At 31.1% G+C, this 72089-nt stretch overlaps 1 protein-coding gene and 1 long non-coding RNA gene across 7 annotated transcripts; one reads left to right on the top strand and one right to left on the bottom strand.

The window, feature by feature from the left end:
- The first annotated feature begins 31513 nt into the window (after positions 1 to 31513).
- LOC123676439 lies at positions 31514 to 35172 on the top strand. Its single transcript, XR_006746942.1, has 2 exons — positions 31514 to 34192; positions 34391 to 35172. It is a non-coding gene; the product is annotated as an uncharacterized LOC123676439 (long non-coding RNA).
- A 257-nt stretch (positions 35173 to 35429) lies between these two features.
- On the bottom strand, positions 35430 to 42634 carry LOC123676438. 6 transcript variants are annotated; one of them, XM_045612317.1, is made up of 14 exons: positions 40521 to 42634; positions 40053 to 40254; positions 39411 to 39563; positions 39255 to 39349; positions 39164 to 39205; positions 39019 to 39105; positions 38872 to 38958; positions 38726 to 38812; positions 38565 to 38666; positions 37463 to 38450; positions 36853 to 37309; positions 36617 to 36798; positions 35741 to 36033; positions 35430 to 35582 (listed from the first exon to the last, which is right to left on the bottom strand). In XM_045612317.1, the coding sequence occupies exons 3-13, from the start codon at positions 39505 to 39507 to the stop codon at positions 35747 to 35749; spliced, it is 2511 nt and encodes an 836-aa protein (XP_045468273.1). In that variant the 5' UTR covers positions 39508 to 39563; positions 40053 to 40254; positions 40521 to 42634; the 3' UTR covers positions 35430 to 35582; positions 35741 to 35746. The 6 variants fall into 6 exon arrangements, 5 of the variants coding, with proteins under 5 accessions (XP_045468273.1, XP_045468270.1, XP_045468271.1 ...); XM_045612314.1 differs by having other exon boundaries at positions 36853 to 38450; XM_045612315.1 differs by having other exon boundaries at positions 36853 to 38450; positions 40053 to 40218.
- Between the last annotated feature and the right edge of the window lie 29455 nt (positions 42635 to 72089).

The raw sequence follows: 72089 nt of genomic DNA, 5'->3' as shown, positions 1-72089 counted from the left end.
TGTAGTTAGTTTTTTTTTATTGGTTTATGGATTTGCAACCATCATAACGAAAAATTTATTACAATTCATGAAATTTCGACTTTTTAGTTTCTTTTCATGTTTTCTGGAAGTCATAGACTACTCCATTCAATGAGAAATTGCAGTTTTCCTTAGTTGAAGTTTGTCCTCGTAAACTCCTTAAGTATATAATTTGCTTGAGACCCCTCTCTTTTTATATCTACGTAAAATTGACTGAATGAACAAAAAAATATGCGGCGCACGCGCACTTCTATATTTTACCCAATAGACTAAGGGCCAGGTGCACCCTTTGCCTAAACATTAATTAAAAATTTAAACGTTGATTACTCTATGATTTCTCAAGAGAAATCAGAAATTAATCAATGTTTAAATTTTAATCAATGTTTAGGTAAATGGTGCAACTGGCCCCTAATATTAGATATATGGCTCGACCTGTACATAGTTAAGAAGAAGAAAAATATTCTATGTTCGTCAACCATGCCGGATTGACAAATTGTAAGTAACCTCAGTTTAGCGAACATTCTTCCAAGAGTTACTCGATAAACAGTTGTTGAAGTGATATTTCTAGTGGAAAGTTTCATATTTAAATAGAAAATTGTTTGAATATGGAGGTAATTTTTTTAATACTAGCTTAGGGTTATTTTCATTTATTCGAATATTTTCAAATATCAATTATATTTTATGTAGTTAGTTTCATAGTGTTCTAAATTTTAAAAATACTTTACTTTTGTTTTTATATCCTATAATAAATACTGGTATGGTATATCCAAAGTCACTTGGGGGAAGCCTGAATATTTCAATTATACAGGGGTTGTCAAAGTTTTCAGAAATTTTTTCGGAATTTATGAAAATATTGCTATCAATACTCTCAAATAAACTCCGGTATTTAGCTAATCGTCTTGAAAACAGGAATGTCCCGATTTAATTGATTTTATTGGATGAACAGTTTTAATATTAGATTATATATAAACATTATATTATTATATCTTTGAATATTTATTTTGATTCTGAATACGAGAAATTTAAAATTTATCAAGGAAAAACTTGAACTGAGGAAATACTACAACTTCTGAGTGGAGTAGTCTATGACTTCCAGAAAACTAAAATCGAAATTTGGATAACTAAATTTGACATTTCATGAAATGTCATTAATTATTCGTAATTGAAAATTTTATTGGTTTTTGGATCTTAACGAAAAATTTATTACAATTCATGAAATTTCGACATTTTAGTTTCTTTTCATGTTTTCTGGAAGTCATAGACTACTCCATTTAATGAGAAATTGCAGTTTTCTTTAGTTCAAGTTTTTCCTCGAAAACTCTTTAAGTATAGGATTTGCTTGAGACCCCTCTCTTTTTATGGATTTTCAACCATCTTAACGAAAAATTTATTACAATTCATGAAATTTCGACTTTTTAGTTTCTTTTCATGTTTTCTGGAAGTAATAGACTACTCCATTCAATGAGAAATTGCAGTTTTCTTTAGTTCAAGTTTTTCCTCGAAAACTCTTTAAGTATAGGATTTGCTTGAGACCCCTCTCTTTTTATATCTACGTAAAATTTACTTATGAACCGTTGAGCTTATACTCAAGTATTGCCATATTGCTGAAATTATCATCAACTGAGCTATCTGATAATGCAATAATATACTGGGTGTGCCGTTTGAAATAAGTCAGTAGTAATCTGGTTCCGGTATAAAAGGAAATTGTTTGAATTTTCAGCACAAAATTATTATTAGTTTTCCATAAACAATAGGCCATCGTGGTGAATCACCCTGTACATCATTATCATTTAGCCTTCTGCTTCCACTGAGGGGTATAAATGTCGCCTTACAATAGCGAAGAAATAAAATTCAATTCGGCAACGTAGCTGCTAATTTGACATAGAAAATTGGATGTCATTCAAGGATCTCAAGGTCATGCACCTGTTCTACCCTAGTTTGTCTTATCTTCAGACAGAACATTTCCGAATTCATCTCAAACATTTTCGTGCTCTTATAATTTTATGCAACGATCAGTTCATCATCGTTGATAACGTTCCTTGATAGCATATTACAGGTCGAGAATAAAGAATAATCAAATTATAACACCGTAGAATAAGATAAGTTTGATTTTGGATGTAACAGCAAAAGCGTTTTTATAGACTAATTCAAGTGACTTTGGATATACTATATACAGAAATATTATAATTTCCAAAATGATTTCCACTATTATATTGTAATTTTTTTTCAGAATCTACAATTCTTAGAGTTAACTGCGTTAGAAGAAGAAGAGGCCCGTAGAATAAATACCATATTATTTACCAATTCTAGTGAATTCAAATTACCATGGAGAGTTAAACAAAAATTTTGTTCAAGTAAGTATAGAGATCTTAATAGAATTATTTTTCAGAAAATGAGTGTAGAAAATCTGTAATCAATTACAATGGATTATCAATTACAAAACCTATTATCCAGAATGAGATGACAGGAAAACATTCGAAACCTTCAACTCCCCCTAGTTCAGCTGTAAAAACAGTTGAAATTATTGCAGGAGATAATACAGAGATAATTAAAAATGATTCAAATGGGACAATTGAAAAAATTGAAAGTAGCATCTCGAATAAAAATGAATCTAAAATTGAGGAGCCCACAGTAAATGTATTAAAAAAATCATGGGCTAGTCTATTTGATAAAGATGTTAAAACAATATCGAATGAGAAAATAGACAATAAAATAAATGATTCACATGTAACATCTTTAAAACATACAAAAGTAGTCAAAAAAATAGATTCAGCCACTCAAATGTTAGGAGGTGAGTTCAAAAACATTTCTTTTTTTATATATTTATCTTACTTTCAACTAACAATTTGCTTACATCTACAGTAGATAATTACTTAGTTGAACCCATTTTACTTGATGAAAAGTGGAATGCTTTGGTTTTCACCTACAAATATCAGTGAAAATTCAAGTTTCTATCATGGTTAGTAATATTTTTTAATTTTCAGGATTTCTCAAGAACTATAAAATTGATGGGACCCAAACCAGTTTTAAACCCAGGGGTTTACGAAACAAAAGTAACTTTTGTTATATAAACTCAATATTACAAGCCTTACTTGCTTGCCCACCACTTTGTAACCTTCTCAAACGGCTATCAGAGAACTTCACTCACAATAATGCACTGAAATCAATAACAATGAGTGAAAATTTTTAGGTTAAATTAATATAATTTGCAACTTTGATTGAATAACAATTTTATATATGTATTTTAATTATTCAACTATTCCAGGTGTAAATTTATGAATAACTTCGATAATCTGCCCAATGTAAGACACAAGTCACGTTCAAAAAAGAAGAACAAGAAGCAAACTTTCGTCAATATAGACAATGGCAATTCGTTTGAGGCTTCATCGTTTGATACGATGCTAAACGGAACACGTAGCGATTCTTTCCTTGTTGATGGCCGACAAGAAGACTCCGAAGAATTCTTGAGCCTTCTGTTGAATGGACTCAATGATGAAATGATGGAAATAATGAAATTGCTTAGCCATGACGAAAATATTCAAGCAGCTAAAAAAGAAGTGAAAATAGATGTGGATGATTGGAAAGTTGTGGGTCCTAAGAACGAAGGGAATGTAACAAGAGAAATACAAATGGACAAGACACCGATTAGTGATATATTCGGAGGACTTCTCTGTTCAAGAATCCATAAAACCGGAGACGAAACTTCAGAAAATATTGAACCATTCCTAACATTGCCAGTAAATATTAAGAAAGCAAATAACATAGCTGAAGCATTAGAAGGCCTTACAACCAAGAACAAACTAGAGGGTCTGACATCATCGAAAACGAAAGAAACGGTTGAAGCATGGCAGCAAGTGATGATAGAGAAGTTGCCTGTAGTTTTAGTATTACATTTGAAATGCTTCGAATACAGAATGAATGGCTGCACTAAAATAATGAAGACTATAAAATTTCCCATCAATCTGCAGATTGATTCTAAAATATTATCTGGAAGGACGAATACTTCAGCGGAGAGACAATATAAATTAATATCTGTAGTATACCATGTAGGAAAGGAGGCCAGCTATGGGCATTATATAGCAGATACTTTCCATTCGGGGTATAATACATGGTTGAGGTTTGATGACTCTGAAATAAACAGAGTTACGGAAGAAGATGTTCTTAAACGTCAAGGAGATAGAGTTCCTTATTTATTATTTTATCGAAGGAGTGATACGGTGTGAAGTGTAAAAATTCATTGATATAGTTGTTAATTTGTACAGATTAGATTCAAGGATGCTGAACATTGTAATATTTTTCTGTTGTTTTATGAGTAATGCCATGTATTGTATTTCGGGAGAATATGATAAATTGACTATACAATGTTATATATATATATATATATATATATATATATATATATATATATATATATGTATATAAAAAATGAATATTATATTTTAATAAACGGACTTTGTATAAATGTAAAATTTTGTTTGTTTTATTTTGAAGGAATTTCTTTTCCTAAAACTTAAATTGAATTTTTGCAAGAACTACGATCTCAGAAGGAAAAAAGATCGTCTTCGTGAAAATTCCAATGAACCATAAACAGTATTAGCTATTTCAGGACTTTGGACTCTTTATTCCTTTTTCTTTGCTCTTGAAATCAGGTGAATTTCGCTCAATGTAATAAAAAAAAACTTGACCAAACTTTATAATTTTCCCCTGTGTTCAGCGGCGCTACGTTCTCCTACTTCTGTAACCTAGATAAATGAGGATATTTTGGAAGATCGTACCTCATGCACTCGAATCATGTAATTTTTTTATGTTTCACAAAAATCACAAATATACCAGTCATGAACTCTGAATTAACCTATATCTATAATGACCCAAAACAAAACACTCATTAATTTCTGTTTTACAACCTATTATTCCTTTTCCTGGGTCAGAACAATTTTTCTGGAGAATTCTCGTCTCTGATTACTATAAAATTTCTTTTTTCTATTGGTCCTCTAATTCACTTGAAAATCAAAACTTGGCATATTTTTATAATCAAATTGTCGTTTGGTAAATGCAGGAATTATTTTTATTACATGACAACGTACAAAATACAATAGATGCTTGAATGGACGTAGTAAAACCTTCGTTAGAACAATACAATCTACATAGACCCATTACAGTTCTGCAGGTATAAAAAGAATGACTGAGCGGACTCTGAGAACATTAAATCCTTCAAGAATACACTTCGTGTTCAATTATATGGAATTTTCAAAAATCTTTGTTTTCTGATTTAGTTTTGTTAGGGGGTGATGCTAGTCACAGTTGATGTGTTTACATTTTTAGACCTCGAATTTAAAAGAATAGAATAATTCGTCGTTTCGCAATTCAGAATCAAACAATAATTGACCAATGAAATAGAGTAATGTCTAGAAATGACAATGCATATGAAATATGAAAGCAAGGTTTCAAATGAATAAACTGTGCAATCGATTAAAAAGACGGCATTAAATTTCGAATGTAGAATCTTATATTGTTATTATTAGAACTCTTTATTGCTAAATTCATATGTTAGAATCTTATATTCAATTTTTATATTTTTTTATTTATAAAATCCCAATTCTATTCTTGTTTCTTTGGATGAATACCAGTTTCTACTATGAAATGAATTATTACAATTCAATTGTATCTATCAATTTCATTATATGTGATCTCCAATTTCAATATCTTTTTTCAATTATTCCTGAAAAGTGATCATTCAAACTTTCATTCGTAACTTCACAAATAATTAATTACTCAACTATCTAATCATCATCAATGAATAGTAACGAATATTCATAAATATCAACTACTCACTGAATAGAAAACTATTCTCTGAATAGCTAGAAGGTTAATTTCTTAGAGTATATCCTATGTTCTAAGGTAAATTTCATAGGAAACTTCAAAAAGGATGAAAGTGTGTTGGCTTCTCATAAAGCTCCACATAGCAACAATAAACACAGCATTCGGTAGCCTAGACGTTAAGAGGTAGACTCACTCACCGAGATCCGACAAGGTGCCGGGTTCGAGTCCCGGCGACTCCCGATAATAATAAATTCCCCAAGCGTATGTGACACGGCACACACAATTATACCAAAGTCACACTGATGAGTACGGTGTGTGTGCCAGAGACGAAACGCATAAGTAGGCATATGTGCTATCCAACAAAAGTATGTTCGCTTTCTTGGGTTGGCAGATCGAATGTCCCTATTATCGGGAACAAAAAATAATTTCGGAAATTTGTACTTTGGTCGGGAGGCACAAAAATAATATTAAAGTAAATATAATAATTTAACATAATTGTTATATTCCGCTAAAGATCGAAATGTCGAAATATCAACAGAAAATGGTTTTCTCATTACCTATGTTATAATTATCAACAGAATTTAATATTTATTTTTCAGCTTGCCACATCTATCAGAATCAATTATAACCATATATAAGGGGTACATTTGTATTTATCTAGGAATATAACCACGCTAAAAATGAAACCACGGAATGCAGATTACAGAAACCACAAAATACAAATATACCCTCTAGCTACACTAGCGCCTTCTATTTATCCTGTCCGCTGGACACTTTTTCAATGCGAACTGTGGACCATAGATTACAATAAAATTAAGCTGGAAATGAAGAAACGAAATACAGATAATTTTGTGGGATTGGAATTTTTTATTTCGAGCACAGTTTAGAAACTATCTGTTTGAAAATTATTATTATTATTATTATTATATATATCATTATTGAAATTCAATATGCGGCGCACGCGCACTTCTATATTTTACCCAATAGACTAAGGGCCAGGTGCACCATTCGCCTAAACATTAATTAAAAATTTAAACGTTGATTACTCTATGATTTCTCAAGAGAAATCAGAAATTAATCAATGTTTAGGCAAATGGTGCAACTGGCCCCTAATATTAGGTATATGGCTCGACCTGTACATAGTTAAGAAGAAGAAAAATATTCTATGTTCGTCAACCATGCCGGGTTGACAAATTGTAAGTAACCTCAGTTTAGCGAACATTCTTCCAAGAGTTACTTGATAAACAGTTGTTGAAGTGATATTTCTAGTGGAAAGTTTCATGTTTAAATAGAAAATTGTTTGAATATGGAGGTAATTTTTTTAATACTAGCTTAGGGTTATTTTCATTTATTCGAATATTTTCAAATATCAATTATATTTTATGTAGTTAGTTTTTTTTTATTGGTTTATGGATTTGCAACCATCATAACGAAAAATTTATTACAGTTCATGAAATTTCGACTTTTTAGTTTCTTTTCATGTTTTCTGGAAGTCATAGACTACTCCATTCAATGAGAAAATGCAGTTTTCCTTAGTTGAAGTTTGTCCTCGTAAACTCCTTAAGTATATAATTTGCTTGAGACCCCTCTCTTTTTATATCTACGTGAAATTGACTGAATGAACAAAAAAATATGCGGCGCACGCGCACTTCTATATTTTACCCAATAGACTAAGGGCCAGGTGCACCATTCGCCTAAACATTAATTAAAAATTTAAACGTTGATTACTCTATGATTTCTCAAGAGAAATCAGAAATTAATCAATGTTTAAATTTTAATCAATGTTTAGGTAAATGGTGCAACTGGCCCCTAATATAAGATATATGGCTCGACCTGTACATAGTTAAGAAGAAGAAAAATATTCTATGTTCGTCAACCATGCCGGATTGACAAATTGTAAGTAACCTCAGTTTAGCGAACATTCTTCCAAGAGATACTTGATAAACAGTTGTTGAAGTGATATTTCTAGTGGAAAGTTTCATGTTTAAATAGAAAATTGTTTGAATATGGAGGTAATTTTTTTAATACTAGCTTAGGGTTATTTTCATTTATTCGAATATTTTCAAATATCAATTATATTTTATGTAGTTAGTTTTTTTTTATTGGTTTATGGATTTGCAACCATCATAACGAAAAATTTATTACAGTTCATGAAATTTCGACTTTTTAGTTTCTTTTCATGTTTTCTGGAAGTCATAGACTACTCCATTCAATGAGAAATTGCAGTTTTCCTTAGTTGAAGTTTGTCCTCGTAAACTCCTTAAGTATATAATTTGCTTGAGACCCCTCTCTTTTTATATCTACGTAAAATTGACTGAATGAACAAAAAAATATGCGGCGCACGCGCACTTCTATATTTTACCCAATAGACTAAGGGCCAGGTGCACCATTCGCCTAAACATTAATTGAAAATTTAAACGTTGATTACTCTATGATTTCTCAAGAGAAATCAGAAATTAATCAATATTCAGGCAAATGGTGCAACTGGCCCCTAATATTAGGTATATGGCTCGACCTGTACATAGTTAAGAAGAAGAAAAATATTCTATGTTCGTCAACCATGCCGGGTTGACAAATTGTAAGTAACCTCAGTTTAGCGAACATTCTTCCAAGAGTTACTTGATAAACAGTTGTTGAAGTGATATTTCTAGTGGAAAGTTTCATGTTTAAATAGAAAATTGTTTGAATATGGAGGTAATTTTTTTAATACTAGCTTAGGGTTATTTTCATTTATTCGAATATTTTCAAATATCAATTATATTTTATGTAGTTAGTTTTTTTTTATTGGTTTATGGATTTGCAACCATCATAACGAAAAATTTATTACAATTCATGAAATTTCGACTTTTTAGTTTCTTTTCATGTTTTCTGGAAGTCATAGACTACTCCATTCAATGAGAAATTGCAGTTTTCCTTAGTTGAAGTTTGTCCTCGTAAACTCCTTAAGTATATAATTTGCTTGAGACCCCTCTCTTTTTATATCTACGTAAAATTGACTGAATGAACAAAAAAATATGCGGCGCACGCGCACTTCTATATTTTACCCAATAGACTAAGGGCCAGGTGCACCATTTGCCTAAACATTAATTAAAAATTTAAACGTTGATTACTCTATGATTTCTCAAGAGAAATCAGAAATTAATCAATGTTTAAATTTTAATCAATGTTTAGGTAAATGGTGCAACTGGCCCCTAATATTAGATATATGGCTCGACCTGTACATAGTTAAGAAGAAGAAAAATATTCTATGTTCGTCAACCATGCCGGATTGACAAATTGTAAGTAACCTCAGTTTAGCGAAGAGTTACTTGATAAACAGTTGTTGAAGTGATATTTCTAGTGGAAAGTTTCATATTTAAATAGAAAATTGTTTGAATATGGAGGTAATTTTTTTAATACTAGCTTAGGGTTATTTTCATTTATTCGAATATTTTCAAATATCAATTATATTTTATGTAGTTAGTTTCATAGTGTTCTAAATTTTTAAAATACTTTACTTTTGTTTTTATATCCTATAATAAATACTGGTATGGTATATCCAAAGTCACTTGGAGGAAGCCTGAATATTTCAATTATACAGGGGTTGTCAAAGTTTTCAGAAATTTTTTCGGAATTTATGAAAATATTGCTATCAATACTCTCAAATAAACTCCGGTATTTAGCTAATCGTCTTGAAAACAGGAATGTCCCGATTTAATTGATTTTATTGGATGAACAGTTTTAATATTAGATTATATATAAACATTATATTATTATATCTTTGAATATTGATTTTGATTCTGAATACGAGAAATTTAAAATTTATCAAGGAAAAACTTGAACTGAGGAAATACTACAACTTCTGAGTGGAGTAGTCTATGACTTCCAGAAAACTAAAATCGAAATTTGGATAACTAAATTTGACATTTCATGAAATGTCATTAATTATTCGTAATTGAAAATTTTATTGGTTTATGGATCTTAACGAAAAATTTATTACAATTCATGAAATTTCGACATTTCAGTTTCTTTTCATGTTTTCTGGAAGTCATAGACTACTCCATTCAATGAGAAATTGTAGTTTTCTTTAGTTCAAGTTTTTCCTCGAAAACTCTTTAGGTTTAGGATTTGCTTGAGACCCCTCTCTTTTTATGGATTTTCAACCATCTTAACGAAAAATTTATAACAATTCATGAAATTTCGACTTTTTAGTTTCTTTTCATGTTTTCTGGAAGTAATAGACTACTCCATTCAATGAGAAATTGCAATTTTCTTTAGTTCAAATTTTTCCTCGAAAACTCTTCAAGTATAGGATTTGCTTGAGACCCCTCTCTTTTTATATCTACGTAAAATTTACTTATGAACCGTTGAGCTTATACTCAAGTATTGCCATATTGCTGAAATTATCATCAACTGAGCTATCTGATAATGCAATAATATACTGGGTGTGCCGTTTGAAATAAGTCAGTAGTAATCTGGTTCCGGTATAAAAGGAAATTGTTTGAATTTTCAGCACAAAATTATTATTAGTTTTCCATAAACAATAGGCCATCGCGGTGAATCACCCTGTACATCATTATCATTTAGCCTTCTGCTTCCACTGAGGGGTATAAATGTCGCCTTACAATAACGAAGAAATAAAATTCAATTCGGCAACGTAGCTGCTAATTTGACATAGAAAATTGGATGTCATTCAAGGATCTCAAGGTCATGCACCTGTTCTACCCTAGTTTGTCTTATCTTCAGACAGAACATTTCCGAATTCATCTCAAACATTTTCGTGCTCTTATAATATTATGCAACGATCAGTTCATCATCGTTGATATCGTTCCTTGATAGCATATTACAGGTCGAGAATAAAGAATAATCAAATTATAACACCGTAGAATAAGATAAGTTTGATTTCGGATGTAACAGCAAAAGCGTTTTTATAGACTAATTCAAGTGACTTTGGATATACTATATACAGAAATATTATAATTTCCAAAATGATTTCCACTATTATATTGTAATTTGTTTTCAGAATCTACAATTCTTAGAGTTATCTGCGTTAGAAGAAGAAGAGGCCCGTAGAATGAATACCATATTATTTACCAATTCTAGTGAATTCAAATTACCATGGAGAGTTAAACAAAAATTTTGTTCAAGTAAGTATAGAGATCTCAATAGAATTATTTATGGTCAATATGAATATGTAATATAATAATGTATCAACTAATATCACCTTTTTCAGAAAATGAGTGTAGAAAATCTGTAATCAATTACAATGGATTATCAATTACAAGACCTATTATCCAGAATGAGATGACAGAAAAACATTCGAAACCTTCAACTCCCCCTAGTTCAGCTGTAAAAACAGTTGAAATTATTGCAGGAGATAATACAGAGATAATTAAAAATGATTCAAATGGGACAATTGAAAAAATTGAAAGTAGCATCTCGAATAAAAATGAATCTAAAATTGAGGAGCCCACAGTAAATGTATTAAAAAAATCATGGGCTAGTCTATTTGATAAAGATGTTAAAACAATATCGAATGAGAAAATAGACAATAAAATAAATGATTCACATGTAACATCTTTAAAACATACAAAAGTAGTCAAAAAAATAGATTCAGCCACTCATATGTTAGGAGGTGAGTTCAAAACCATATCTTTTTTTATATATTTATCTTACTTTCAACTAACAATTTGCTTACATCTACAGTAGATAATTACTTAGTTGAACCCATTTTACTTGATGAAAAGTGGAATGCTTTGGTTTTCACCTACAAATATCAGTGAAAATTCAAGTTTCTATCATGGTTAGTAATATTTTTTAATTTACAGGATTTCTCAAGAACTATAAAATTGATGGGACCCAAACCAGTTTTAAACCCAGGGGTTTACGAAACAAAAGTAACTTTTGTTATATAAACTCAATATTACAAGCCTTACTTGCTTGCCCACCACTTTGTAACCTTCTCAAACGGTTATCAGAGAACTTCACTCACAATAATGCACTGAAATCAATAACAATGAGTGAAAATATGTAAGTATAAATTAATATAATTTGCAACTTTGATTGAATAACAATTTTATATATGTATTTTAATTATTCAACTATTCCAGGTGTAAATTTATGAATAACTTCGATAATCTGCCCAATGTAAGACGCAAGTCACGTTCAAAAAAGAAGAACAAGAAGCAAACTTTCGTCAATATAGACAATGGCAATTCGTTTGAGGCTTCATCGTTTTATACGTTGCTAAACGGAACACGTAGCGATTCTTTCCTTGTTGAAGGCCGACAAGAAGACGCCGAAGAATTCTTGAGCCTTCTGTTGAATGGACTCAATGATGAAATGATGGAAATAATGAAATTGCTTAACCATGACGAAAATATTCAAGCAGCTAAAAAAGAAGTGAAAATAGATGTGGATGATTGGAAAGTTGTGGGTCCTAAGAACGAAGGGAATGTAACAAGAGAAATACAAATGGACAAGACACCGATTAGTGATATATTCGGAGGACTTCTATGTTCAAGAATCCATAAAACCGGAGACGAAACTTCAGAAAATATTGAACCATTCCTAACATTGCCAGTAAATATTAAGAAAGCAAATAACATAGCTGAAGCATTAGAAGGCCTTACAACCAAGAACAAACTAGAGGGTCTGACATCATCGAAAACGAAAGAAACGGTTGAAGCATGGCAGCAAGTGATGATAGAGAAGTTGCCTGTAGTTTTAGTATTACATTTGAAATGCTTCGAATACAGAATGAATGGCTGCACTAAAATAATGAAGACTATAAAATTTCCCATCAATCTGCAGATTGATTCTAAAATATTATCTGGAAGGACGAATACTTCAGCGGAGAGACAATATAAATTAATATCTGTAGTATACCATGTAGGAAAGGATGCCAGCTATGGGCATTATATAGCAGATACTTTCCATTCGGGGTATAATACATGGTTGAGGTTTGATGACTCTAAAATAAACAGAGTTACGGAAGAAGATGTTCTTCAACGTCAAGGAGATAGAGTTCCTTATTTATTATTTTATCGAAGGAGTGATACGGTGTGAAGTGTAAAAATTCATTGATATAGTTGTTAATTTGTACAGATTAGATTCAAGGATGCTGAACATTGTAATATTTTTCTGTTGTTTCATGAGTAATGCCATGTATTGTATTTCGGGAGAATATGATAAATTTACTATACAATGTTATATATATATATATATATATATATATATATATATATATATATATAAAAAATAAATATTATATTTTAATAAACGGACTTTGTATAAATGTAAAATTTTGTTTGTTTTATTTTGAAGAAATTTCTTTTCCTAAAACTTAAATTGAATTTTTGCAAGAACTACGATCTCAGAAGGAAAAAAGATCGTCTTCGTGAAAATTCCAATAAACCATAAACAGTATTAGCTATTTCAGGACTTTGGACTCTTTATTCCTTTTTCTTTGCTCTTGAAATCAGGTGAATTTCGCTCAATGTTATAAAAAAAACTTGACCAAACTTTATAATTTTCCCCTGTGTTCAGCGGCGCTACGTTCTCCTACTTCTGTAACCTAGATAAATGAGGATATTTTGGAAGATCGTACCTCATGCACTCGAATCATGTAATTTTTTTATGTTTCACAAAAATCACAAATATACCAGTCATGAACTCTGAATTAACCTATATCTATAATGACCCAAAACAAAACACTCATTAATTTCCGTTTTATAACCTGTTATTCCTTTTCCTGGGTCAGAACAATTTTTCTGGAGAATTCTCGTCTCTGATTACTATAAAATTTCTTTTTTCTATTGGTCCTCTAATTCACTTGAAAATCAAAACTTGTCATATTTTTATAATCAAATTGTCGTTTGGTAAATGCAGGAATTATTTTTATTACATGACAACGTACAAAATACAATAGATGCTTAAATGGACGTAGTAAAACCTCCGTTAGAACAATACAATCTACATAGACCCATTACAGTTCTGCAGGTATAAAAAGAATGACTAAGCGGACTCTGAGAACATTAAATCCTTCAAGAATACACTTCGTGTTCAATTATATGGAATTTTCAAAAAATCTTTGTTTTCTGATTTAGTTTTGTTAGGGGGTGATGCTAGTCACAGTTGATGTGTTTACATTTTTAGAACTCAGATTTAAAAGAATAGAATAATTCGTCGTTTCGCAATTCAGAATCAAACAATAATTGACCAATGAAATAGAGTAATGTCTAGAAATGACAATGCATATGAAATATGAAAGCAAGGTTTCAAATGAATAAACTGTGCAGTCGATTAAAAAGACGGCATTAAATTTCGAATGTAGAATCTTATATTGTTATTATTAGAACTCTTTATTGCTAAATTCATATGTTAGAATCTTATATTCAATTTTTATATTTTTTTATTTATAAAATCCCAATTCTATTCTTGTTTCTTTGGATGAATACCAGTTTCTACTATGAAATGAATTATTGCAATTCAATTGTATCTATCAATTTCAACATATGTGATCTCCAATTTCAATATCTTTTTTCAATTATTCCTGAAAAGTGATCATTCAAACTTTCATTCGTAACTTCACAAATAATTAATTACTCAACTATCTAATCATCATCAATGAATAGTAACGAATATTCATAAATATCAACTACTCACTGAATAGAAAACTATTCTCTGAATAGCTAGAAGGTTAATTTCTTAGAGTATATTCTATGTTCTAAGGTAAATTTCATAGAAAACTTCAAAAAGGATGAAAGTGTGGCGGCTTCTCATAAAGCTCCACATAGCAACAATAAACACAGAATTCGGTAGCCTAGACGTTAAGAGGTAGACTCACTCACCGAGATCCGACAAGGTGCCGGGTTCGCATCCCGGCGACTCCCGATAATAATAAATTCCCCAAGCGTATGTGACACGGCACACACAATTATACCAAAGTCACACTGATGAGTCCGGTGTGTGTGCCAGAGACGTAGGCATATGTGCTATCCAACAAAAGTATGTTCGCTTTCTTGGGTTGGCAGATCGAATGTCCCTATTATCGGGAACAAAAAATAATTTCGGAAATTTGTACTTTGGTCGGGAGGCACAAAAATAATATTAAAGTAAATATAATAATTTAACATAATTGTTATATTCCGCTAAAGATCGAAATGTCGAAATATCAACAGAAAATGGTTTTCTCATTACCTATGTTATAATTATCAACAGAATTTAATATTTATTTTTCAGCTTGCCACATCTATCAGAATCAATTATAACCATATATAAGGGGTACATTTGTATTTATCTATGAATATAACCACGCTAAAAATGAAACCACGGAATGCAGATTACAGAAACCACAAAATACAAATATACCCTCTAGCTACACTAGCGCCTTCTATTTATCCTGTCCGCTGGACACTTTTTCAATGCGAACTGTGGACCATAGATTACAATAAAATTAAGCTGGAAATGAAGAAACGAAATACAGATAATTTTGTGGGATTGGAATTTTTTATTTCGAGCACAGTTTAGAAACTATCTGTTTGAAAATTATTATTATTATTATATATATTATTATTGAAATTTAATATGCGGCGCACGCGCACTTCTATATTCTACCTAATAGACTAAGGGCCAGTTGCACCATTTGCCTAAACATTAATTAAAATTTTCAACGTTGATTACTCTATGATTTCTCAAGAGAAATCAGAAATTAATCAATGTTTAGGCAAATGGTGCAACTGGCCCCTAATATAAGGCATATGGCTCGATCTGTACATAGTTAAGAAGAAGAAAAATATTCTATGTTCGTCAACCATGCCGGGTTGACAAATTGTAAGTAACCTCAGTTTAGCGAACATTCTTCCAAGAGTTACTTGATAAACAGTTGTTGAAGTGATATTTCTAGTGGAAAGTTTCATGTTTAAATAGAAAATTGTTTGAATATGGAGGTAATTTTTTTAATACTAGCTTAGGGTTATTTTCATTTATTCGAATATTTTCAAATATCAATTATATTTTATGTAGTTAGTTTTTTTTTATTGGTTTATGGATTTGCAACCATCATAACGAAAAATTTATTACAATTCATGAAATTTCGACTTTTTAGTTTCTTTTCATGTTTTCTGGAAGTCATAGACTACTCCATTCAATGAGAAATTGCAGTTTTCCTTAGTTGAAGTTTGTCCTCGTAAACTCCTTAAGTATATAATTTGCTTGAGACCCCTCTCTTTTTATATCTACGTAAAATTGACTGAATGAACAAAAAAATATGCGGCGCACGCGCACTTCTATATTTTACCCAATAGACTAAGGGCCAGGTGCACCATTTGCCTAAACATTAATTAAAAATTTAAACGTTGATTACTCTATGATTTCTCAAGAGAAATCAGAAATTAATCAATGTTTAAATTTTAATCAATGTTTAGGTAAATGGTGCAACTGGCCCCTAATATTAGATATATGGCTCGACCTGTACATAGTTAAGAAGAAGAAAAATATTCTATGTTCGTCAACCATGCCGGATTGACAAATTGTAAGTAACCTCAGTTTAGCGAAGAGTTACTTGATAAACAGTTGTTGAAGTGATATTTCTAGTGGAAAGTTTCATATTTAAATAGAAAATTGTTTGAATATGGAGGTAATTTTTTTAATACTAGCTTAGGGTTATTTTCATTTATTCGAATATTTTCAAATATCAATTATATTTTATGTAGTTAGTTTCATAGTGTTCTAAATTTTTAAAATACTTTACTTTTGTTTTTATATCCTATAATAAATACTGGTATGGTATATCCAAAGTCACTTGGAGGAAGCCTGAATATTTCAATTATACAGGGGTTGTCAAAGTTTTCAGAAATTTTTTCGGAATTCATGAAAATATTGCTATCAATACTCTCAAATAAACTCCGGTATTTAGCTAATCGTCTTGGAAACAGGAATGTCCCGATTTAATTGATTTTATTGGATGAACAGTTTTAATATTAGATTATATATAAACATTATATTATTATATCTTTGAATATTGATTTTGATTCTGAATACGAGAAATTTAAAATTTATCAAGGAAAAACTTGAACTGAGGAAATACTACAACTTCTGAGTGGAGTAGTCTATGACTTCCAGAAAACTAAAATCGAAATTTGGATAACTAAATTTGACATTTCATGAAATGTCATTAATTATTCGTAATTGAAAATTTTATTGGTTTATGGATCTTAACGAAAAATTTATTACAATTCATGAAATTTCGACATTTCAGTTTCTTTTCATGTTTTCTGGAAGTCATAGACTACTCCATTCAATGAGAAATTGTAGTTTTCTTTAGTTCAAGTTTTTCCTCGAAAACTCTTTAGGTATAGGATTTGCTTGAGACCCCTCTCTTTTTATGGATTTTCAACCATCTTAACGAAAAATTTATAACAATTCATGAAATTTCGACTTTTTAGTTTCTTTTCATGTTTTCTGGAAGTAATAGACTATTCCATTCAATGAGAAATTGCAATTTTCTTTAGTTCAAATTTTTCCTCGAAAACTCTTCAAGTATAGGATTTGCTTGAGACCCCTCTCTTTTTATATCTACGTAAAATTTACTTATGAACCGTTGAGCTTATACTCAAGTATTGCCATATTGCTGAAATTATCATCAACTGAGCTATCTGATAATGCAATAATATACTGGGTGTGCCGTTTGAAATAAGTCAGTAGTAATCTGGTTCCGGTATAAAAGGAAATTGTTTGAATTTTCAGCACAAAATAATTATTAGTTTTCCATAAACAATAGGCCATCGCGGTGAATCACCCTGTACATCATTATCATTTAGCCTTCTGCTTCCACTGAGGGGTATATAATAATAATAATAATAATAATAATAATAATATTTATTCATGCTATTACATTTTACAATGTTTACATACGTCAAATACAAAAAGAAAATATATCTATACATATATACTTATGAAAAATCCTGAAAATTATTCGAATAGTATTCATTCAATGAGAAAAAACATTTATTCAACAAGTATTTTTTCAAACAATGTTTGAATTGTTTAGTAGGCATCGCCCTCACAGTGGGTGGCAGGCTGTTGAAGAGCTTAGGCCCATAGTAAGTTACACCGCACTTTACCTTATTGATTCTGTGGAAATCAGGATAAATTAGATCTCTTTTTCGTGTGTTATATTCATGAATATCCTGGTGTGTTCTATATTCCTCCTCATGCGACTTTACAAACAACAAACACTGAAAAATGAACAGACACGGGACAGTAAGTATTTTTTTATCTTGAAAGACATGTTTGCATTCATCTCTGTAATTAAGTCTGCCCAAAACTCTGATAGCCTTTCTTTGCAATCCAAAGAGTCGTTTAACACCAGCATCATGACCCCAGCACAAAATACCATATGTTATCCTAGATTCTATGAATCCACGATACACAGACAATAACACAGAATCCGACACAACATCAGTTAATGACCGCAATGCAAAAACACCTGACGTAATTGAACTACAGACTTTATCGATGTGAGCATTCCAAGACAAATTACCCTCCATATGTACACCTAAAAATTTGATTGGTTCAAGTGAATTCATCCCTCCTAGATCTCTCATTGAAAAATACATATACTCTGTCTTCGTTTCATTCAAGCTGAGCTGGTTGCTATTGAACCATTCTGAAACAACAGAGGACAACTCTCCCAAAATGTGAACTATAAGCTCCCTAGACTGAGCCTTTTTGAGCACAGTTGTGTCATCAGCAAAAAGAACAAAGTCCGCATCAGGGTCACAGCTCACAAGATCGTTGACATAGATGAGGAAGAGGAGCGGTCCGAGAACCGATCCCTGTGGCACACCGCAATCAACACTTGACAAGTCAGACAGATCTCCCCCGACATCAACACACTGCACCCTATCAGACAAATAGGAGCCCAAAAGTTCAATTGCACCCTGATCGAACTGATACCTCTTTAATTTATAAAGAAGATGTTCTCTAGACACGCAATCAAAAGCCTTGCTCAAGTCACAGAAAAGTCCACCCACGTATAAACTATTACTATATCCTTCATTAATAATTTTCATAAGCTCTGTGATGGCAGCTGTTGTAGAGAGGCCGCTTCTGAATCCGAATTGGGAGCTATTAAAGAGGCAGTTGCTCTCAAAATAGGAGGTTAACTGTAGCTGCATAACCCTTTCCAAGACCTTTGAGAACAATGGTATAATCGATATTGGTCTATAGTTGTTGACCAACTGCACTGAACCTTTTTTATGAACAGGAACAACTCTTGCTACCTTAAGTATTTTCGGGAAGATGTTATCTTTTAAGCATAAATTCATCAATTTGGTGAGTGGACCAATTAATTCATTTACTAGACTCTTGAGTATTTTGATATTGAATCCATAATAGTCTCGACTACTCTTATTATTTAGTTTCATAATGATATCTCTAACCGAAGCCTCAGATACAAGAGAGAACTTAAATCGAATATCATGTAATCTGGACCCTATCGAACTACAGTAGTTATTCATAAATTCCGCCGATGTCCTTCTAGATTGTGGTATATTCATGATGATCTCTTTGGGTGAATCAACGAAAAATTGGTTGAATCTATTAGCAGTGATATTATTTTTACTTGTTATTTTTTTCTTCAACAGATTGGTACTACTTTTGATAATATTCCATACAGATCTTGGATTATAATTGTGTTTCCGGATGTAGTTGTCATTATATTGCTTTTTTGCAATCTTAATTTCACGTCGATATAATTTTTGATAGTCACTTACTATTTTCTTCGCATTGGGTGTATTATAAACTTCAACAAGATCTCTATAAAAAATTAATCTCTCGCGCATATTTTTCAGATCATTACTGAACCAAGAAATAGGCAAGGAGTTAACAGAATGCTTATATGTTTTTTGGGGAAATGATAAATCCACACAATTCTTTATAAATGTCACAAACATATCAAACTTGCTCTCTGTACCAATATTAGTATCCCATATAAAATCCCAACAAATATCCCTAACCAGATATTTGAGAGTATCCATTCCCACCCTAGTAAGTGGTCTACACACAGTCACTTCACCAACTCCTCGTGTTCCTACATCACAAACAAATTCAGTCTCTATGCCCAAGTGATCAGAGAAACCCAGATCAATCACGCAACCCCTACAATCATCAACATTTGTGAAAATGTTATCCAAACATGCACTTCCTCTAGTAGCAGACGACACAATACCATGGAGACCATATGAAGAGAAAAGATCCACGATCGCAGATTTATTAGTGCTATCTCTGAGAAAATTAATGTTAAAATCCCCCAGGACGAAAACACGAAAGTCACAACAATTTATTAGTTCTAAAATACTTGCAATTACATCCAGAAAAACATTGAAGTTACCCAGTGGAGATCGATAAACAGCTATAATCAAGGTCTTTAATTGAGTGGACTGGATTGCACAAACCTCACTTTCCACTTCCACTGATTTTAAGTTTATATCATTTCTGGGTATAAATTTATCAACATGAAAATTTCTAACAGCGGCCGCCACACCACCATGACCACGATGCCCACGGGAATAGGAAGAAAGAACTGTAAAATCATGCAACTTTACTTGCTCCAGCTCCCTCATACACATCCAATGTTCACTGAACAAAACAATATCGTGATCTAAACATAAAGCCTCTATTTGTTCGATCTTATTACGAAGACATTGGACATTTATATGAAGAAGCCTCAGCCTTAGACTACGCTGTCCCTTCTCCCCCCCCTTCTGAAAAAAATTCTGAAAATTAAAAGCTCTTATAATTGCACCACTAGGCCAAAAATCTTTATTATTTAACAATTTATAAGTATCGTCATTAGGAGCGCCTATACTGAACGCAGAATTGGATCCTACAGTGTTCAATTTCTTAACGATAATATTCTCTGATGTCTTCAAATTACTCAAATACTTTTTAACTGCTTCCTCTGAAATATCACCTGCAATTCTTCCAAGATATATCCACCGCTTTTTTGGTGCACCCTTAATGTTATCTTGTTCAGGGGCATTGATTCCAGTACACACTGTTGCTGTTTTGCCTTTACGTTTCCCAGGTACTACTTTCCATTCATTTGTCTTTTTGTCAGAATATGGCTGTTCAGCATGGCTATGGTCAACCTCATTGATTACAGTTTTGACATTTGAACTATCTTGACCCTTATTAGTTTTATTCATAGTTGCTCCCACATTTTTAGAACTTCTGGTATTCCTCACATAGCCACCTTCGTTACCTATGTTCGAGTTTAACACAGATGCTTCGCTAATTAATTGCAGATTAGATACGTTCTTGGACCCAGATGTATAACTGATAGGTTGTTTTTCCGTATTATAAGTTGTTGCAGTCGGAAAACAAATCTGTTTTTGTTGTGTCGGTATTTCATTTTTATTTATTATCAATTTCTGCAAATTAATTGTATAATCCAAATCATTTATGGACTTTTGCATTAATTCTTTTTCACGGTTTAAACATATTATCTCCTTTTTAAGTATTTCATTATCATCATGTGGAATTACAGACGATTTATCCAATGTTTTCAGTTTTTCACAACATGAATCGCAAAACCATTTTACATTTTTATTTTCCGAGAAAATTCTCAACCATGCATCCTTTAGAGATGCACACACTACATGTAGTTTCATTGCACATAATGAACACTTTACTAATTTGGTATTAACCACAAAATTATCAGAGCACTTCTTACATACATCCGCACTCTCCAACATCTTGAAAGATATGATAAATGTATAAATGTCGCCTTACAATAACGAAGAAATAAAATTCAATTCGGCAACGTAGCTGCTAATTTGACATAGAAAATTGGATGTCATTCAAGGATCTCAAGGTCATGCACCTGTTCTACCCTAGTTTGTCTTATCTTCAGACAGAACATTTCCGAATTCATCTCAAACATTTTCGTGCTCTTATAATATTATGCAACGATCAGTTCATCATCGTTGATATCGTTCCTTGATAGCATATTACAGGTCGAGAATAAAGAATAATCAAATTATAACACCGTAGAATAAGATAAGTTTGATTTTGGATGTAACAGCAAAAGCGTTTTTATAGACTAATTCAAGTGACTTTGGATATACTATATACAGAAATATTATAATTTCCAAAATGATTTCCACTATTATATTGTAATTTGTTTTCAGAATCTACAATTCTTAGAGTTATCTGCGTTAGAAGAAGAAGAGGCCCGTAGAATGAATACCATATTATTTACCAATTCTAGTGAATTCAAATTACCATGGAGAGTTAAACAAAAATTTTGTTCAAGTAAGTATAGAGATCTTAATAGAATTATTTATGGTCAATATGAATATGTAATATAATAATGAATCAACTAATATCAACTTTTTCAGAAAATGAGTGTAGAAAATCTGTAATCAATTACAATGGATTATCAATTACAAAACCTATTATCCAGAATGAGATGACAGGAAAACATTCGAAACCTTCAACTCCCCCTAGTTCAGCTGTAAAAACAGTTGAAATTATTGCAGGAGATAATACAGAGATAATTAAAAATGATTCAAATGGGACAATTGAAAAAATTGAAAGTAGCATCTCGAATAAAAATGAATCTAAAATTGAGGAGCCCACAGTAAATGTATTAAAAAAATCATGGGCTAGTCTATTTGATAAAGATGTTAAAACAATATCGAATGAGAAAATAGACAATAAAATAAATGATTCACATGTAACATCTTTAAAACATACAAAAGTAGTCAAAAAAATAGATTCAGCCACTCATATGTTAGGAGGTGAGTTCAAAACCATATCTTTTTTTATATATTTATCTTACTTTCAACTAACAATTTGCTTACATCTACAGTAGATAATTACTTAGTTGAACCCATTTTACTTGATGAAAAGTGGAATGCTTTGGTTTTCACCTACAAATATCAGTGAAAATTCAAGTTTCTATCATGGTTAGTAATATTTTTTAATTTTCAGGATTTCTCAAGAACTATAAAATTGATGGGACCCAAACCAGTTTTAAACCCAGGGGTTTACGAAACAAAAGTAACTTTTGTTATATAAACTCAATATTACAAGCCTTACTTGCTTGCCCACCACTTTGTAACCTTCTCAAACGGTTATCAGAGAACTTCACTCACAATAATGCACTGAAATCAATAACAATGAGTGAAAATATGTAAGTATAAATTAATATAATTTGCAACTTTGATTGAATAACAATTTTATATATGTATTTTAATTATTCAACTATTCCAGGTGTAAATTTATGAATAACTTCGATAATCTGCCCAATGTAAGACGCAAGTCACGTTCAAAAAAGAAGAACAAGAAGCAAACTTTCGTCAATATAGACAATGGCAATTCGTTTGAGGCTTCATCGTTTTATACGTTGCTAAACGGAACACGTAGCGATTCTTTCCTTGTTGAAGGCCGACAAGAAGACGCCGAAGAATTCTTGAGCCTTCTGTTGAATGGACTCAATGATGAAATGATGGAAATAATGAAATTGCTTAGCCATGACGAAAATATTCAAGCAGCTAAAAAAGAAGTGAAAATAGATGTGGATGATTGGAAAGTTGTGGGTCCTAAGAACGAAGGGAATGTAACAAGAGAAATACAAATGGACAAGACACCGATTAGTGATATATTCGGAGGACTTCTCTGTTCAAGAATCCATAAAACCGGAGACGAAACTTCAGAAAATATTGAACCATTCCTAACATTGCCAGTAAATATTAAGAAAGCAAATAACATAGCTGAAGCATTAGAAGGCCTTACAACCAAGAACAAACTAGAGGGTCTGACATCATCGAAAACGAAAGAAACGGTTGAAGCATGGCAGCAAGTGATGATAGAGAAGTTGCCTGTAGTTTTAGTATTACATTTGAAATGCTTCGAATACAGAATGAATGGCTGCACTAAAATAATGAAGACTATAAAATTTCCCATCAATCTGCAGATTGATTCTAAAATATTATCTGGAAGGACGAATACTTCAGCGGAGAGACAATATAAATTAATATCTGTAGTATACCATGTAGGAAAGGAGGCCAGCTATGGGCATTATATAGCAGATACTTTCCATTCGGGGTATAATACATGGTTGAGGTTTGATGACTCTAAAATAAACAGAGTTACGGAAGAAGATGTTCTTCAACGTCAAGGAGATAGAGTTCCTTATTTATTATTTTATCGAAGGAGTGATACGGTGTGAAGTGTAAAAATTCATTGATATAGTTGTTAATTTGTACAGATTAGATTCAAGGATGCTGAACATTGTAATATTTTTCTGTTGTTTCATGAGTAATGCCATGTATTGTATTTCGGGAGAATATGATAAATTGACTATACAATGTTATATATATATATATATATATATATATATATATATATGTATATAAAAAATAAATATTATATTTTAATAAACGGACTTTGTATAAATGTAAAATTTTGTTTGTTTTATTTTGAAGAAATTTCTTTTCCTAAAACTTAAATTGAATTTTTGCAAGAACTACGATCTCAGAAGGAAAAAAGATCGTCTTCGTGAAAATTCCAATAAACCATAAACAGTATTAGCTATTTCAGGACTTTGGACTCTTTATTCCTTTTTCTTTGCTCTTGAAATCAGGTGAATTTCGCTCAATGTAATAAAAAAAAACTTGACCAAACTTTATAATTTTCCCCTGTGTTCAGCGGCGCTACGTTCTCCTACTTCTGTAACCTAGATAAATGAGGATATTTTGGAAGATCGTACCTCATGCACTCGAATCATGTAATTTTTTTATGTTTCACAAAAATCACAAATATACCAGTCATGAACTCTGAATTAACCTATATCTATAATGACCCAAAACAAAACACTCATTAATTTCCGTTTTATAACCTGTTATTCCTTTTCCTGGGTCAGAACAATTTTTCTGGAGAATTCTCGTCTCTGATTACTATAAAATTTCTTTTTTCTATTGGTCCTCTAATTCACTTGAAAATCAAAACTTGTCATATTTTTATAATCAAATTGTCGTTTGGTAAATGCAGGAATTATTTTTATTACATGACAACGTACAAAATACAATAGATGCTTAAATGGACGTAGTAAAACCTTCGTTAGAACAATACAATCTACATAGACCCATTACAGTTCTGCAGGTATAAAAAGAATGACTAAGCGGACTCTGAGAACATTAAATCCTTCAAGAATACACTTCGTGTTCAATTATATGGAATTTTCAAAAAATCTTTGTTTTCTGATTTAGTTTTGTTAGGGGGTGATGCTAGTCACAGTTGATGTGTTTACATTTTTAGAACTCAGATTTAAAAGAATAGAATAATTCGTCGTTTCGCAATTCAGAATCAAACAATAATTGACCAATGAAATAGAGTAATGTCTAGAAATGACAATGCATATGAAATATGAAAGCAAGGTTTCAAATGAATAAACTGTGCAGTCGATTAAAAAGACGGCATTAAATTTCGAATGTAGAATCTTATATTGTTATTATTAGAACTCTTTATTGCTAAATTCATATGTTAGAATCTTATATTCAATTTTTATATTTTTTTATTTATAAAATCCCAATTCTATTCTTGTTTCTTTGGATGAATACCAGTTTCTACTATGAAATGAATTATTACAATTCAATTGTATCTATCAATTTCAACATATGTGATCTCCAATTTCAATATCTTTTTTCAATTATTCCTGAAAAGTGATCATTCAAACTTTCATTCGTAACTTCACAAATAATTAATTACTCAACTATCTAATCATCATCAATGAATAGTAACGAATATTCATAAATATCAACTACTCACTGAATAGAAAACTATTCTCTGAATAGCTAGAAGGTTAATTTCTTAGAGTATATTCTATGTTCTAAGGTAAATTTCATAGAAAACTCCAAAAAGGATGAAAGTGTGGCGGCTTCTCATAAAGCTCCACATAGCAACAATAAACACAGCATTCGGTAGCCTAGACGTTAAGAGGTAGACTCACTCACCGAGATCCGACAAGGTGCCGGGTTCGCATCCCGGCGACTCCCGATAATAATAAATTCCCCAAGCGTATGTGACACGGCACACACAATTATACCAAAGTCACACTGATGAGTCCGGTGTGTGTGCCAGAGACGTAGGCATATGTGCTATCCAACAAAAGTATGTTCGCTTTCTTGGGTTGGCAGATCGAATGTCCCTATTATCGGGAACAAAAAATAATTTCGGAAATTTGTACTTTGGTCGGGAGGCACAAAAATAATATTAAAGTAAATATAATAATTTAACATAATTGTTATATTCCGCTAAAGATCGAAATGTCGAAATATCAACAGAAAATGGTTTTCTCATTACCTATGTTATAATTATCAACAGAATTTAATATTTATTATTCAGCTTGCCACATCTATCAGAATCAATTATAACCATATATAAGGGGTACATTTGTATTTATCTATGAATATAACCACGCTAAAAATGAAACCACGGAATGCAGATTACAGAAACCACAAAATACAAATATACCCTCTAGCTACACTAGCGCCTTCTATTTATCCTGTCCGCTGGACACTTTTTCAATGCGAACTGTGGACCATAGATTACAATAAAATTAAGCTGGAAATGAAGAAACGAAATACAGATAATTTTGTGGGATTGGAATTTTTTATTTCGAGCACAGTTTAGAAACTATCTGTTTGAAAATTATTATTATTATTATTATTATATATATCATTATTGAAATTTAATATGCGGCGCACGCGCACTTCTATATTCTACCTAATAGACTAAGGGCCAGTTGCACCATTTGCCTAAACATTAATTAAAATTTTCAACGTTGATTACTCTATGATTTCTCAAGAGAAATCAGAAATTAATCAATGTTTAGGCAAATGGTGCAACTGGCCCCTAATATAAGGCATATGGCTCGATCTGTACATAGTTAAGAAGAAGAAAAATATTCTATGTTCGTCAACCATGCCGGGTTGACAAATTGTAAGTAACCTCAGTTTAGCGAACATTCTTCCAAGAGTTACTTGATAAACAGTTGTTGAAGTGATATTTCTAGTGGAAAGTTTCATGTTTAAATAGAAAATTGTTTGAATATGGAGGTAATTTTTTTAATACTAGCTTAGGGTTATTTTCATTTATTCGAATATTTTCAAATATCAATTATATTTTATGTAGTTAGTTTTTTTTTATTGGTTTATGGATTTGCAACCATCATAACGAAAAATTTATTACAATTCATGAAATTTCGACTTTTTAGTTTCTTTTCATGTTTTCTGGAAGTCATAGACTACTCCATTCAATGAGAAATTGCAGTTTTCCTTAGTTGAAGTTTGTCCTCGTAAACTCCTTAAGTATATAATTTGCTTGAGACCCCTCTCTTTTTATATCTACGTAAAATTGACTGAATGAACAAAAAAATATGCGGCGCACGCGCACTTCTATATTTTACCCAATAGACTAAGGGCCAGGTGCACCATTTGCCTAAACAATAATTAAAAATTTAAACGTTGATTACTCTATGATTTCTCAAGAGAAATCAGAAATTAATCAATGTTTAAATTTTAATCAATGTTTAGGTGAATGGTGCAACTGGCCCCTAATATTAGATATATGGCTCGACCTGTACATAGTTAAGAAGAAGAAAAATATTCTATGTTCGTCAACCATGCCGGATTGACAAATTGTAAGTAACCTCAGTTTAGCGAAGAGTTACTTGATAAACAGTTGTTGAAGTGATATTTCTAGTGGAAAGTTTCATATTTAAATAGAAAATTGTTTGAATATGGAGGTAATTTTTTTAATACTAGCTTAGGGTTATTTTCATTTATTCGAATATTTTCAAATATCAATTATATTTTATGTAGTTAGTTTCATAGTGTTCTAAATTTTTAAAATACTTTACTTTTGTTTTTATATCCTATAATAAATACTGGTATGGTATATCCAAAGTCACTTGGAGGAAGCCTGAATATTTCAATTATACAGGGGTTGTCAAAGTTTTCAGAAATTTTTTCGGAATTTATGAAAATATTGCTATCAATACTCTCAAATAAACTCCGGTATTTAGCTTATCGTCTTGGAAACAGGAATGTCCCGATTTAATTTTATTGGATGAACAGTTTTAATATTAGATTATATATAAACATTATATTATTATATCTTTGAATATTGATTTTGATTCTGAATACGAGAAATTTAAAATTTATCGAGGAAAAACTTGAACTGAGGAAATACTACAACTTCTGAGTGGAGTAGTCTATGACTTCCAGAAAACTAAAATCGAAATTTGGATAACTAAATTTGACATTTCATGAAATGTCATTAATCATTCGTAATTGAAAATTTTATTGGTTTATGGATCTTAACGAAAAATTTATTACAATTCATGAAATTTCGACATTTCAGTTTCTTTTCATGTTTTCTGGAAGTCATAGACTACTCCATTCAATGAGAAATTGTAGTTTTCTTTAGTTCAAGTTTTTCCTCGAAAACTCTTTAGGTATAGGATTTGCTTGAGACCCCTCTCTTTTTATGGATTTTCAACCATCTTAACGAAAAATTTATAACCATTCATGAAATTTCGACTTTTTAGTTTCTTTTCATGTTTTCTGGAAGTAATAGACTACTCCATTCAATGAGAAATTGCAATTTTCTTTAGTTCAAATTTTTCCTCGAAAACTCTTCAAGTATAGGATTTGCTTGAGACCCCTCTCTTTTTATATCTACGTAAAATTTACTTATGAACCGTTGAGCTTATACTCAAGTATTGCCATATTGCTGAAATTATCATCAACTGAGCTATCTGATAATGCAATAATATACTGGGTGTGCCGTTTGAAATAAGTCAGTAGTAATCTGGTTCCGGTATAAAAGGAAATTGTTTGAATTTTCAGCACAAAATTATCATTAGTTTTCCATAAACAATAGGCCATCGCGGTGAATCACCCTGTACATCATTATCATTTAGCCTTCTGCTTCCACTGAGGGGTATAAATGTCGCCTTACAATAACGAAGAAATAAAATTCAATTCGGCAACGTAGCTGCTAATTTGACATAGAAAATTGGATGTCATTCAAGGATCTCAAGGTCATGCACCTGTTCTACCCTAGTTTGTCTTATCTTCAGACAGAACATTTCCGAATTCATCTCAAACATTTTCGTGCTCTTATAATATTATGCAACGATCAGTTCATCATCGTTGATATCGTTCCTTGATAGCATATTACAGGTCGAGAATAAAGAATAATCAAATTATAACACCGTAGAATAAGATAAGTTTGATTTTGGATGTAACAGCAAAAGCGTTTTTATAGACTAATTCAAGTGACTTTGGATATACTATATACAGAAATATTATAATTTCCAAAATGATTTCCACTATTATATTGTAATTTGTTTTCAGAATCTACAATTCTTAGAGTTATCTGCGTTAGAAGAAGAAGAGGCCCGTAGAATGAATACCATATTATTTACCAATTCTAGTGAATTCAAATTACCATGGGGAGTTAAACAAAAATTTTGTTCAAGTAAGTATAGAGATCTTAATAGAATTATTTATGGTCAATATGAATATGTAATATAATAATGAATCAACTAATATCAACTTTTTCAGAAAATGAGTGTAGAAAATCTGTAATCAATTACAATGGATTATCAATTACAAAACCTATTATCCAGAATGAGATGACAGGAAAACATTCGAAACCTTCAACTCCCCCTAGTTCAGCTGTAAAAACAGTTGAAATTATTGCAGGAGATAATACAGAGATAATTAAAAATGATTCAAATGGGACAATTGAAAAAATTGAAAGTAGCATCTCGAATAAAAATAAATCTAAAATTGAGGAGCCCACAGTAAATGTATTAAAAAAATCATGGGCTAGTCTATTTGATAAAGATGTTAAAACAATATCGAATGAGAAAATAGACAATAAAATAAATGATTCACATGTAACATCTTTAAAACATACAAAAGTAGTCAAAAAAATAGATTCAGCCACTCATATGTTAGGAGGTGAGTTCAAAACCATATCTTTTTTTATATATTTATCTTACTTTCAACTAACAATTTGCTTACATCTACAGTAGATAATTACTTAGTTGAACCCATTTTACTTGATGAAAAGTGGAATGCTTTGGTTTTCACCTACAAATATCAGTGAAAATTCAAGTTTCTATCATGGTTAGTAATATTTTTTAATTTTCAGGATTTCTCAAGAACTATAAAATTGATGGGACCCAAACCAGTTTTAAACCCAGGGGTTTACGAAACAAAAGTAACTTTTGTTATATAAACTCAATATTACAAGCCTTACTTGCTTGCCCACCACTTTGTAACCTTCTCAAACGGTTATCAGAGAACTTCACTCACAACAATGCACTGAAATCAATAACAATGAGTGAAAATATGTAAGTATAAATTAATATAATTTGCAACTTTGATTGAATAACAATTTTATATATGTATTTTAATTATTCAACTATTCCAGGTGTAAATTTATGAATAACTTCGATAATCTGCCCAATGTAAGACGCAAGTCACGTTCAAAAAAGAAGAACAAGAAGCAAACTTTCGTCAATATAGACAATGGCAATTCGTTTGAGGCTTCATCGTTTTATACGTTGCTAAACGGAACACGTAGCGATTCTTTCCTTGTTGAAGGCCGACAAGAAGACGCCGAAGAATTCTTGAGCCTTCTGTTGAATGGACTCAATGATGAAATGATGGAAATAATGAAATTGCTTAGCCATGACGAAAATATTCAAGCAGCTAAAAAAGAAGTGAAAATAGATGTGGATGATTGGAAAGTTGTGGGTCCTAAGAACGAAGGGAATGTAACAAGAGAAATACAAATGGACAAGACTCCGATTAGTGATATATTCGGAGGACTTCTCTGTTCAAGAATCCATAAAACCGGAGACGAAACTTCAGAAAATATTGAACCATTCCTAACATTGCCAGTAAATATTAAGAAAGCAAATAACATAGCTGAAGCATTAGAAGGCCTTACAACCAAGAACAAACTAGAGGGTCTGACATCATCGAAAACGAAAGAAACGGTTGAAGCATGGCAGCAAGTGATGATAGAGAAGTTGCCTGAAGTTTTAGTATTACATTTGAAATGCTTCGAATACAGAATGAATGGCTGCACTAAAATAATGAAGACTATAAAATTTCCCATCAATCTGCAGATTGATTCTAAAATATTATCTGGAAGGACGAATACTTCAGCGGAGAGACAATATAAATTAATATCTGTAGTATACCATGTAGGAAAGGAGGCCAGCTATGGGCATTATATAGCAGATACTTTCCATTCGGGGTATAATACATGGTTGAGGTTTGATGACTCTAAAATAAACAGAGTTACGGAAGAAGATGTTCTTCAACGTCAAGGAGATAGAGTTCCTTATTTATTATTTTATCGAAGGAATGATACGGTGTGAAGTGTGAAAATTCATTGATATAGTTGTTAATTTGTACAGATTAGATTCAAGGATGCTGAACATTGTAATATTTTTCTGTTGTTTCATGAGTAATGCCATGTATTGTATTTCGGGAGAATATGATAAATTGACTATACAATGTTATATATATATATATATATATATATATATATATATATATATATATTTAAAACAAAACGAGATCCGTTTATGAAATATTTCTATCCAGCTGAGATCCGTTTGGAAGCGCGAGATCCGATTTCGGATCTCTGCTTTTTTTCTGTGTATATAGCTAGATATGATGTCACTGAGTCTAATACACTCATTTCCAAAAATTTTTGTCGGATCTCACTCCGGAAGTAATTTATCATTTTTTATACAGACTTAGTTCTTCAAATCGCTGTTAGGCGTCTCCAAGATCGCTGTTTGTATATAGATTTCAATTTGTACAGAATCACTACGTTGAATCCGGCAACATCTCATTCTTGATCCCATTGAAGGTATTTATCAGCGCGCTGCGATAAGTCGAGTTATTTATAGATAAGAGATTCCTTATCTTGCGGATATGCGAATGAAAATATTTTCGTACCTAAGATCTGTGATGAACATTTCAGTGCGAATATGATGTTATGATTATTCATGATAATCTATAAATTCTTTTTTGCTTTGGGAATTATATGGATGAATGAAAAATTATAGAACTCACTGCAAAATCGAATTGTGCTGTATGTAGGTACCTTTATTTTCCATCCAAAGACTGCCATTCTCCATGACAATTTAGAGAAAGAAACAGAAAAATTATTGGAATTTTATGTTCGATTTCGATCCCTTATGATGAATGATATCTGATATTACTAAGTAGACTTGTTTCCAAAAGTTGAAAAATAAGATGAATCTCATTTTTTTGCGCCTGTACCAAGGGCTATACTCGATAATTTGTCCGAATATTCGTGCTTTTCTACTATCAAGCTGATAATAGATTCAGATTATTGGGTTCGTCCCACCGATGAAGAATAATAGGTCAAAATCACATATGGCCGTCCAACCATCTGTGTGTGTATACACTATAACTCTCTAACAGAATGACGTAGAAACTTTTGAAAATAAGAAGTCGGTTAGGTTCAATATTGGACTACATGGTTTAGGAGTTGAAGATATCTGAAATTTGGTTTCCTCAAGAAAACAGAATATAATTAACCTATGATATAGAAAAACAAGTTTCATCGGAACATAACAAAGCTCAATTTTGAATTCAGTGGAAATTGTACCATTGAATAATATTAAAAAAAACTTCTATTTTTCTTCAAAGAACATATCTGAGAGAATATCTGTTGTCGTCGATAAAATTTTTTGTTCATATAGGTATAGGTCGTTGATGGAATAAGTTCTATAGAATTTCTGTTGGTAAAAATATTTGTGAGGTTTGAGGTGTCTCTAAAAATTTTTTTTTCTGGTTTCACCGAAATTTTGCACAAACTTTCATTGCCACTATTTACAACTAATTTCCGAGTTTGAATTCTTTCGGATTTGTTCGAATTATTGAATACAGTATTTCAGATGGCCTAAACTGTAGATTTTGTCAACCAACTACCTCAATCAAGATTTTTGCAACCTCTATAACCATGAAGATCTCAAGTCTTCAGCTCATTATTTTCAACAATTATCGTTTACATGGACGGCTGGCGGATGGATAGAATATTATTTGCCATAATAATTTTCAATTCATAATATCCTAAATAAATTATGTACTTCACGTCATTTCTAAAATATAAAAAAATTACATCAAATTGGAATCAATCAAAACAATTATGTAGGTCACGATCCTACTAAAAAGTCCACAGTTCATTTCGAATTCTGAAGCTGCTCAACAATTAATATCGAGTCTTCAAGTCAACTTGTTTTATGCAGAACAAACTCATGAAAGGGTTGAATCCATTCTCTGATTCCTTTGATATATGGGTACCTACTTTGAAATGTTATTTTCCCAATGTTTTCTAACCTACAAAGTTGATTTAATTGAAATCTGGTACTTCATTCTAAAACTGTCGAATATAGTTATCGAAACATCGACTTTTAGTTTTAGTAATGATGCAATGATATACTGGCTGTGCAATTGGAAATAAGGAAGTAGTAGTCTGTTTCCTGTATAACCGGAAGTTGTAGAGGTTTATTTCAGAGGGAGAGATCATTGTCTCAAACCCCAATATGCCAATTATCAGCACAAAATCATGATTAGTTTTCCATGAATAGTGAATCACCCGGTAAATAAATAGTCCTTTTTTGTGTACACACACTTCGTGACTTCGTCAGGTAACAGGCAATTTTCATAGAGAGAAAAATATTTGTGGAAATTACTTTATTTTATTTATAATGAACGTTAAGACCAAATTCATTCGAAATTAAATTTGATGATTCGTCCAAAATAAAAATGACAGTAAGAATCTCAACAGCGTATTTTTACAAATGATAAATTAATATGTGATTATTATATGACTTCTAGTAATGATAACCATAATCAAATTGAAACATATTCAACTGTGGTTCTGTTCATCGGATCATGAAGAATATGTTTTTTTCTTCAGAAATAGAATGCTTTATTTGATTATAAAGCTTCGTAATAGTTTGAGAAGGTGAGTATTATACAACTATTCGCCAAAATATATAAATGTTGAATATTTATCAATTCTCGAAAAATGTTTGGATTCAATAACTTTACATATTGTGAGAATTCGAAGAGAAAAGAGATCCATGTTATTTCAGTCCATTTTCGCCTGAACCATTATTCAGACATCTTATATAGTGAGACGAGAGGGGTGAACAACGGACCATATAAATTTGCATAATGCAGGAATCTTTTCGCAGAAGTAGTTTGTGTTGTTGAGCCATCAAGACAAAAATGTAAGTTCAAGTTCATTGAATCAATTTGAATTAGAACATTATTTATTTTAGTTATGAATTATTTGCACGAAAATTTTATATACATAATGAGGAATTATTTGAATATTTCACTTCGGTACTAAATTATTCTGTAGAATAATTTAGTATCAAATTATGTGTTCTATATTCGCTGAAAACAATTCTTTTGTTTGGTTACAGATGATCAGAGCAGTTATTATCATTGTGGCAAACTTTTTTTTTTGTCCGGTTGTTGATATGGTTAATCTGCTACCATGTACAGAAAATATCACACCCCAAGCTGAAGAAGAAGCATGCAGGATAATAAAAGATGCCACTCCTCCAGGATTCACAAATATAGGAGTCCGACCCGAAGTGAGACTCGGAAGAAATCCTCATAGATGGATTGGAATTTTTAATAACAATGCTGGAACTTACGAAACTGGATGCCAAGCAATGTACCATGTGAAACAACAATTTAGGAGATTGGTTCCTCAAGGATCAGATCTATCTTCAATCAGAATTATACCCAGCACATCAGGGACAACAATTGAAGTCGAATATTTAGTGAATTGCTTCTGTACTAAGGTTCCTCGAAGAAGACGAAATATTTTTGCACAATGCCAAATTCGAGGCTACACAACAGAATCTGGTATATGTAAAAAATGAGTAATTTCGAAGTTCTTTGTAATAATGTGGAATGATCTGATTTTTTTTAACAACGAAATGAAAGTAGGTAAAATAATATTTTTTGTAATTTGAAAGACCTGAATGTAGCTCCCATTTCATAATGGAAAGTATTGACGAAAAGTTTCTTATCAAGACTGTAATTTATTATTATTTCTAATGGATATTTTCGAGGGTACTGTGTAGTTACTCCTTGTTTTAGAAGTTTAGTTTTTGCCAAATGTTATTAATTTGTTATGATCATATTTTTGTCGTTGTAATATACATTTAACTAAGGAATAAATGAGTGTTTAATATGTTCGTTCATACTCATATCCAATATAACCAGTCTCTTCTATGTTGCTTGACAATCGTAAGTAATTCATGAATCATGATTTTTAAAAATTATAATGATGATTCTTATCTTTAAAATAATTGGCAACAAATTCCAGTGATATTTATATTTTTTATTACGATTGAAAAACATGAATCAATATATCATTCAGATAATCTTAAAAATATAAAATGATCATTATTTGTGTTTCTACACTTAGTTGAAAGAAAAACATGAAAATTCATTCAGACCATTTTTTATTGTTTACATAATCACAAATTATTGAAATACAGATAGAGAAATTTTCAATACTTATAGAATTAATAATTGCTTTCGAAATATCGAAAGAATGTTGAGTCATTTCCTCATTTTGAAACCTCACAGCATTATAAACTGAAATAAAATAAATAAAATCATTTTTTATAAATAAGCAAGTTAGGAATTGAATAAGTTCGAAAGTAAATAAAAGCTTCCAGATTAGAAAGATGAATTGGAAGAGGTGTTCATTAACACTGATAATGTCAGAAAAAAGTACTCTATGTTTACACTACCTTTTTTCAATTCACCCTATAACTATTATATATGAATGTTTTGATCTGTAACCAAGACTTATTTTCAAATTTCTCCGAATATTTCTCTTTGAATTCTAAACATTCTCCTTTTCTCGGTGCAATCTTTTTCTTGATATGATTTTTGAAGTATTGCTGCATTATTTTTTTCTGGTCCTTATCCCATGTCCCTCGAAGATGTTTTTTGCGGTCTTTGAAGTCATCTCTAGCTATTGTCAGTTCAGAAACTCTCAGTTCCGATTCATATGGGTTCTCTTGAATCTCCATTGTAGAGTCTACCAACAAATGCAATTTTTCATTTTACGTTAACGTCTTTCATATGTTTTCCTTCCATAGGAACATTTTGATTTGATAGTGACTTAACTCTAAATTGTGACCAATTCTGAAAAACTTTTCAGAATTTTCCAAACTGGCAATGACATTGATAATTTCGAACAGCCTGTAAATTCAAGGTTGAACTAGAATTGTAGGTGGGAGCTGCTTACTATGCAGTTTCATTCGAGATATCGTTTCCTCGCATCAATATAATGAACTTGAAATGTTTATGATGACGAAAATAATCTGAAACCGAGAAATATTCTGACTTTCGCTTTCCATTGATGAGGATTAATTGTTCTTTGAAAAAAGAAGTTACCAAATAGGTCCGAAGCAAAATGAATGAATTTCAGTTATAAATCTCCAACTCTTCAAAATATTTTTCATATGCTCTGAAATTATCAACCTCTTTCATTGTATTTACAGCGGCTAATAAAGCAATTCTCTCGGTAATAGTATTTGATATTATTAACAGTTATACCTACGTCTGAATTATCTGGGAATAATGATTAGTCAGCATTTATCAATAAATCGAATATTTACCATCGGGAGGCAAAACAGATGCATCCTCATTATCTACATTTTTTTCATTTTCTCCCCAAGTTCCTAATTCAAAATCAATTTCTTCAATTGTCTTTCCTTGTTCTTCGGTACTTATGCCTTTTTCCATCGTCATCAATAGTAACTTTGCCACTTTTGAGGTTTGAAACAAATCTTGAGGTAACCTAAAATCGAGTATATTCGAATAAAAAAAAATGTAAGAATTTAGTGGTGTATACCTGTAAAATTGTTCATGTGTTTTTTTCGTATGGCCCATAAATTTTGCTATTTGTTCCATTTCTACCTCACTCAAATTCAAAATTTGCAGAACAGTAGCTATCTGTTTCCTTAGTCTGGAAGAAGTTATAGTCTCTGGATTTTCGGCACCACATGATTTAGCATATCTCCTCAACGTACTTGGCCCATCGATCCATTTTGATGAACTTCCAGCTAGAGCGAATAAATATGGATTTTCTTGAGGAACTAAAGTCGATTGTTTTCGGACGCTAAGCAAAATTTCAATATATTCCTGAATTTTTTTTGGGAACAGTAAAGGAACAGCTCGACTCCCTTTTCCAATAGTTACTATTCTTTTGAAAAATTTGGTTATTTGTTTTTCGGACTCACTCAAGATATCTAAACAGTCATTATTTCCATGATTTTTAGTATATGTTTCAATTTTAGTGTATTGGACATCCCCCACTCTTTTGCGGTTGATAGAGATAGTCAGTACCAATACTGTCTCCGAAAGTTTTTTGAAAGCTCCTAGATTATTTATGTCTGATTGAAGGTCGTTTTTAGCTCGATCGGCAATTTGATAACAATATTTGTTGAATAGAATAAGATCCTTTGTGAGTGGCAGCTTCTGTATATTTGTAGAATGTTTTTCTGTCAGGTCTTTAAGGGCTAAACTTCCCATTTCGAATTTCCAATTGGATTCAACTAATGTTTTGAAATTTCTGATATCTTTCAATGTTTTATTTATGTTATCAATTTTGATCAATGGATTTTTCTTGAGTATCATTGTTTCAGCGGTCGAACAAACTTGGACTAATATGGTTCTGAAATGTAATGCTAAGGAAGGAGCTTGAAAATTTTTTGATGACTCATTATAACCGGCCAAAATTCTAGCAGCAGAGACCATTTTATCAAAATGTTCCGGTTTTAATGAGTCCAATATCGATTTTAGGCCGAAAACGTCTTTTAATTGAATGATTAGTCTTCCTAATTCTCTTATTTTATTGCTTACTAAATTTTTTATATGTGGTCTCCTATGTTGTTTCAAATAATCTTCAGCATATTGACATGCAATAGGATCTCTCATCCCTTCCAAAGCAATTCTGTCAGCATGCATTGTAGAAAAGACTTCTTTTTTCAGGCGCAATTTGTCCAAATATGTTTTTTTTGATTCCTCGAATGCGAGCATCATCAATCCTTCACTAGAGTATCTATTTCTTTGACTAACATTCTCATTTCGCATTTCGCATATTTTAATATGTTTCCCAAGGGATTTTTTTTTATAAAATCCTTTACAATACTTACAAGGATAATAATTGAGATTTCCTGATGTCAAAGTTGAAGGCCTTTGAACAGGTCTTATAGTGTTTTCTATATAAAGACTGAAATTACCATCTTTTCTCAATGAATTGATTAATTTTTTTCTACTCGAATGATTCTTGGGAAAGTTTAAAATTTTTTTGACGCATTCTTCTTCTGAATGTTTCCTGAAAAGATGTCTGGAAAAATTTGTGACATCCTCATTGCAGTAAACACAGCGATCTCTCTTATCCCAAATCCTTCTCTCTCTCCTACTAAACTCGATGGAGTAATCTCCTTGCTGAAATTATATGAGTGATATTCCCTTATATTAACAATTCATCCAATATGAGACATTGGGATGAATCGAATATGAAAGAAGTATTTTTGTTGATTTCTCAAAGCAGTTACTCACCAATACAAAAATAGGTCTTCTCTTTTTTTTTATTTCATTTGATTTTTCTCTCTCTCTCTCAGAAAATGATGATGATGATGATGATGATGATTTCGAGGAAGACTGAAAAATTTTCATTCGAGTGAAAAATACTCAGGGAAATAAATGTTTCATTGACTTACCATAGCTTCATGTATTTCTTCAGCTCCTTCTTCGACTGTTCCTTCATTACCCATTTCCGCGTTAAATAATGATGAGTTCGAAAAAGACTGAAAAACTTTGATTTGAGCGGAAAAATCTTGAGGAAATAAATGATTTATTTAATTACCATAGTTTCAAGAATTTTTTCAGATCCTCTTTCGGCTGTTCCTTCAGTATCTATTTCCATGTTAAATAATGACGATTGCGAGCAAGACTGAAAAAACTTTTATTTGAGCAGAGAAACCGCAGAGAAATGAATTATTTATTGAATTACCATAGCTCTATGCATTTCTTCTGCTCCTTCTTCGACTGTTCCTTCAGTACCCACCGTTCCGTTCAATAATGATGATTTCGAGGAAGACTGAAAAATATGTTTTGAGAGGGATAACCGTACAGAAATAAATCAATCATTGTATTACCATAGCTTCATGTCTCTTCTCATTTCCTTTTTTGGTGAAAACCTAAAATGATATCTCGTTTTTATATTGCCTTAATCTAATAAAAACCTACCTCGATTTCTTTCTCGACATTCTTAGAATTCTTCCACAATTTGTAATTATGCCAAGGATCATTAGTATCCTCCACGAAATCATATTCATTTGTCACTGAAAATATTGAAGACTCAATATGGTCCAAATTAATAATTTGGTAATCTAGTTGACTTACCTGTTGATTCATCTTTATAGCTAATTTTTGATGTAGCTAATTCTACAATTTTCCGACTTCGTGTCGATCTGAAGAACTTTCGAGATTCGAAAGACATTATGAAAATTTACAGATTTTTTCCTTTGTTCTATTCTATATCTAGAGAGAATCCACCTGAAAAATCATTAAATTTCAAATCAGAATTGAAAAACAAACAAAAAATAGCCTTCTCATATTTTTATGTTATATATGGGAAAAATTGAATAGATAGAATGATCAGAGAAAGCAAGCTATTCGGCAAAACTATTGAATTATGAGGAATTGAAAATTGAAGTAAAGCGATATTCTCTAGTCTGTTTGAGAAGCTGTAAAATACCAACGTATAGCAAAAATTTCCTGATAGCAGATTGGTACAATGTGGTCCACCTGAGCAGATCACTGGATTTCATGACTTATTCCTTGAGGAAAAGCAGAAGTGGGAGGTAACCCATCAATATGATTTTAATTTTCTGTGGCTATCTGTATATTCCATAGAGAAAATATTGGACTTATAAGTTGTAAAAAAATACGCAGATAAAAATTACACTCACAGTTATATCACTCTATCTCTATTCGAATAAATGAATCATATTAAAAGAGGACTAAGTTTGAACTTACACTTACCTTTTATTCAAATAATTCACTAGTCAAGAATAGGGATCCTACACCAACCAATGATCACTGACAAATTACAACAAGTTGAGATCGCGGATCTCTGTAAGTGACGAATACCCAATACTGCCTTATGGCCACAATCGAGTAGAACAAAGATTCTCTTGTTCCCAATGGACTGTACGATGAATAGATTGTTAGAATATCTAGAACTCTAGCCAAATTCAATTATCTCAGACTCAGTTTTTAAATCACAATTGAAAAAGATTCAGATCAGATTTTAGAAAAATGCAGATAATCATCCAATTGTTTCTAATGAAGCCAATATGAATTCGCTTGAATAATTATATGATATAACATTTCAGACATATATTTTCTCACAAGAAATTTAGGTATGTTCATTGCATTTAAAAGGACCTCAAGTAATATTGCTAAATTTAACAAAAATATCTATTCAATATTTACATATTTTATACCTACACTTTTCTGTTTGATGCAATGAGTTCCCACCTCTCCAGTTGATGACCTTTGTTGTTGATGTTGCATTGCTGAATGAATTAAACTGAACTAAACCATTAATTAAAAATTAATCGAAACATCCACTATGATTTGCCCAATTTATATTCAAGTGATATGATCCTGGTGAGCAGGGTAATTCTTTACTTTAACGCCCCCTTAAAACATTTTTACCATCATGTAACCGATTTCAACGCAGTTGACGGTGTAGTTTTGGGAATATGTGCCAGAATAAAATTTCAAATGGGTGTACCAACTCTTTCTAGAACATCTTTGGATGACATTCGCTCAAAACTCTGAACGAATTCATGATTAATCATGAATTGAAGCATATTTACTTGATTATTTTTTCCACATGTCAAAATATGACATTTTGGTGTTTTCAACTAATAGCAATGCACTATTCCAGCCAATCATTATTGAGAAATGAACACAAACCGATTCAGTGCCATCACTCAATAAAATATTGAGCATTCAAATTGTTGAAAAAAATAATCCTCACAAATACAACTGGTTCTTCAAATTTTATCACATAATTTTTTTTATTTTCTTCTCCATTATCTCAGACATTTGTTTTTGAATCAAGATTGAAAAATATACAAGTAAGTTTTTCGAAAGACCCTGCAAAATAAATTGAAATAAATATTCTGATTACTCATAATTGAGCCAATATGAATTTGCTTCAACATTTGGTTTGATGATTTATTCGTAGATGTAGATATGTTATTTCAGAGCTGAATTTACTAAATGATTCTCAAAGTTGAGGATGCCTAAAAATGTTTATTGATACTTGGAAACTTGGAATATCGTTTTCTGAATGATATTGTTACTTGATTACCTTTTATATAGAATACTCAAATTTAGCAATATACATAATTTAACATCTGGTTTAATTTTTTTTCATATATGTTAATGCGTTTCTACTCAATTGAGTAGAAGGTAATTTGTTGTTTCACAATTTATTGAAGTGAAACAACAAATTACCTCCTTCATTTTATACTACTGAAACATTGGCACAAGAAAGTGAGTCAGATCATGAATTTTACTAGGAATTATAGAAAAAGAGTCATCTAAGATTCAACTTGATTTATCAAAGTGAAACAACGAATTACCTCTTTCATAATATTTTCAACCATTGGCAAAAGAACTAAAGACTCCTGTCTTTATGTTACTGCTTTCTTCTTAATTTTTTTAGGAATTAACTTTCGAGCGCTCGTTAATTTTTGTTTCTCACGATTACTCTATAGTTATTGAAGTAATTTTCAAAACGCTCATAACGATTTATACAATATTGAATAGTTTGAATTTTTCTTTAAAATAATAATATCTAATAATTATTCATTCATTTGCCATAAGAAAGTAAGGCAAAATTTTACTTTCTATTTTGAAATATGATTTTGTTGATGGAAAGATTCGCTGAATGCTTTTAATGATTCATACAATTGAATAGTTCGAATTCATCTCTAGAATGCCATTTTTTGAATAGATTAAAATTATTTTATTACCTAGAAGAATTTGTATGTTTCAATTTGTAATGATTGTGATTTTGACGAAACATGTAAAATTTGATGGTGAATAAATAAGTACAGAATTTTATTAGTCAAATATTTTCAACCTATATTTTCGTTCCATATAATATCTACTATATTCTCAAATAACAACTCGAATGCAGATATCCATTTATTTCTTATCACATATCTTAGATCGCAACTACATAACAGCTTATTATTTGTTTACTTTACACACTCGATAAGCCCTGCGAAATCGTAATGATTTTCATACGTTAATTAAAGGAATTCATGCAAATCGTGCAACGCCGCTGGATCTCTACCAGTTGATTAAACATCTTTTTATACAGTCTTGGATCTCGAGCAATTCAGAATATATCATCGGATCTGGTTCCGTTTACGAAATTTCTTGTATGTAAAAAAAATGAGATATGCCTACCCCTCGAAGTGTTCCCAACTTCAATTGAATTTTTCAATGATGTTACAGAAAAATTTTTTCCGATATGTTAATTTTTACCATTGGATCTCTGGTGAGCCTGAATATGTAACGGATCTCGTGTGGATAGAAATATGTGTATATATATATATATGTATATAAAAAATAAATATTATATTTTAATAAACGGACTTTGTATAAATGTAAAATTTTGTTTGTTTTATTTTGAAGAAATTTCTTTTCCTAAAACTTAAATTGAATTTTTGCAAGAACTACGATCTCAGAAGGAAAAAAGATCGTCTTCGTGAAAATTCCAATAAACCATAAACAGTATTAGCTATTTCAGGACTTTGGACTCTTTATTCCTTTTTCTTTGCTCTTGAAATCAGGTGAATTTCGCTCAATGTAATAAAAAAAAACTTGACCAAACTTTATAATTTTCCCCTGTGTTCAGCGGCGCTACGTTCTCCTACTTCTGTAACCTAGATAAATGAGGATATTTTGGAAGATCGTACCTCATGCACTCGAATCATGTAATTTTTTTATGTTTCACAAAAATCACAAATATACCAGTCATGAACTCTGAATTAACCTATATCTATAATGACCCAAAACAAAACACTCATTAATTTCCGTTTTATAACCTGTTATTCCTTTTCCTGGGTCAGAACAATTTTTCTGGAGAATTCTCGTCTCTGATTACTATAAAATTTCTTTTTTCTATTGGTCCTCTAATTCACTTGAAAATCAAAACTTGTCATATTTTTATAATCAAATTGTCGTTTGGTAAATGCAGGAATTATTTTTATTACATGACAACGTACAAAATACAATAGATGCTTAAATGGACGTAGTAAAACCTTCGTTAGAACAATACAATCTACATAGACCCATTACAGTTCTGCAGGTATAAAAAGAATGACTAAGCGGACTCTGAGAACATTAAATCCTTCAAGAATACACTTCGTGTTCAATTATATGGAATTTTCAAAAAATCTTTGTTTTCTGATTTAGTTTTGTTAGGGGGTGATGCTAGTCACAGTTGATGTGTTTACATTTTTAGAACTCAGATTTAAAAGAATAGAATAATTCGTCGTTTCGCAATTCAGAATCAAACAATAATTGACCAATGAAATAGAGTAATGTCTAGAAATGACAATGCATATGAAATATGAAAGCAAGGTTTCAAATGAATAAACTGTGCAGTCGATTAAAAAGACGGCATTAAATTTCGAATGTAGAATCTTATATTGTTATTATTAGAACTCTTTATTGCTAAATTCATATGTTAGAATCTTATATTCAATTTTTATATTTTTTTATTTATAAAATCCCAATTCTATTCTTGTTTCTTTGGATGAATACCAGTTTCTACTATGAAATGAATTATTACAATTCAATTGTATCTATCAATTTCAACATATGTGATCTCCAATTTCAATATCTTTTTTCAATTATTCCTGAAAAGTGATCATTCAAACTTTCATTCGTAACTTCACAAATAATTAATTACTCAACTATCTAATCATCATCAATGAATAGTAACGAATATTCATAAATATCAACTACTCACTGAATAGAAAACTATTCTCTGAATAGCTAGAAGGTTAATTTCTTAGAGTATATTCTATGTTCTAAGGTAAATTTCATAGAAAACTCCAAAAAGGATGAAAGTGTGGCGGCTTCTCATAAAGCTCCACATAGCAACAATAAACACAGCATTCGGTAGCCTAGACGTTAAGAGGTAGACTCACTCACCGAGATCCGACAAGGTGCCGGGTTCGCATCCCGGCGACTCCCGATAATAATAAATTCCCCAAGCGTATGTGACACGGCACACACAATTATACCAAAGTCACACTGATGAGTCCGGTGTGTGTGCCAGAGACGTAGGCATATGTGCTATCCAACAAAAGTATGTTCGCTTTCTTGGGTTGGCAGATCGAATGTCCCTATTATCGGGAACAAAAAATAATTTCGGAAATTTGTACTTTGGTCGGGAGGCACAAAAATAATATTAAAGTAAATATAATAATTTAACATAATTGTTATATTCCGCTAAAGATCGAAATGTCGAAATATCAACAGAAAATGGTTTTCTCATTACCTATGTTATAATTATCAACAGAATTTAATATTTATTATTCAGCTTGCCACATCTATCAGAATCAATTATAACCATATATAAGGGGTACATTTGTATTTATCTATGAATATAACCACTCTAAAAATGAAACCACGGAATGCAGATTACAGAAACCACAAAATACAAATATACCCTCTAGCTACACTAGCGCCTTCTATTTATCCTGTCCGCTGGACACTTTTTCAATGCGAACTGTGGACCATAGATTACAATAAAATTAAGCTGGAAATGAAGAAACGAAATACAGATAATTTTGTGGGATTGGAATTTTTTATTTCGAGCACAGTTTAGAAACTATCTGTTTGAAAATTATTATTATTATTATTATTATATATATCATTATTGAAATTTAATATGCGGCGCACGCGCACTTCTATATTCTACCTAATAGACTAAGGGCCAGTTGCACCATTTGCCTAAACATTAATTAAAATTTTCAACGTTGATTACTCTATGATTTCTCAAGAGAAATCAGAAATTAATCAATGTTTAGGCAAATGGTGCAACTGGCCCCTAATATAAGGCATATGGCTCGATCTGTACATAGTTAAGAAGAAGAAAAATATTCTATGTTCGTCAACCATGCCGGGTTGACAAATTGTAAGTAACCTCAGTTTAGCGAACATTCTTCCAAGAGTTACTTGATAAACAGTTGTTGAAGTGATATTTCTAGTGGAAAGTTTCATGTTTAAATAGAAAATTGTTTGAATATGGAGGTAATTTTTTTAATACTAGCTTAGGGTTATTTTCATTTATTCGAATATTTTCAAATATCAATTATATTTTATGTAGTTAGTTTTTTTTTATTGGTTTATGGATTTGCAACCATCATAACGAAAAATTTATTACAATTCATGAAATTTCGACTTTTTAGTTTCTTTTCATGTTTTCTGGAAGTCATAGACTACTCCATTCAATGAGAAATTGCAGTTTTCCTTAGTTGAAGTTTGTCCTCGTAAACTCCTTAAGTATATAATTTGCTTGAGACCTCTCTCTTTTTATATCTACGTAAAATTGACTGAATGAACAAAAAAATATGCGGCGCACGCGCACTTCTATATTTTACCCAATAGACTAAGGGCCAGGTGCACCATTTGCCTAAACATTAATTAAAAATTTAAACGTTGATTACTCTATGATTTCTCAAGAGAAATCAGAAATTAATCAATGTTTAAATTTTAATCAATGTTTAGGTAAATGGTGCAACTGGCCCCTAATATTAGATATATGGCTCGACCTGTACATAGTTAAGAAGAAGAAAAATATTCTATGTTCGTCAACCATGCCGGATTGACAAATTGTAAGTAACCTCAGTTTAGCGAAGAGTTACTTGATAAACAGTTGTTGAAGTGATATTTCTAGTGGAAAGTTTCATATTTAAATAGAAAATTGTTTGAATATGGAGGTAATTTTTTTAATACTAGCTTAGGGTTATTTTCATTTATTCGAATATTTTCAAATATCAATTATATTTTATGTAGTTAGTTTCATAGTGTTCTACATTTTTAAAATACTTTACTTTTGTTTTTATATCCTATAATAAATACTGGTATGGTATATCCAAAGTCACTTGGAGGAAGCCTGAATATTTCAATTATACAGGGGTTGTCAAAGTTTTCAGAAATTTTTTCGGAATTTATGAAAATATTGCTATCAATACTCTCAAATAAACTCCGGTATTTAGCTAATAGTCTTGGAAACAGGAATGTCCCGATTTAATTTTATTGGATGAACAGTTTTAATATTAGATTATATATAAACATTATATTATTATATTTTTGAATATTGATTTTGATTCTGAATACGAGAAATTTAAAATTTATCAAGGAAAAACTTGAACTGAGGAAATACTACAACTTCTGAGTGGAGTAGTCTATGACTTCCAGAAAACTAAAATCGAAATTTGGATAACTAAATTTGACATTTCATGAAATGTCATTAATCATTCGTAATTGAAAATTTTATTGGTTTATGGATCTTAACGAAAAATTTATTACAATTCATGAAATTTCGACATTTCAGTTTCTTTTCATGTTTTCTGGAAGTCATAGACTACTCCATTCAATGAGAAATTGTAGTTTTCTTTAGTTCAAGTTTTTCCTCGAAAACTCTTTAGGTATAGGATTTGCTTGAGACCCCTCTCTTTTTATGGATTTTCAACCATCTTAACGAAAAATTTATAACAATTCATGAAATTTCGACTTTTTAGTTTCTTTTCATGTTTTCTGGAAGTAATAGACTACTCCATTCAATGAGAAATTGCAATTTTCTTTAGTTCAAATTTTTCCTCGAAAACTCTTCAAGTATAGGATTTGCTTGAGACCCCTCTCTTTTTATATCTACGTAAAATTTACTTATGAACCGTTGAGCTTATACTCAAGTATTGCCATATTGCTGAAATTATCATCAACTGAGCTATCTGATAATGCAATAATATACTGGGTGTGCCGTTTGAAATAAGTCAGTAGTAATCTGGTTCCGGTATAAAAGGAAATTGTTTGAATTTTCAGCACAAAATTATTATTAGTTTTCCATAAACAATAGGCCATCGCGGTGAATCACCCTGTACATCATTATCATTTAGCCTTCTGCTTCCACTGAGGGGTATAAATGTCGCCTTACAATAACGAAGAAATAAAATTCAATTCGGCAACGTAGCTGCTAATTTGACATAGAAAATTGGATGTCATTCAAGGATCTCAAGGTCATGCACCTGTTCTACCCTAGTTTGTCTTATCTTCAGACAGAACATTTCCGAATTCATCTCAAACATTTTCGTGCTCTTATAATATTATGCAACGATCAGTTCATCATCGTTGATATCGTTCCTTGATAGCATATTACAGGTCGAGAATAAAGAATAATCAAATTATAACACCGTAGAATAAGATAAGTTTGATTTTGGATGTAACAGCAAAAGCGTTTTTATAGACTAATTCAAGTGACTTTGGATATACTATATACAGAAATATTATAATTTCCAAAATGATTTCCACTATTATATTGTAATTTGTTTTCAGAATCTACAATTCTTAGAGTTATCTGCGTTAGAAGAAGAAGAGGCCCGTAGAATGAATACCATATTATTTACCAATTCTAGTGAATTCAAATTACCATGGAGAGTTAAACAAAAATTTTGTTCAAGTAAGTATAGAGATCTTAATAGAATTATTTATGGTCAATATGAATATGTAATATAATAATGAATCAACTAATATCAACTTTTTCAGAAAATGAGTGTAGAAAATCTGTAATCAATTACAATGGATTATCAATTACAAAACCTATTATCCAGAATGAGATGACAGGAAAACATTCGAAACCTTCAACTCCCCCTAGTTCAGCTGTAAAAACAGTTGAAATTATTGCAGGAGATAATACAGAGATAATTAAAAATGATTCAAATGGGACAATTGAAAAAATTGAAAGTAGCATCTCGAATAAAAATAAATCTAAAATTGAGGAGCCCACAGTAAATGTATTAAAAAAATCATGGGCTAGTCTATTTGATAAAGATGTTAAAACAATATCGAATGAGAAAATAGACAATAAAATAAATGATTCACATGTAACATCTTTAAAACATACAAAAGTAGTCAAAAAAATAGATTCAGCCACTCATATGTTAGGAGGTGAGTTCAAAACCATATCTTTTTTTATATATTTATCTTACTTTCAACTAACAATTTGCTTACATCTACAGTAGATAATTACTTAGTTGAACCCATTTTACTTGATGAAAAGTGGAATGCTTTGGTTTTCACCTACAAATATCAGTGAAAATTCAAGTTTCTATCATGGTTAGTAATATTTTTTAATTTTCAGGATTTCTCAAGAACTATAAAATTGATGGGACCCAAACCAGTTTTAAACCCAGGGGTTTACGAAACAAAAGTATTTTTTGTTATATAAACTCAATATTACAAGCCTTACTTGCTTGCCCACCACTTTGTAACCTTCTCAAACGGTTATCAGAGAACTTCACTCACAATAATGCACTGAAATCAATAACAATGAGTGAAAATATGTAAGTATAAATTAATATAATTTGCAACTTTGATTGAATAACAATTTTATATATGTATTTTAATTATTCAACTATTCCAGGTGTAAATTTATGAATAACTTCGATAATCTGCCCAATGTAAGACGCAAGTCACGTTCAAAAAAGAAGAACAAGAAGCAAACTTTCGTCAATATAGACAATGGCAATTCGTTTGAGGCTTCATCGTTTTATACGTTGCTAAACGGAACACGTAGCGATTCTTTCCTTGTTGAAGGCCGACAAGAAGACGCCGAAGAATTCTTGAGCCTTCTGTTGAATGGACTCAATGATGAAATGATGGAAATAATGAAATTGCTTAGCCATGACGGAAATATTCAAGCAGCTAAAAAAGAAGTGAAAATAGATGTGGATGATTGGAAAGTTGTGGGTCCTAAGAACGAAGGGAATGTAACAAGAGAAATACAAATGGACAAGACTCCGATTAGTGATATATTCGGAGGACTTCTCTGTTCAAGAATCCATAAAACCGGAGACGAAACTTCAGAAAATATTGAACCATTCCTAACATTGCCAGTAAATATTAAGAAAGCAAATAACATAGCTGAAGCATTAGAAGGCCTTACAACCAAGAACAAACTAGAGGGTCTGACATCATCGAAAACGAAAGAAACGGTTGAAGCATGGCAGCAAGTGATGATAGAGAAGTTGCCTGTAGTTTTAGTCTTACATTTGAAATGCTTCGAATACAGAATGAATGGCTGCACTAAAATAATGAAGACTATAAAATTTCCCATCAATCTGCAGATTGATTCTAAAATATTATCTGGAAGGACGAATACTTCAGCGGAGAGACAATATAAATTAATATCTGTAGTATACCATGTAGGAAAGGAGGCCAGCTATGGGCATTATATAGCAGATACTTTCCATTCGGGGTATAATACATGGTTGAGGTTTGATGACTCTAAAATAAACAGAGTTACGGAAGAAGATGTTCTTCAACGTCAAGGAGATAGAGTTCCTTATTTATTATTTTATCGAAGGAGTGATACGGTGTGAAGTGTAAAAATTCATTGATATAGTTGTTAATTTGTACAGATTAGATTCAAGGATGCTGAACATTGTAATATTTTTCTGTTGTTTCATGAGTAATGCCATGTATTGTATTTCGGGAGAATATGATAAATTGACTATACAATGTTACATATATATATATATATATATATATATGTATATAAAAAATAAATATTATATTTTAATAAACGGACTTTGTATAAATGTAAAATTTTGTTTGTTTTATTTTGAAGAAATTTCTTTTCCTAAAACTTAAATTAAATTTTTGCAAGAACTACGATCTCAGAAGGAAAAAAGATCGTCTTCGTGAAAATTCCAATAAACCATAAACAGTATTAGCTATTTCAGGACTTTGGACTCTTTATTCCTTTTTCTTTGCTCTTGAAATCAGGTGAATTTCGCTCAATGTAATAAAAAAAAACTTGACCAAACTTTATAATTTTCCCCTGTGTTCAGCGGCGCTACGTTCTCCTACTTCTGTAACCTAGATAAATGAGGATATTTTGGAAGATCGTACCTCATGCACTCGAATCATGTAACTTTTTTATGTTTCACAAAAATCACAAATCTACCAGTCATGAACTCTGAATTAACCTATATCTATAATGACCCAAAACAAAACACTCATTAATTTCCGTTTTATAACCTGTTATTCCTTTTCCTGGGTCAGAACAATTTTTCTGGAGAATTCTCGTCTTTGATTACTATAAAATTTCTTTTTTCTATTGGTCCTCTAATTCACTTGAAAATCAAAACTTGTCATATTTTTATAATCAAATTGTCGTTTGGTAAATGCAGGAATTATTTTTATTACATGACAACGTACAAAATACATTAGATGCTTAAATGGACGTAGTAAAACCTTCGTTAGAACAATACAATCTACATAGACCCATTACAGTTCTGCAGGTATAAAAAGATTGACTAAGCGGACTCTGAGAACATTAAATCCTTCAAGAATACACTTCGTGTTCAATTATATGGAATTTTCAAAAAATCTTTGTTTTCTGATTTAGTTTTGTTAGGGGGTGATGCTAGTCACAGTTGATGTGTTTACATTTTTAGAACTCAGATTTAAAAGAATAGAATAATTCGTCGTTTCGCAATTCAGAATCAAACAATAATTGACCAATGAAATAGAGTAATGTCTAGAAATGACAATGCATATGAAATATGAAAGCAAGGTTTCAAATGAATAAACTGTGCAGTCGATTAAAAAGACGGCATTTAATTTCGAATGTAGAATCTTATATTGTTATTATTAGAACTCTTTATTGCTAAATTCATATGTTAGAATCTTATATTCAATTTTTATTTTTTTTTATTTATAAAATCCCAATTCTATTCTTGTTTCTTTGGATGAATACCAGTTTCTACTATGAAATGAATTATTACAATTCAATTGTATCTATCAATTTCAACATATGTGATCTCCAATTTCAATATCTTTTTTCAATTATTCCTGAAAAGTGATCATTCAAACTTTCATTCGTAACTTCACAAATAATTAATTACTCAACTATCTAATCATCATCAATGAATAGTAACGAATATTCATAAATATCAACTACTCACTGAATAGAAAACTATTCTCTGAATAGCTAGAAGGTTAATTTCTTAGAGTATATTCTATGTTCTAAGGTAAATTTCATAGAAAACTTCAAAAAGGATGAAAGTGTGGCGGCTTCTCATAAAGCTCCACATAGCAACAATAAACACAGCATTCGGTAGCCTAGACGTTAAGAGGTAGACTCACTCACCGAGATCCGACAAGGTGCCGGGTTCGCATCCCGGCGACTCCCGATAATAATAAATTCCCCAAGCGTATGTGACACGGCACACACAATTATACCAAAGTCACACTGATGAGTCCGGTGTGTGTGCCAGAGACGTAGGCATATGTGCTATCCAACAGAAGTATGTTCGCTTTCTTGGGTTGGCAGATCGAATGTCCCTATTATCGGGAACAAAAAATAATTTCGGAAATTTGTACTTTGGTCGGGAGGCACAAAAATAATATTAAAGTAAATATAATAATTTAACATAATTGTTATATTCCGCTAAAGATCGAAATGTCGAAATATCAACAGAAAATGGTTTTCTCATTACCTATGTTATAATTATCAACAGAATTTAATATTTATTTTTCAGCTTGCCACATCTATCAGAATCAATTATAACCATATATAAGGGGTACATTTGTATTTATCTATGAATATAACCACGCTAAAAATGAAACCACGGAATGCAGATTACAGAAACCACAAAATACAAATATACCCTCTAGCTACACTAGCGCCTTCTATTTATCCTGTCCGCTGGACACTTTTTCAATGCGAACTGTGGACCATAGATTACAATAAAATTAAGCTGGAAATGAAGAAACGAAATACAGATAATTTTGTGGGATTGGAATTTTTTATTTCGAGCACAGTTTAGAAACTATCTGTTTGAAAATTATTATTATTATTATATATATTATTATTGAAATTTAATATGCGGCGCACGCGCACTTCTATATTCTACCTAATAGACTAAGGGCCAGTTGCACCATTTGCCTAAACATTAATTAAAAATTTCAACGTTGATTACTCTATGATTTCTCAAGAGAAATCAGAAATTAATCAATGTTTAGGCAAATGGTGCAACTGGCCCCTAATATAAGGCATATGGCTCGATCTGTACATAGTTAAGAAGAAGAAAAATATTCTATGTTCGTCAACCATGCCGGGTTGACAAATTGTAAGTAACCTCAGTTTAGCGAACATTCTTCCAAGAGTTACTTGATAAACAGTTGTTGAAGTGATATTTCTAGTGGAAAGTTTCATGTTTAAATAGAAAATTGTTTGAATATGGAGGTAATTTTTTTAATACTAGCTTAGGGTTATTTTCATTTATTCGAATATTTTCAAATATCAATTATATTTTATGTAGTTAGTTTTTTTTTATTGGTTTATGGATTTGCAACCATCATAACGAAAAATTTATTACAATTCATGAAATTTCGACTTTTTAGTTTCTTTTCATGTTTTCTGGAAGTCATAGACTACTCCATTCAATGAGAAATTGCAGTTTTCCTTAGTTGAAGTTTGTCCTCGTAAACTCCTTAAGTATATAATTTGCTTGAGACCCCTCTCTTTTTATATCAACGTAAAATTGACTGAATGAACAAAAAAATATGCGGCGCACGCGCACTTCTATATTTTACCCAATAGACTAAGGGCCAGGTGCACCATTTGCCTAAACATTAATTAAAAATTTAAACGTTGATTACTCTATGATTTCTCAAGAGAAATCAGAAATTAATCAATGTTTAAATTTTAATCAATGTTTAGGTAAATGGTGCAACTGGCCCCTAATATTAGATATATGGCTCGACCTGTACATAGTTAAGAAGAAGAAAAATATTCTATGTTCGTCAACCATGCCGGATTGACAAATTGTAAGTAACCTCAGTTTAGCGAAGAGTTACTTGATAAACAGTTGTTGAAGTGATATTTCTAGTGGAAAGTTTCATATTTAAATAGAAAATTGTTTGAATATGGAGGTAATTTTTTTAATACTAGCTTAGGGTTATTTTCATTTATTCGAATATTTTCAAATATCAATTATATTTTATGTAGTTAGTTTCATAGTGTTCTAAATTTTTAAAATACTTTACTTTTGTTTTTATATCCTATAATAAATACTGGTATGGTATATCCAAAGTCACTTGGAGGAAGCCTGAATATTTCAATTATACAGGGGTTGTCAAAGTTTTCAGAAATTTTTTCGGAATTTATGAAAATATTGCTATCAATACTCTCAAATAAACTCCGGTATTTAGCTAATCGTCTTGGAAACAGGAATGTCCCGATTTAATTGATTTTATTGGATGAACAGTTTTAATATTAGATTATATATAAACATTATATTATTATATCTTTGAATATTGATTTTGATTCTGAATACGAGAAATTTAAAATTTATCAAGGAAAAACTTGAACTGAGGAAATACTACAACTTCTGAGTGGAGTAGTCTATGACTTCCAGAAAACTAAAATCGAAATTTGGATAACTAAATTTGACATTTCATGAAATGTCATTAATTATTCGTAATTGAAAATTTTATTGGTTTATGGATCTTAACGAAAAATTTATTACAATTCATGAAATTTCGACATTTCAGTTTCTTTTCATGTTTTCTGGAAGTCATAGACTACTCCATTCAATGAGAAATTGTAGTTTTCTTTAGTTCAAGTTTTTCCTCGAAAACTCTTTAAGTATAGGATTTGCTTGAGACCCCTCTCTTTTTATGGATTTTCAACCATCTTAACGGAAAATTTATAACAATTCATGAAATTTCGACATTTCAGTTTCTTTTCATGTTTTCTGGAAGTCATAGACTACTCCATTCAATGAGAAATTGTAGTTTTCTTTAGTTCAAGTTTTTCCTCGAAAACTCTTCAAGTATAGGATTTGCTTGAGACCCCTCTCTTTTTATATCTACGTAAAATTTACTTATGAACCGTTGAGCTTATACTCAAGTATTGCCATATTGCTGAAATTATCATCAACTGAGCTATCTGATAATGCAATAATATACTGGGTGTGCCGTTTGAAATAAGTCAGTAGTAATCTGGTTCCGGTATAAAAGGAAATTGTTTGAATTTTCAGCACAAAATTATTATTAGTTTTCCATAAACAATAGGCCATCGCGGTGAATCACCCTGTACATCATTATCATTTAGCCTTCTGCTTCCACTGAGGGGTATAAATGTCGCCTTACAATAACGAAGAAATAAAATTCAATTCGGCAACGTAGCTGCTAATTTGACATAGAAAATTGGATGTCATTCAAGGATCTCAAGGTCATGCACCTGTTCTACCCTAGTTTGTCTTATCTTCAGACAGAACATTTCCGAATTCATCTCAAACATTTTCGTGCTCTTATAATATTATGCAACGATCAGTTCATCATCGTTGATATCGTTCCTTGATAGCATATTACAGGTCGAGAATAAAGAATAATCAAATTATAACACCGTAGAATAAGATAAGTTTGATTTTGGATGTAACAGCAAAAGCGTTTTTATAGACTAATTCAAGTGACTTTGGATATACTATATACAGAAATATTATAATTTCCAAAATGATTTCCACTATTATATTGTAATTTGTTTTCAGAATCTACAATTCTTAGAGTTATCTGCGTTAGAAGAAGAAGAGGCCCGTAGAATGAATACCATATTATTTACCAATTCTAGTGAATTCAAATTACCATGGAGAGTTAAACAAAAATTTTGTTCAAGTAAGTATAGAGATCTTAATAGAATTATTTATGGTCAATATGAATATGTAATATAATAATGAATCAACTAATATCAACTTTTTCAGAAAATGAGTGTAGAAAATCTGTAATCAATTACAATGGATTATCAATTACAAAACCTATTATCCAGAATGAGATGACAGGAAAACATTCGAAACCTTCAACTCCCCCTAGTTCAGCTGTAAAAACAGTTGAAATTATTGCAGGAGATAATACAGAGATAATTAAAAATGATTCAAATGGGACAATTGAAAAAATTGAAAGTAGCATCTCGAATAAAAATGAATCTAAAATTGAGGAGCCCACAGTAAATGTATTAAAAAAATCATGGGCTAGTCTATTTGATAAAGATGTTAAAACAATATCGAATGAGAAAATAGACAATAAAATAAATGATTCACATGTAACATCTTTAAAACATACAAAAGTAGTCAAAAAAATAGATTCAGCCACTCATATGTTAGGAGGTGAGTTCAAAACCATATCTTTTTTTATATATTTATGTTACTTTCAACTAACAATTTGCTTACATCTACAGTAGATAATTACTTAGTTGAACCCATTTTACTTGATGAAAAGTGGAATGCTTTGGTTTTCACCTACAAATATCAGTGAAAATTCAAGTTTCTATCATGGTTAGTAATATTTTTTAATTTTCAGGATTTCTCAAGAACTATAAAATTGATGGGACCCAAACCAGTTTTAAACCCAGGGGTTTACGAAACAAAAGTAACTTTTGTTATATAAACTCAATATTACAAGCCTTACTTGCTTGCCCACCACTTTGTAACCTTCTCAAACGGTTATCAGAGAACTTCACTCACAATAATGCACTGAAATCAATAACAATGAGTGAAAATATGTAAGTATAAATTAATATAATTTGCAACTTTGATTGAATAACAATTTTATATATGTATTTTAATTATTCAACTATTCCAGGTGTAAATTTATGAATAACTTCGATAATCTGCCCAATGTAAGACGCAAGTCACGTTCAAAAAAGAAGAACAAGAAGCAAACTTTCGTCAATATAGACAATGGCAATTCGTTTGAGGCTTCATCGTTTTATACGTTGCTAAACGGAACACGTAGCGATTCTTTCCTTGTTGAAGGCCGACAAGAAGACGCCGAAGAATTCTTGAGCCTTCTGTTGAATGGACTCAATGATGAAATGATGGAAATAATGAAATTGCTTAGCCATGACGAAAATATTCAAGCAGCTAAAAAAGAAGTGAAAATAGATGTGGATGATTGGAAAGTTGTGGGTCCTAAGAACGAAGGGAATGTAACAAGAGAAATACAAATGGACAAGACTCCGATTAGTGATATATTCGGAGGACTTCTCTGTTCAAGAATCCATAAAACCGGAGACGAAACTTCAGAAAATATTGAACCATTCCTAACATTGCCAGTAAATATTAAGAAAGCAAATAACATAGCTGAAGCATTAGAAGGCCTTACAACCAAGAACAAACTAGAGGGTCTGACATCATCGAAAACGAAAGAAACAGTTGAAGCATGGCAGCAAGTGATGATAGAGAAGTTGCCTGTAGTTTTAGTATTACATTTGAAATGCTTCGAATACAGAATGAATGGCTGCACTAAAATAATGAAGACTATAAAATTTCCCATCAATCTGCAGATTGATTCTAAAATATTATCTGGAAGGACGAATACTTCAGCGGAGAGACAATATAAATTAATATCTGTAGTATACCATGTAGGAAAGGAGGCCAGCTATGGGCATTATATAGCAGATACTTTCCATTCGGGGTATAATACATGGTTGAGGTTTGATGACTCTAAAATAAACAGAGTTACGGAAGAAGATGTTCTTCAACGTCAAGGAGATAGAGTTCCTTATTTATTATTTTATCGAAGGAGTGATACGGTGTGAAGTGTAAAAATTCATTGATATAGTTGTTAATTTGTACAGATTAGATTCAAGGATGCTGAACATTGTAATATTTTTCTGTTGTTTCATGAGTAATGCCATGTATTGTATTTCGGGAGAATATGATAAATTGACTATACAATGTTATATATATATATATATATATATATATATATATATATGTATATAAAAAATAAATATTATATTTTAATAAACGGACTTTGTATAAATGTAAAATTTTGTTTGTTTTATTTTGAAGAAATTTCTTTTCCTAAAACTTAAATTGAATTTTTGCAAGAACTACGATCTCAGAAGGAAAAAAGATCGTCTTCGTGAAAATTCCAATAAACCATAAACAGTATTAGCTATTTCAGGACTTTGGACTCTTTATTCCTTTTTCTTTGCTCTTGAAATCAGGTGAATTTCGCTCAATGTAATAAAAAAAAACTTGACCAAACTTTATAATTTTCCCCTGTGTTCAGCGGCGCTACGTTCTCCTACTTCTGTAACCTAGATAAATGAGGATATTTTGGAAGATCGTACCTCATGCACTCGAATCATGTAATTTTTTTATGTTTCACAAAAATCACAAATATACCAGTCATGAACTCTGAATTAACCTATATCTATAATGACCCAAAACAAAACACTCATTAATTTCCGTTTTATAACCTGTTATTCCTTTTCCTGGGTCAGAACAATTTTTCTGGAGAATTCTCGTCTCTGATTACTATAAAATTTCTTTTTTCTATTGGTCCTCTAATTCACTTGAAAATCAAAACTTGTCATATTTTTATAATCAAATTGTCGTTTGGTAAATGCAGGAATTATTTTTATTACATGACAACGTACAAAATACAATAGATGCTTAAATGGACGTAGTAAAACCTTCGTTAGAACAATACAATCTACATAGACCCATTACAGTTCTGCAGGTATAAAAAGAATGACTAAGCGGACTCTGAGAACATTAAATCCTTCAAGAATACACTTCGTGTTCAATTATATGGAATTTTCAAAAAATCTTTGTTTTCTGATTTAGTTTTGTTAGGGGGTGATGCTAGTCACAGTTGATGTGTTTACATTTTTAGAACTCAGATTTAAAAGAATAGAATAATTCGTCGTTTCGCAATTCAGAATCAAACAATAATTGACCAATGAAATAGAGTAATGTCTAGAAATGACAATGCATATGAAATATGAAAGCAAGGTTTCAAATGAATAAACTGTGCAGTCGATTAAAAAGACGGCATTAAATTTCGAATGTAGAATCTTATATTGTTATTATTAGAACTCTTTATTGCTAAATTCATATGTTAGAATCTTATATTCAATTTTTATATTTTTTTATTTATAAAATCCCAATTCTATTCTTGTTTCTTTGGATGAATACCAGTTTCTACTATGAAATGAATTATTACAATTCAATTGTATCTATCAATTTCAACATATGTGATCTCCAATTTCAATATCTTTTTTCAATTATTCCTGAAAAGTGATCATTCAAACTTTCATTCGTAACTTCACAAATAATTAATTACTCAACTATCTAATCATCATCAATGAATAGTAACGAATATTCATAAATATCAACTACTCACTGAATAGAAAACTATTCTCTGAATAGCTAGAAGGTTAATTTCTTAGAGTATATTCTATGTTCTAAGGTAAATTTCATAGAAAACTCCAAAAAGGATGAAAGTGTGGCGGCTTCTCATAAAGCTCCACATAGCAACAATAAACACAGCATTCGGTAGCCTAGACGTTAAGAGGTAGACTCACTCACCGAGATCCGACAAGGTGCCGGGTTCGCATCCCGGCGACTCCCGATAATAATAAATTCCCCAAGCGTATGTGACACGGCACACACAATTATACCAAAGTCACACTGATGAGTCCGGTGTGTGTGCCAGAGACGTAGGCATATGTGCTATCCAACAAAAGTATGTTCGCTTTCTTGGGTTGGCAGATCGAATGTCCCTATTATCGGGAACAAAAAATAATTTCGGAAATTTGTACTTTGGTCGGGAGGCACAAAAATAATATTAAAGTAAATATAATAATTTAACATAATTGTTATATTCCGCTAAAGATCGAAATGTCGAAATATCAACAGAAAATGGTTTTCTCATTACCTATGTTATAATTATCAACAGAATTTAATATTTATTATTCAGCTTGCCACATCTATCAGAATCAATTATAACCATATATAAGGGGTACATTTGTATTTATCTATGAATATAACCACGCTAAAAATGAAACCACGGAATGCAGATTACAGAAACCACAAAATACAAATATACCCTCTAGCTACACTAGCGCCTTCAATTTATCCTGTCCGCTGGACACTTTTTCAATGCGAACTGTGGACCATAGATTACAATAAAATTAAGCTGGAAATGAAGAAACGAAATACAGATAATTTTGTGGGATTGGAATTTTTTATTTCGAGCACAGTTTAGAAACTATCTGTTTGAAAATTATTATTATTATTATTATTATATATATCATTATTGAAATTTAATATGCGGCGCACGCGCACTTCTATATTCTACCTAATAGACTAAGGGCCAGTTGCACCATTTGCCTAAACATTAATTAAAATTTTCAACGTTGATTACTCTATGATTTCTCAAGAGAAATCAGAAATTAATCAATGTTTAGGCAAATGGTGCAACTGGCCCCTAATATAAGGCATATGGCTCGATCTGTACATAGTTAAGAAGAAGAAAAATATTCTATGTTCGTCAACCATGCCGGGTTGACAAATTGTAAGTAACCTCAGTTTAGCGAACATTCTTCCAAGAGTTACTTGATAAACAGTTGTTGAAGTGATATTTCTAGTGGAAAGTTTCATGTTTAAATAGAAAATTGTTTGAATATGGAGGTAATTTTTTTAATACTAGCTTAGGGTTATTTTCATTTATTCGAATATTTTCAAATATCAATTATATTTTATGTAGTTAGTTTTTTTTTATTGGTTTATGGATTTGCAACCATCATAACGAAAAATTTATTACAATTCATGAAATTTCGACTTTTTAGTTTCTTTTCATGTTTTCTGGAAGTCATAGACTACTCCATTCAATGAGAAATTGCAGTTTTCCTTAGTTGAAGTTTGTCCTCGTAAACTCCTTAAGTATATAATTTGCTTGAGACCCCTCTCTTTTTATATCTACGTAAAATTGACTGAATGAACAAAAAAATATGCGGCGCACGCGCACTTCTATATTTTACCCAATAGACTAAGGGCCAGGTGCACCATTTGCCTAAACATTAATTAAAAATTTAAACGTTGATTACTCTATGATTTCTCAAGAGAAATCAGAAATTAATCAATGTTTAAATTTTAATCAATGTTTAGGTAAATGGTGCAACTGGCCCCTAATATTAGATATATGGCTCGACCTGTACATAGTTAAGAAGAAGAAAAATATTCTATGTTCGTCAACCATGCCGGATTGACAAATTGTAAGTAACCTCAGTTTAGCGAAGAGTTACTTGATAAACAGTTGTTGAAGTGATATTTCTAGTGGAAAGTTTCATATTTAAATAGAAAATTGTTTGAATATGGAGGTAATTTTTTTAATACTAGCTTAGGGTTATTTTCATTTATTCGAATATTTTCAAATATCAATTATATTTTATGTAGTTAGTTTCATAGTGTTCTAAATTTTTAAAATACTTTACTTTTGTTTTTATATCCTATAATAAATACTGGTATGGTATATCCAAAGTCACTTGGAGGAAGCCTGAATATTTCAATTATACAGGGGTTGTCAAAGTTTTCAGAAATTTTTTCGGAATTTATGAAAATATTGCTATCAATACTCTCAAATAAACTCCGGTATTTAGCTAATAGTCTTGGAAACAGGAATGTCCCGATTTAATTTTATTGGATGAACAGTTTTAATATTAGATTATATATAAACATTATATTATTATATTTTTGAATATTGATTTTGATTCTGAATACGAGAAATTTAAAATTTATCAAGGAAAAACTTGAACTGAGGAAATACTACAACTTCTGAGTGGAGTAGTCTATGACTTCCAGAAAACTAAAATCGAAATTTGGATAACTAAATTTGACATTTCATGAAATGTCATTAATCATTCGTAATTGAAAATTTTATTGGTTTATGGATCTTAACGAAAAATTTATTACAATTCATGAAATTTCGACATTTCAGTTTCTTTTCATGTTTTCTGGAAGTCATAGACTACTCCATTCAATGAGAAATTGTAGTTTTCTTTAGTTCAAGTTTTTCCTCGAAAACTCTTTAGGTATAGGATTTGCTTGAGACCCCTCTCTTTTTATGGATTTTCAACCATCTTAACGAAAAATTTATAACAATTCATGAAATTTCGACTTTTTAGTTTCTTTTCATGTTTTCTGGAAGTAATAGACTACTCCATTCAATGAGAAATTGCAATTTTCTTTAGTTCAAATTTTTCCTCGAAAACTCTTCAAGTATAGGATTTGCTTGAGACCCCTCTCTTTTTATATCTACGTAAAATTTACTTATGAACCGTTGAGCTTATACTCAAGTATTGCCATATTGCTGAAATTATCATCAACTGAGCTATCTGATAATGCAATAATATACTGGGTGTGCCGTTTGAAATAAGTCAGTAGTAATCTGGTTCCGGTATAAAAGGAAATTGTTTGAATTTTCAGCACAAAATTATTATTAGTTTTCCATAAACAATAGGCCATCGCGGTGAATCACCCTGTACATCATTATCATTTAGCCTTCTGCTTCCACTGAGGGGTATAAATGTCGCCTTACAATAACGAAGAAATAAAATTCAATTCGGCAACGTAGCTGCTAATTTGACATAGAAAATTGGATGTCATTCAAGGATCTCAAGGTCATGCACCTGTTCTACCCTAGTTTGTCTTATCTTCAGACAGAACATTTCCGAATTCATCTCAAACATTTTCGTGCTCTTATAATATTATGCAACGATCAGTTCATCATCGTTGATATCGTTCCTTGATAGCATATTACAGGTCGAGAATAAAGAATAATCAAATTATAACACCGTAGAATAAGATAAGTTTGATTTTGGATGTAACAGCAAAAGCGTTTTTATAGACTAATTCAAGTGACTTTGGATATACTATATACAGAAATATTATAATTTCCAAAATGATTTCCACTATTATATTGTAATTTGTTTTCAGAATCTACAATTCTTAGAGTTATCTGCGTTAGAAGAAGAAGAGGCCCGTAGAATGAATACCATATTATTTACCAATTCTAGTGAATTCAAATTACCATGGAGAGTTAAACAAAAATTTTGTTCAAGTAAGTATAGAGATCTTAATAGAATTATTTATGGTCAATATGAATATGTAATATAATAATGAATCAACTAATATCAACTTTTTCAGAAAATGAGTGTAGAAAATCTGTAATCAATTACAATGGATTATCAATTACAAAACCTATTATCCAGAATGAGATGACAGGAAAACATTCGAAACCTTCAACTCCCCCTAGTTCAGCTGTAAAAACAGTTGAAATTATTGCAGGAGATAATACAGAGATAATTAAAAATGATTCAAATGGGACAATTGAAAAAATTGAAAGTAGCATCTCGAATAAAAATAAATCTAAAATTGAGGAGCCCACAGTAAATGTATTAAAAAAATCATGGGCTAGTCTATTTGATAAAGATGTTAAAACAATATCGAATGAGAAAATAGACAATAAAATAAATGATTCACATGTAACATCTTTAAAACATACAAAAGTAGTCAAAAAAATAGATTCAGCCACTCATATGTTAGGAGGTGAGTTCAAAACCATATCTTTTTTTATATATTTATCTTACTTTCAACTAACAATTTGCTTACATCTACAGTAGATAATTACTTAGTTGAACCCATTTTACTTGATGAAAAGTGGAATGCTTTGGTTTTCACCTACAAATATCAGTGAAAATTCAAGTTTCTATCATGGTTAGTAATATTTTTTAATTTTCAGGATTTCTCAAGAACTATAAAATTGATGGGACCCAAACCAGTTTTAAACCCAGGGGTTTACGAAACAAAAGTAACTTTTGTTATATAAACTCAATATTACAAGCCTTACTTGCTTGCCCACCACTTTGTAACCTTCTCAAACGGTTATCAGAGAACTTCACTCACAATAATGCACTGAAATCAATAACAATGAGTGAAAATATGTAAGTATAAATTAATATAATTTGCAACTTTGATTGAATAACAATTTTATATATGTATTTTAATTATTCAACTATTCCAGGTGTAAATTTATGAATAACTTCGATAATCTGCCCAATGTAAGACGCAAGTCACGTTCAAAAAAGAAGAACAAGAAGCAAACTTTCGTCAATATAGACAATGGCAATTCGTTTGAGGCTTCATCGTTTTATACGTTGCTAAACGGAACACGTAGCGATTCTTTCCTTGTTGAAGGCCGACAAGAAGACGCCGAAGAATTCTTGAGCCTTCTGTTGAATGGACTCAATGATGAAATGATGGAAATAATGAAATTGCTTAGCCATGACGAAAATATTCAAGCAGCTAAAAAAGAAGTGAAAATAGATGTGGATGATTGGAAAGTTGTGGGTCCTAAGAACGAAGGGAATGTAACAAGAGAAATACAAATGGACAAGACTCCGATTAGTGATATATTCGGAGGACTTCTCTGTTCAAGAATCCATAAAACCGGAGACGAAACTTCAGAAAATATTGAACCATTCCTAACATTGCCAGTAAATATTAAGAAAGCAAATAACATAGCTGAAGCATTAGAAGGCCTTACAACCAAGAACAAACTAGAGGGTCTGACATCATCGAAAACGAAAGAAACGGTTGAAGCATGGCAGCAAGTGATGATAGAGAAGTTGCCTGTAGTTTTAGTATTACATTTGAAATGCTTCGAATACAGAATGAATGGCTGCACTAAAATAATGAAGACTATAAAATTTCCCATCAATCTGCAGATTGATTCTAAAATATTATCTGGAAGGACGAATACTTCAGCGGAGAGACAATATAAATTAATATCTGTAGTATACCATGTAGGAAAGGAGGCCAGCTATGGGCATTATATAGCAGATACTTTCCATTCGGGGTATAATACATGGTTGAGGTTTGATGACTCTAAAATAAACAGAGTTACGGAAGAAGATGTTCTTCAACGTCAAGGAGATAGAGTTCCTTATTTATTATTTTATCGAAGGAGTGATACGGTGTGAAGTGTAAAAATTCATTGATATAGTTGTTAATTTGTACAGATTAGATTCAAGGATGCTGAACATTGTAATATTTTTCTGTTGTTTCATGAGTAATGCCATGTATTGTATTTCGGGAGAATATGATAAATTGACTATACAATGTTATATATATATATATATATATATATATGTATATAAAAAATAAATATTATATTTTAATAAACGGACTTTGTATAAATGTAAAATTTTGTTTGTTTTATTTTGAAGAAATTTCTTTTCCTAAAACTTAAATTGAATTTTTGCAAGAACTACGATCTCAGAAGGAAAAAAGATCGTCTTCGTGAAAATTCCAATAAACCATAAACAGTATTAGCTATTTCAGGACTTTGGACTCTTTATTCCTTTTTCTTTGCTCTTGAAATCAGGTGAATTTCGCTCAATGTAATAAAAAAAAACTTGACCAAACTTTATAATTTTCCCCTGTGTTCAGCGGCGCTACGTTCTCCTACTTCTGTAACCTAGATAAATGAGGATATTTTGGAAGATCGTACCTCATGCACTCGAATCATGTAACTTTTTTATGTTTCACAAAAATCACAAATCTACCAGTCATGAACTCTGAATTAACCTATATCTATAATGACCCAAAACAAAACACTCATTAATTTCCGTTTTATAACCTGTTATTCCTTTTCCTGGGTCAGAACAATTTTTCTGGAGAATTCTCGTCTTTGATTACTATAAAATTTCTTTTTTCTATTGGTCCTCTAATTCACTTGAAAATCAAAACTTGTCATATTTTTATAATCAAATTGTCGTTTGGTAAATGCAGGAATTATTTTTATTACATGACAACGTACAAAATACAATAGATGCTTAAATGGACGTAGTAAAACCTTCGTTAGAACAATACAATCTACATAGACCCATTACAGTTCTGCAGGTATAAAAATAATGACTGAGCGGACTCTGAGAACATTAAATCCTTCAAGAATACACTTCGTGTTCAATTATATGGAATTTTCAAAAAATCTTTGTTTTCTGATTTAGTTTTGTTAGGGGGTGATGCTAGTCACAGTTGATGTGTTTACATTTTTAGAACTCAGATTTAAAAGAATAGAATAATTCGTCGTTTCGCAATTCAGAATCAAACAATAATTGACCAATGAAATAGAGTAATGTCTAGAAATGACAATGCATATGAAATATGAAAGCAAGGTTTCAAATGAATAAACTGTGCAGTCGATTAAAAAGACGGCATTTAATTTCGAATGTAGAATCTTATATTGTTATTATTAGAACTCTTTATTGCTAAATTCATATGTTAGAATCTTATATTCAATTTTTATTTTTTTTTATTTATAAAATCCCAATTCTATTCTTGTTTCTTTGGATGAATACCAGTTTCTACTATGAAATGAATTATTACAATTCAATTGTATCTATCAATTTCAACATATGTGATCTCCAATTTCAATATCTTTTTTCAATTATTCCTGAAAAGTGATCATTCAAACTTTCATTCGTAACTTCACAAATAATTAATTACTCAACTATCTAATCATCATCAATGAATAGTAACGAATATTCATAAATATCAACTACTCACTGAATAGAAAACTATTCTCTGAATAGCTAGAAGGTTAATTTCTTAGAGTATATTCTATGTTCTAAGGTAAATTTCATAGAAAACTTCAAAAAGGATGAAAGTGTGGCGGCTTCTCATAAAGCTCCACATAGCAACAATAAACACAGCATTCGGTAGCCTAGACGTTAAGAGGTAGACTCACTCACCGAGATCCGACAAGGTGCCGGGTTCGCATCCCGGCGACTCCCGATAATAATAAATTCCCCAAGCGTATGTGACACGGCACACACAATTATACCAAAGTCACACTGATGAGTCCGGTGTGTGTGCCAGAGACGTAGGCATATGTGCTATCCAACAAAAGTATGTTCGCTTTCTTGGGTTGGCAGATCGAATGTCCCTATTATCGGGAACAAAAAATAATTTCGGAAATTTGTACTTTGGTCGGGAGGCACAAAAATAATATTAAAGTAAATATAATAATTTAACATAATTGTTATATTCCGCTAAAGATCGAAATGTCGAAATATCAACAGAAAATGGTTTTCTCATTACCTATGTTATAATTATCAACAGAATTTAATATTTATTATTCAGCTTGCCACATCTATCAGAATCAATTATAACCATATATAAGGGGTACATTTGTATTTATCTATGAATATAACCACGCTAAAAATGAAACCACGGAATGCAGATTACAGAAACCACAAAATACAAATATACCCTCTAGCTACACTAGCGCCTTCTATTTATCCTGTCCGCTGGACACTTTTTCAATGCGAACTGTGGACCATAGATTACAATAAAATTAAGCTGGAAATGAAGAAACGAAATACAGATAATTTTGTGGGATTGGAATTTTTTATTTCGAGCACAGTTTAGAAACTATCTGTTTGAAAATTCTTATTATTATTATTATTATATATATCATTATTGAAATTTAATATGCGGCGCACGCGCACTTCTATATTCTACCTAATAGACTAAGGGCCAGTTGCACCATTTGCCTAAACATTAATTAAAAATTTCAACGTTGATTACTCTATGATTTCTCAAGAGAAATCAGAAATTAATCAATGTTTAGGCAAATGGTGCAACTGGCCCCTAATATAAGGCATATGGCTCGATCTGTACATAGTTAAGAAGAAGAAAAATATTCTATGTTCGTCAACCATGCCGGGTTGACAAATTGTAAGTAACCTCAGTTTAGCGAACATTCTTCCAAGAGTTACTTGATAAACAGTTGTTGAAGTGATATTTCTAGTGGAAAGTTTCATGTTTAAATAGAAAATTGTTTGAATATGGAGGTAATTTTTTTAATACTAGCTTAGGGTTATTTCATTTATTCGAATATTTTCAAATATCAATTATATTTTATGTAGTTAGTTTTTTTTTATTGGTTTATGGATTTGCAACCATCATAACGAAAAATTTATTACAATTCATGAAATTTCGACTTTTTAGTTTCTTTTCATGTTTTCTGGAAGTCATAGACTACTCCATTCAATGAGAAATTGCAGTTTTCCTTAGTTGAAGTTTGTCCTCGTAAACTCCTTAAGTATATAATTTGCTTGAGACCCCTCTCTTTTTATATCTACGTAAAATTGACTGAATGAACAAAAAAATATGCGGCGCACGCGCACTTCTATATTTTACCCAATAGACTAAGGGCCAGGTGCACCATTTGCCTAAACATTAATTAAAAATTTAAACGTTGATTACTCTATGATTTCTCAAGAGAAATCAGAAATTAATCAATGTTTAAATTTTAATCAATGTTTAGGTAAATGGTGCAACTGGCCCCTAATATTAGATATATGGCTCGACCTGTACATAGTTAAGAAGAAGAAAAATATTCTATGTTCGTCAACCATGCCGGATTGACAAATTGTAAGTAACCTCAGTTTAGCGAAGAGTTACTTGATAAACAGTTGTTGAAGTGATATTTCTAGTGGAAAGTTTCATATTTAAATAGAAAATTGTTTGAATATGGAGGTAATTTTTTTAATACTAGCTTAGGGTTATTTTCATTTATTCGAATATTTTCAAATATCAATTATATTTTATGTAGTTAGTTTCATAGTGTTCTAAATTTTTAAAATACTTTACTTTTGTTTTTATATCCTATAATAAATACTGGTATGGTATATCCAAAGTCACTTGGAGGAAGCCTGAATATTTCAATTATACAGGGGTTGTCAAAGTTTTCAGAAATTTTTTCGGAATTTATGAAAATATTGCTATCAATACTCTCAAATAAACTCCGGTATTTAGCTAATCGTCTTGGAAACAGGAATGTCCCGATTTAATTGATTTTATTGGATGAACAGTTTTAATATTAGATTATATATAAACATTATATTATTATATCTTTGAATATTTATTTTGATTCTGAATACGAGAAATTTAAAATTTATCAAGGAAAAACTTGAACTGAGGAAATACTACAACTTCTGAGTGGAGTAGTCTATGACTTCCAGAAAACTAAAATCGAAATTTGGATAACTAAATTTGACATTTCATGAAATGTCATTAATTATTCGTAATTGAAAATTTTATTGGTTTATGGATCTTAACGAAAAATTTATTACAATTCATGAAATTTCGACATTTCAGTTTCTTTTCATGTTTTCTGGAAGTCATAGACTACTCCATTCAATGAGAAATTGTAGTTTTCTTTAGTTCAAGTTTTTCCTCGAAAACTCTTTAAGTATAGGATTTGCTTGAGACCCCTCTCTTTTTATGGATTTTCAACCATCTTAACGAAAAATTTATAACAATTCATGAAATTTCGACTTTTTAGTTTCTTTTCATGTTTTCTGGAAGTAATAGACTACTCCATTCAATGAGAAATTGCAGTTTTCTTTAGTTCAAGTTTTTCCTCGAAAACTCTTTAAGTATAGGATTTGCTTGAGACCCCTCTCTTTTTATATCTACGTAAAATTTACTTATGAACCGTTGAGCTTATACTCAAGTATTGCCATATTGCTGAAATTATCATCAACTGAGCTATCTGATAATGCAATAATATACTGGGTGTGCCGTTTGAAATAAGTCAGTAGTAATCTGGTTCCGGTATAAAAGGAAATTGTTTGAATTTTCAGCACAAAATTATTATTAGTTTTCCATAAACAATAGGCCATCGCGGTGAATCACCCTGTACATCATTATCATTTAGCCTTCTGCTTCCACTGAGGGGTATAAATGTCGCCTTACAATAACGAAGAAATAAAATTCAATTCGGCAACGTAGCTGCTAATTTGACATAGAAAATTGGATGTCATTCAAGGATCTCAAGGTCATGCACCTGTTCTACCCTAGTTTGTCTTATCTTCAGACAGAACATTTCCGAATTCATCTCAAACATTTTCGTGCTCTTATAATATTATGCAACGATCAGTTCATCATCGTTGATATCGTTCCTTGATAGCATATTACAGGTCGAGAATAAAGAATAATCAAATTATAACACCGTAGAATAAGATAAGTTTGATTTTGGATGTAACAGCAAAAGCGTTTTTATAGACTAATTCAAGTGACTTTGGATATACTATATACAGAAATATTATAATTTCCAAAATGATTTCCACTATTATATTGTAATTTTTTTTCAGAATCTACAATTCTTAGAGTAAACTGCGTTAGAAGAAGAAGAGGCCCGTAGTATAAATACCATATTATTTACCAATTCTAGTGAATTCAAATTACCATGGAGAGTTAAACAAAAATTTTGTTCAAGTAAGTATAGAGATCTTAATAGAATTATTTATGGTCAATATGAATATGTAATATAATAATGAATCAACTAATATCAACTTTTTCAGAAAATGAGTGTAGAAAATCTGTAATCAATTACAATGGATTATCAATTACAAAACCTATTATCCAGAATGGGATGACAGGAAAACATTCGAAACCTTCAACTCCCCCTAGTTCAGCTGTAAAAACAGTTGAAATTATTGCAGGAGATAATACAGAGATAATTAAAAATGATTCAAATGGGACAATTGAAAAAATTGAAAGTAGCATCTCGAATAAAAATGAATCTAAAATTGAGGAGCCCACAGTAAATGTATTAAAAAAATCATGGGCTAGTCTATTTGATAAAGATGTTAAAACAATATCGAATGAGAAAATAGACAATAAAATAAATGATTCACATGTAACATCTTTAAAACATACAAAAGTAGTCAAAAAAATAGATTCAGCCACTCATATGTTAGGAGGTGAGTTCAAAACCATATCTTTTTTTATATATTTATCTTACTTTCAACTAACAATTTGCTTACATCTACAGTAGATAATTACTTAGTTGAACCCATTTTACTTGATGAAAAGTGGAATGCTTTGGTTTTCACCTACAAATATCAGTGAAAATTCAAGTTTCTATCATGGTTAGTAATATTTTTTAATTTTCAGGATTTCTCAAGAACTATAAAATTGATGGGACCCAAACCAGTTTTAAACCCAGGGGTTCACGAAACAAAAGTAACTTTTGTTATATAAACTCAATATTACAAGCCTTACTTGCTTGCCCACCACTTTGTAACCTTCTCAAACGGCTATCAGAGAACTTCACTCACAATAATGCACTGAAATCAATAACAATGAGTGAAAATATGTAAGTATAAATTAATATAATTTGCAACTTTGATTGAATAACAATTTTATATATGTATTTTAATTATTCAACTATTCCAGGTGTAAATTTATGAATAACTTCGATAATCTGCCCAATGTAAGACGCAAGTCACGTTCAAAAAAGAAGAACAAGAAGCAAACTTTCGTCAATATAGACAATGGCAATTCGTTTGAGGCTTCATCGTTTTATACGTTGCTAAACGGAACACGTAGCGATTCTTTCCTTGTTGAAGGCCGACAAGAAGACGCCGAAGAATTCTTGAGCCTTCTGTTGAATGGACTCAATGATGAAATGATGGAAATAATGAAATTGCTTAGCCATGACGAAAATATTCAAGCAGCTAAAAAAGAAGTGAAAATAGATGTGGATGATTGGGAAGTTGTGGGTCCTAAGAACGAAGGGAATGTAACAAGAGAAATACAAATGGACAAGACACCGATTAGTGATATATTCGAAGGACTTCTCTGTTCAAGAATCCATAAAACCGGAGACGAAACTTCAGAAAATATTGAACCATTCCTAACATTGCCAGTAAATATTAAGAAAGCAAATAACATAGCTGAAGCATTAGAAGGCCTTACAACCAAGAACAAACTAGAGGGTCTGACATCATCGAAAACGAAAGAAACGGTTGAAGCATGGCAGCAAGTGATGATAGAGAAGTTGCCTGTAGTTTTAGTATTACATTTGAAATGCTTCGAATACAGAATGAATGGCTGCACTAAAATAATGAAGACTATAAAATTTCCCATCAATCTGCAGATTGATTCTAAAATATTATCTGGAAGGACGAATACTTCAGCGGAGAGACAATATAAATTAATATCTGTAGTATACCATGTAGGAAAGGAGGCCAGCTATGGGCATTATATAGCAGATACTTTCCATTCGGGGTATAATACATGGTTGAGGTTTGATGACTCTAAAATAAACAGAGTTACGGAAGAAGATGTTCTTCAACGTCAAGGAGATAGAGTTCCTTATTTATTATTTTATCGAAGGAGTGATACGGTGTGAAGTGTAAAAATTCATTGATATAGTTGTTAATTTGTACAGATTAGATTCAAGGATGCTGAACATTGTAATATTTTTCTGTTGTTTCATGAGTAATGCCATGTATTGTATTTCGGGAGAATATGATAAATTGACTATACAATGTTATATATATATATATATATATATATGTATATAAAAAATAAATATTATATTTTAATAAACGGACTTTGTATAAATGTAAAATTTTGTTTGTTTTATTTTGAAGAAATTTCTTTTCCTAAAACTTAAATTAAATTTTTGCAAGAACTACGATCTCAGAAGGAAAAAAGATCGTCTTCGTGAAAATTCCAATAAACCATAAACAGTATTAGCTATTTCAGGACTTTGGACTCTTTATTCCTTTTTCTTTGCTCTTGAAATCAGGTGAATTTCGCTCAATGTAATAAAAAAAAACTTGACCAAACTTTATAATTTTCCCCTGTGTTCAGCGGCGCTACGTTCTCCTACTTCTGTAACCTAGATAAATGAGGATATTTTGGAAGATCGTACCTCATGCACTCGAATCATGTAACTTTTTTATGTTTCACAAAAATCACAAATCTACCAGTCATGAACTCTGAATTAACCTATATCTATAATGACCCAAAACAAAACACTCATTAATTTCCGTTTTATAACCTGTTATTCCTTTTCCTGGGTCAGAACAAT

Source organism: Harmonia axyridis, chromosome 3 (assembly GCF_914767665.1).
Source record: "Harmonia axyridis chromosome 3, icHarAxyr1.1, whole genome shotgun sequence".
In the NCBI taxonomy this organism is placed as follows: Eukaryota; Metazoa; Arthropoda; class Insecta; order Coleoptera; family Coccinellidae; genus Harmonia; species Harmonia axyridis.
Note: the sequence above shows the minus strand (reverse complement) of the source record. Positions and strands in the feature narration are given on the sequence as shown.

Coding starts and splice junctions, on each gene's coding strand:
- LOC123676438 (XM_045612314.1), bottom strand. CDS start 39,507: ATGTCTTTCGAATCTCGAAAGTTCTTCAGATCGACACGAAGTCGGAAA. Junction 39,206..39,254: donor ATGTCGAGAAAGAAATCGAG/GTAGGTTTTTAT, acceptor ATATCATTTTAG/GTTTTCACCAAAAAAGGAAA. Junction 36,034..36,616: donor ATCTGTTTTGCCTCCCGATG/GTAAATATTCGA, acceptor ATTTGTTGGTAG/ACTCTACAATGGAGATTCAA.